The sequence below is a fragment of the Solanum dulcamara genome, chromosome 12, assembly GCF_947179165.1.
Source record: "Solanum dulcamara chromosome 12, daSolDulc1.2, whole genome shotgun sequence".
Lineage (NCBI taxonomy): Eukaryota > Viridiplantae > Streptophyta > Magnoliopsida > Solanales > Solanaceae > Solanum > Solanum dulcamara.
Genome location: NC_077248.1, coordinates 62,930,458 through 63,002,546, shown reverse-complemented (window position 1 = coordinate 63,002,546; position 72,089 = coordinate 62,930,458). Strand labels below are relative to the sequence as shown.

Sequence of the window (72,089 nt, the reverse complement as noted above, 5' to 3'; positions counted from 1 at the left end):
AGAACTTAGCCTTCTTTTGGGTCAGCTTAGTCAATGGTGATGATATGGATGACAATCCCTCTACAAACCTTCGATAATAGCAGGCCAAACCCAAGAAGCTTCTTATTGCTGTCGGGGATGTGGGTCTGGGCCAATTCTTCACTGCCTTAATCTTCTAGGCATCAACCTGAATACCATCTCCAGATACAATGTGGCCTAGGAAAGCCACTGATGCAAGCCAAAATTCACACTTAGAGAACTTTGCATATAATACCTGGTCCTTCAAAGTTTATAAGATGGCTCTAAGATGACGGGCGTGCTCCTCCTCATTCTTGGAGTAGACCAAGATATCATCTATGAATATAATCACAAACATATCAAGATATGGTTTAAACACTCGATTCATGAGATCCATAAAAGCTGCGGGGGTATTAGTCAACCCAAAGGACATGACCAAAAATTCAAAGTGGCCATAACGGGTCTGAAACGCTGTCTTTGGAATATCACACTCCCTCACCTTCAACTGGTGGTAGCCAGATCTTAGGTCTATTTTTGAGAAACAAGTGGCACCCTGAAGTTGGTCAAATAAATCATCTATTCTTGGGAGAGGGTATTTTTTCTTTATGGTGACCTTGTTCAGCTGCCTGTAGTCAATACACATTCTAAGGGACCCATCTTTCTTTCGCACAAATAGGACCGGAGCTCTTCATGGTGAGACACTCGGCCTAATAAATCCCTTATCTAATAAGTCCTTCAACTGCTTTTTCAACCCCTTCAACTCAGCCGGAGCCATTCTATAGGGAGGGATTGAGATAGGCTGGGTATCAGGAAGAACATCAATCCCAAAGTCGATCTCCCTATCAGGAGAGACTCCAAGCAGATCTTCAGGAAAGACATCCGGAAACTCATTGACAATCGGAACCAACTCAAGGGATGGAGACTCAATACTGTCATCTTTCACTCAGACAAAGTGATAAATGTACCCCTTTGAGATTAGCTTCCTAGCCTTAAGGTAGGAAATAAACATACCCTTAGGCACAATAGGACTACCCTTCCACTCTATGACAGCCTCATTCGGGAATTTTGAATGTGATAATCTGAGTCCTATAATCAATAGAGGCATAACAGACATAAAGTCAGTCCATGCAAAGGATCAGATCACATCGAAATCAACCATGTCCAACTCAACCAAGTCAGCCAAGGCATCCCTGTGATGAATTGACACAGTGAAATCTCTATAGACTCTCTCATCTAAGATAAAATCACCGATAGGAGTAGCTACACTGAAAGGCTCAAGAAGACGTTCAGGAATTTTATTGAATTTACTAGACACGTAAGGAGTCACAAAAGATAGTGTGGCACCCGGATCCATCAAAACATAGCAGTCAAGAGAAGAGAAGAGAATCATACCTGTCACGACGTTTGGAGAGTTCTCTTGATCTTGGCGACTACCCATAGCATATAAACGGTTTGTACCTCCCCTCATGCCTGAAGTAGTACCCCTCTAATCACCCCTAGCCGGTGGTGCGGTGGTAGAATGTTGGGCTCTGTTTCCACTGTTGGACACTCCCTCTGAAAAATGATCCATTTGGCCGCATTTATAACAACCAACCCTTCCCGCTCTGCACTCCCCCAAGTGGAGCCTACCGCACTTGACGCATGGTGTCTTCCCTCTCGAACCTTAACTTACACTAGTCTGGAATTGAGAACCCTAGGGTCTAAACCTCTGGCGACTTTGTCCTTGCCGATCATACTTGTTCTGCGGCATAGGTGCACTGGCGGTAGATGAGACATAATTGGGAGGTCATTTCTAAAAGAAGGACCTGTTGCCCTTGTTTTGCCTCTGTTCATTCTCATGGCCCGCTGATCTTGTCTTCTTGCTCAGATGCTCCTTTCTGTCTTTTTTTTTCTCATCTTCCACCTGTTGAGCATACACCATTAATCTTAAAATATCCATATCCGAGATCAACAATGCTGCTTTGCACTCCTTCTTCACGTGCCTCCCTAATCCGGAGACGAACTTCCTCATCTTTGACCTCATATCTGGAATCATTTCTGGATCATACCTAGACAGCTGGATGAACTTCAGGCCATACTCCTTAACTATCATTCCTTCTTGTTTCAGATTCATAAACTCCTCCACTTTTGCTTCCCTCAATTATCGGGGAAAGAAGTGGTCAAGGAAGGCTCCTTCAAATTCGTCCCACATAGCAGGTTCGACATCCTCACCTCTACCTTGTTCCCATTGGTTATACCAAATGTTTGCCACATTTTTGAGTTGATAAGACACCAACTCAACCCCCCCAATTTCCATAGCATGCATAGCTTTCAGAATTTTCCACATCTCATCAATAAAATTTTGGAGATCTTCATCAACCTTAGAACCCATGAATGTCGGCGGATTCAATCTCAAGAAGTCTCTAATTCTAGTGGCAGCAGATGGCTCTTGGGGACTAGAGCTAAGAGTGGGCGAACTCTGATTACCGTTTCGGGCAGCCACTAATTGAGTGAGCATTGCAATTGCCCCTCGAAATGTTGCCTCTGATGTGGGAGCAGGCGGAGTAGAAGGCACTTGGGGTGCCTCCGTATATCTCGTAGGCCAGCCTCTAGCCCTTGCTGGACATACCTCTAATTGGGGCATCTCAGCGTTATCAACATTTCTTTTATAGCCGTACGTTTAGGAGGCATTATTTGTAACGTATGAACGCACGAATTAGAAAGGAGTTTTATAGAGTTTAACTCTATCGCACGAATTCTAGAGTATGAAAGAAGTGAAACAATTCCTAATATCGTATAGCCTCCTGATTATAAGTGTGGTGCACAACACACCCATAAGCAAGACACTAATAGACACGACTTTATAGACTCCCTAGGACATTTGAACTTTGTGCTCTGATACCATATTTTTCACACCCCGGGATGGTACCCTAGGCGCGACCAGCACTCGAAAGCCATTTCTGGCCTTCAAGCGAACCACCTAATTCAGTCACATTATCATTCATTCACATTCACTCAAAGGAAGACTCAATCATAGACATACTATTCATAATATAAGGGCCGAGGTCCAATCACTATCAACTCATCAAGACAAATATAATAAGACTTCTCAAAAATTGCAGTCCAGCCTTCCCACACTCTAGTCCATGAAGCCTCTATCAAAGTCTAGGAGGTGTCAATGACAAGCCCATGGCTACCAACAATCAAAATAAAGAAAACGACAACAAAACTATACAAGAAAGCTCAACATCCTCCGGAAACTAGGAGGACTCACCAACTGGCTGGGAGTGTATGTGGATCTTCAACGGAGCGCTGGTTGATGATCTCTAGTACCTGTCTCTATATCATAAAACGATGCAAGCCAAATGGCGTCAGTACATGAAATATACGAGTATGTAAAATGGCCGAGTAAAACAATATCAGAAAAGGATCAACCAACTCGGAAATCTCAACTCATAATGAAATGACAACTCACTCAAGTGTCCTAAGTCTAACAAGAAATGGTTTAGACGGGACCAATTCACATTCCACTCAACTCAACTGACTCGGAGCACTATCAAGACCTACATGGGAGTTTCTCTTATCCGACAACCATCACTTATGAGCTAGTGATAGTACAATAATCAGATATTGTTGCCACGTCCGTCTATACCTTGTCAGGGCATGAACGCATCCCTAATCATGGATTCCATCGATTAGTCAAGTCCTATCATTTCAAGACAATAAAAGGGAAACATCCGACTTTAACGGTTTGATCCCACGGGAAGCATCTAACTTTAACGGTTCCATCCCTACCTACGTTGGTGGCGTAGTTTCTGGGGTTCAAGTATGGACTATACTCTCACCCGCTTTGGTGCTCGATACTCCTCCCATGACTCTATGCTCATAAGACTCCCTCCAATCATCTCAAACAAGCCCTCACGGCTAGTTTCATTTAGGACCTTGTCAACTCATCAACTCTATTCTCATTTCAACTCAATCAAGTCATAATGGCAAGTCTCATTTAGGACCTTATCCACTCGTCAATTCTATCCCCCAATCGACTCAATCATGTCTAAATTAGATATGCATTTATAACATCTCACAAACATAACAAACCATTCCTCTCCTCATCTATCACCTCCTTAGGACTCGATACAACTCTATGAATTTTAAACCAACAACTCAAGAGGAATAACATATTTAAGGAAATTGACACATTCAACATAATCACATGGTTAAAGAAGTCAACCGAGTATATTAACAAACCATCTCCATCATCTCATGCTAACAAAAAGGTTTTATAAATTCTTAGCTCAACAATTTCAACACAATAAGAATCAAATTAATAGAGACAAGACTCATTCAAACATAAACCATATCAAGAAACTCCATTCTCATGGACATCTAACCTCAAAGAAGAATAGGGCACATGGGTAGACTCAACCCATGCTTTGAGTAGCCTTACATACCTTAGTGGAGACTTGAGGAAAACCTTATGGTTGGGTCTTCAATGGAGAACTCGAATCTTGAAGCTCTTGGAACAATTCTTTGTTAAAGAAGGACTTGGAGAAGAAGAAGAGGAAGAGAGAGGATCTTTCTAGGACTTTTCTAAAGAGAGAGAGAGGGGCTGAAAATATGTCCCCCAAAATGTTCAAGGATGATACATATATAATTTGGGATGATTCCCAAATTGCCTCTTCTCAAAAGTTCTAAAACATAGGCTAAAATGCTTCTGGCGCGATAGTGGCGCGTTGCGCCATTGCAGCACCAGGTCGATTAGGCCTAAAACCTGCACATCAATTAGTGGCGCGCCGCGCCAAAGACCAAACTACTGAGGCATGTTCTTGGCGCGATAGTGGCGCGTTGCGCCCTTACAGCGCCAAGGCTATATTTTCTGGATTCTGGAAAATAGGCTTGAAAACCCTGCACACCTAGTAGTGGCGCGCCGCGCTAGGGTCCAAACTACTGAAGCTTGTTCCTGGCACGATAGTGGCGCATCGCGCCATTGTGGCGCCAAGCCCAGATTTCCAGCAGTCGCACCCCAGGCCTGAAATCCCTGCCATGCTAGTTAGTCTTAGGATCGTCATATCTTTCGACTCCGAACTCCAAATATTACATTCTTGGTGGCGTTGGAAAGAAGACTCGACAACCTTTAATTTAATAGGTCATGGGCCACCCATATTGTCGTCTTTCAAAAGATAGGGTCGTTAGAAGTCGACTACTTAAATGAACTTATCCAAAAACGTAGCCACGACGAACCTTTTGGACTTAGCCGGGTCCTAGGGGTCATTTGTGACCCCACATCACCTCCAACACTCTTCAATTACTCAGGGACTCATCTTAACTCATGCATATACTTCACAATACTCGAGTTCGACCCTACCCATATACTAGAAGGGTCCGTATCTTAGGAAAATTTTTGAGGGGTGTTACAGTAATTGAAGTGTATTAGATGTAAGTTAGGGTCATAAGGAACCTCTAGCACTAAGTATCATGCCCCGAGAGGGTACCCTACACGTGACTAGCACTCGAAGATCATTGTTGGTCCCCAAGAGAACCACTTAGTCCAATCACACACCCATTCAATATCAATCAACTAGCGGAAGTTTAAAATACAGACATAATTTAGCGGGCAACTCAAATCATCAATCTAACTCAAAGAATAAAGGCCATGGAGCAACAAATCAAACTCCAATATTTGTCATTTAAAATATTTTGGCAAGAATAATTCAAGGAAAGAAAATACTCAATCAACTCATCACTATCTAATCTATGAAGCCTCTATAACTACTATCTAATTGGTGTCAATGACATATTCATGGCTACCTCAAATCAAAATAGAAAGGGCTAACTCGACGCAAGAATAACATAAGCGGTGTCCTTCGAATGTAGGAGAGGACTCACCAATACGCTGAGTGTGTATAGATCCTCAATGGTGCTCCTATTGATGATCTCTTAAACCTGTCTCTGCATAATGAAATGATGCAGGTCCAAATGGATGTCAGTACATGGAATGTACGAGTATGTAATATGGCAGAATGAAACATACCTCAAGGAAGAATAACGTTGGTTCAAATATCTCAAATCAGAAAGATAAGAGAGACTCAATCAAAGTGTCATAAGTCTAAAGTAAGAATACATTTTTAGACAATGACCAATCATATACCATAAAATCCAACTCAATCCAATCATATACAATACAGTTCAATCAAATCATTTACAATTCAATCCCATCCAATCACGTACCATCAACTCTAATTCAATCATATATCATTTAATCCATTCTAATCACATATTCAACCCAATACAATCACATACCCAATCCAATCTATTCCAATCATATGCAATCAACTCAACTCAATAGATATACAAATTAAAATTATGTAATGTTTTACAATTCAACTCAATCATCTACAATCACAATCAAACCAATCATATCAAGCACAATCCATTCAATTAGGAGTTTCTCTAACCGATAACTATCACCATATGAGCGAGTGATAGTACAACAAGCCGACATTGTTGCCACGTCCGTTCATACCTTGCCAGGGTAAGAATGAATCAATAATCATGGATCCATAACCAATCAAGTCCTATCATGTTAGGACAATAATTTAGGAAGCATCCGACTTTAACGGTTCAATCCTCTCCTACATTTGGCGATGTAGTTTATTGGTTCGAGTATGGACTATACTCTTACCCAATTCGATGCTCGATACTCCTCCCAAGACTCAATATGCTCATATCTATCAAGTGAGTAAAATACTCAAAATACTCATTTAGTCTCGTTGGACTCTTTCAAATCAACTCATTTAGTCTCATTGGACTCTTTGCAAAACTCAAATCAAATCTGGCCTCATTGGACCTTCTTTCAAATCGACTCATCTCAAATCATCAAACTCTTCTCTTTAAAATTGATACAATCTCAACTCAATCTCAAAAATTGACATTTTAAAGTAAAAATGCTCAACTCATTTATACTCAAAATACTCATGTTCAGAAATGAGAATTAAAGAAACTTTTCCAAACTCCATTTATGCTTAAACTCTTTCTAAATCAAAGATGAAAACAATCACTTTTTAAACTCAAAATAGTGTATAAATAGTTTATACAAAAATATTCACAACTCATTTATTTAAAACTCCTTCTCAAAAGATCATTTATTTTCAAAATGTTCATAAGACTCCAATCAAATCAAATTATGCAAATCACATATCACATAAGCACATTAGGCTCTAATCCACTTCATCACACAACATCCTCATCAACATAACCTCTTCATTCACATCCTCGTCAAATATCATCATTCACATTGTTATATGGAAAAATGGACGTGGTTTAAAATTAATTTCATCTTTTTAGAAAAAAATCAATTTTAGTAAAAAAGGAGTCGCCGCTTAATTTTTTAAAGAAATTAAGAAAACTTAATTTAAAAGACCTTAACAGATTTAAGTCTTAAAAATTTAGAGAAAAAGGGTACGAGGTTCATATTACTATTTTAAGAAGGTTTTAGCACTTAAAATAGCCGCTAACATGCGGTTATCCAACGATTTGAAAATTATTTGACTAACTTTGGAAATATTAATTTAAAAAGAAACGAAGACTTTGAAATTATTTTTTTAGAAAAAAAATGATAAAACTTAAAAATTTGATTATAATATACATGTATATATAAAAAAAATAAAAAGTTTATCAATGACTAAGTAAATGTAGAAAATCATTTTAAGAATAAATTAACATGAATTGGTTTATCCTTAGGAGAATTCAATTAAGTTAAATCAAACTAATCAACTTCTACGTTAGTATAAACAAACGTAAATAAATAAATAAATTATTACAATCCGAATTAAATATAAATGAATAAAGTATAAAAATTTGGTCCAACACTTAGTTTCTGTACGCCTGGACTAAGTTATTAGGCCATCTGTATTTTTGGCCTTAAGCCCAATTCTATTATATATCGCAGCTGTATATACACTATATGGAATTGTATATACACCATATACCACGTGTTTGTTTCCTGTAGATGTTGTATATCATTATATATCATTGTATATCACTATGTATCAGACTGTATATATATTATATACAGTTTTTATTCTTTGTAGCTGCTGCATATTACTGTATATACACTATATATAGTGTTTTCCCCTGTATCTACTGTATATCACTGCATATATACTGTATATAGTATATATACAGTATATATAACACTGTATACAGTGTTTTTTTTCCTGCACATACTATATATCATCGTGTATACACTTTATACAGTGTATATACAACGTATATAACATTATTTCTTTACATCAAATTGTATACACACTGTATATCAGTGTATATGGTACTAATTTCTGCTCGTATTCCATGTATACAACCGAATATCAATATTCAAATCATGCATATTACCTTTTTTTCCATGTATCAATTTTCAGTCATTTGATCAAGATGATAGGAGACTCAAAACTCAACGATATGCAAGGATGAAGTCCACAGATTGACTCGAATTGATATCACATGCATCAAAAATAAAATTACAAAAGCATTTATTCATTTTAAACTAAATCAAAGAATATATCATGGTATTTTGAGTTATTAAATTGATGAGCACCCTAGAAGTGACTAACAACATGCTAACTAGCTCAATTTTAAAAGAAGAATCAAATCAATTAGACCATGAAGGTTCTAACTAAATATAACTTAAGCATATTTTATTATCTACATTATGTTAAAAGAAGATTTTGAAAACATGAAAACCTATATTGTCAAGAAAAACTACTTCAAAAAATAATGAACAAAACTAAGTGTTTTCATTAGATAATCCTAACACATGATAGCTAATTAATCCTAACACATGCTAACTATAAGGAATTTCTATCACTAATCTAGCTATTCTTAATACATACTAACTAAGAAAAACAAGACTACAAATCAACTAACTATAAAACATGAAATAATATAAAATAATTAAATAAAATAAAGCTAAGAAAAGATTTTACCTTTTTCCGAGCAGCGAGACTGAAGACGACGAGTGGAAAACGATTTCACCACCACCCAAGAGCTTGACGGAGCTCCAATCCACAAAAAGAAAAATTAAAAATTTAGACTCAAACCTTCGTGGGTTCGATGTTCTAAGAACACTGTTCTTAGCCTAAATTTTAACTTCAATCTTCTATTTTCCTTGAAGAAAAATATAGATTGAAAGCTAGAAATTTTCACAACTTTTAGGCTAAGGACAAGAGTCCAAAATCCTAATCAAGTTAAAAAAATTTCTAACTTTGGAGTGGTTAAAGAAAACCTCTCCCTTCTTCCTCTTAACAAGAATATGAGCCTTTACATAGGCTCTAAAAACCCCAAATCCTTAAGGATTTTTTATGTGGAGAATAGGATTTTTTTTTTTTAGAAAAAACTAAAAAAATTCAAAAATGCAAAATATAATTAAACTAATCTGACTAACATTGTTTAGTAAAAAAATAAAATCTTTTTGAGATGATTTTTGAATAACTACATAAATAGTAATCAAAGATATAATTATATAAAAATATGTATATTATACTAAAATTTATAAAAAGATAAAAATAGTTAAGAATAACATGAAAATATTTTATTTTTTTATAAAAGCTAATTATTTCAAAATGTTCAAAATTTAAAGAAATTTGACAGCTAATTTGCGTTGTAGATGGTCAAAATTCGGTGTCAACAGTTGTCCCTTTCTTTGAGTAGGGTCGATGAAAGAGATCCTTGGCAAAGAAAATTGACAAATCAAATTTTGACCGGCCATATCTTCTGCTTTCTAAAAGGAGGTTTGGCACGATTTTTGAAAGAATACTAAAGTTATCATGGCATCAAATTATGGAGAAACCAGAATTCTTGAGAATGAGATGAGGAAGTTTGTTGGAGTACAGTCGAGTTTTCAATATCGAGCTCACCTACATATCCTTAAACTTAGGAATCGGACTGCTTGTAGTTCGACTCGGTCGGTTGAAAAGAAAATATCTTATGCTAAGATAATCTTCGGTTATGAGGAGTGACAATTGAATCGAGTATGAAAAAAAAGTTTGCAACCTCTTTGCCATAAATGTGGCTAGCTTCACACCCATAATTAAGAACTTATAAGGACATAATTTCCATAGTTCTCAGCGCACTGTCACTCGGATTGAAAAATTGCTTATGGTGAGAGTCGAAGTTTTTCGGATGTGAAACAGAAACTAATAAACCTCAAAGAAATATTTGAATGCCTTTTGATAGGGGTGTGGTTTGATTGTGGTGGAATTCGCCTTCCAACTCGTGTCCTAAGAGTTTGATACTCCTCTTCGGACTATGCCTCAGTTCGCTGCTAAGAAAAAGTTCCATGTTGTGCTGCATCCTTCTTGATGTCGTCCGCACCTGTGGTTTAATTGAGAATCTATCCTCTTGGATGATCTCGCCAAACACTGAGACAAAATTCATTAGTATAAAATATAATTCAAATAAAGAGGTAGTGTCGTTACATGTCGGCACGTATTCATCTCTTGGAACATTTGACTTCAATTTCTTTTGATTTTATACTGTAGATGATGGATAGATATGATGCAATATAATGATGATGATGTTCCATCAATAGGATGATAATGCTCCATTAATGATGATGATATTCCATTGATAGGAATGATGATGCTTTATCGCAAGGATGAAGACCCATTGATGTTCCATCGGTAGGATACAAAAATGCGTGTTCATCGGTAGGATGAATGGAGATCCATCGATAGGATAATGATATTCCATTGGTAGGATAATGATATTCTATTTATAGGATCTAACTAACATTCCATTGGTAGGATATAAATATGTGTGTCCATCGGTAGGACGAATGAAGATCCATTGGTAGGATGATGATATTCCATCAGTAGGATAATGATATTCCATCGGTAGGATGTGCGTTACTATGTTGGCAAGTCAACCTCCTCTGATTTTGACGTAGAGCAAACAATACGTATTTCCTTGATGTGATTTGTAATATATACCTCGGCTACAAATTGCTTTCAATTTAATGTAATATGCAATGAGTTAATATGATACGACATGATGATAAATTAACATGATATGCAGATGGCCTTTCGACAATGGCCCTCTTGGCAATGATATGATAAATGATGGCCCTCTTGGCAATGATATGATAAATGATGGCCCTCTCGGCAATGATAACTAAATGATGAATGATGGCCCTCTTGGCAATGATAACTGAATGATGAATGATGGCCCTCTTGGCAATGATAAATGATGAATGATGAATGATGGCCCTCTTGGCAATGATGAATGATGAATGATGGCCCTCTTGGCAATGATGAATGATGGCCCTCTTGGCAATGATGAATGATGACCCTCTTGGCAATGATGAATGATGAATAATGGCCCTCTTGGCAATGATGAATGATGGCCCTCTTGACAATGATAAATGATGAATGATGACCCTCTTGGCAATGATAAATGATGAATGATGGCCCTCTTGACAATGATATTACCACCTCCGGTAATATAATATGAATAATAAAATATGAATGACCCTCTTGGCAATGATATTACTGTTGACACCCAATTTTGACCGACCTATAATTATTTTTGAATCACTATCTTAATAGATAGGCATTTTTAAAAAAAAAATATTTTTTTTGTATTATATATATATGTATAAATTTATATATTTTTTTAGTTTTTACCAAAAAAAATAATAATAAAAAATCATAAATTTTGAATTTCATAGCTTATAATATCATTTTTTTTATTTTTTTTTGTTAATATTATTAACATCATTTTTTTATCGTTTATGAAAATGACAAGCTTTGTACATTCAAATATTTTTTCACATTATTTAGTATATATTATACGTGGGTGTGTGTTTTCTTTGTATAAATTAATTAAGTTTATTGTGAATTTTAGTTAATACATATGTCATATCTATTCTAGTATGCATACGATGCATCATATATATATATATATATATATATATATATATATATATATATATATATATATATATATGAGTATTTTCTTTATATAAAAAATATATTACTTACTAGGTCTATTTTGTTATTTACTCATTCATATTAATATATATGTATTACATCTATTTTAATAGATCTTATGTACATATGTATATAAAAAAAATGGATTATTATTTAAGTTTATTATATATTTTTATTTTTATTTTGTTTATGTTAACATATCTATTTTAGTATGTATTATATACATGTGGCATTTTATATGTATATATGCAAATATTTATATTGTATGTACATACATATTTATTTTATATCTATATTATTATAATTTTATAAATTTATGATTTTACTTATTCAACATGTATTTGACAATTAATTAGCTAACATTTTATTTTTTATAACTACTTATAATTATATTCTAATCAAATTTTAATGTAGTCTATTTTGAATCTCAATTTCAATCTCAACCGTAGATTGCATTTGATCGGACGGCTCCCATTCGTTCTTATCTTTTCCACACCCCAAAAACCCTAAACTATCTTATCATTCTTCTTTCTAAAAAAGAAAAGGGACCTAACTCTCTCTCTCTCTATTCATCATCTCTCCAAAGGAGAAGAAACAACAAAGGTCATAGCCGTCGCCTCCCTCACTCTCTTCTTCTCTCCCTCCACCGCGCCACCTCCTTCTCTCTCTCACTCGCGTCCTATCTTCTCTCTCACGCCGCAGCAGCCCCTCTCCAGCAGCGACGGCCGACGGAGCAGCAGCGACGGCGAGATAGTGAGCAGCCTCCTCCGCGCGAGCTCCGACTTTCAGCGACGACGCGACAACGGCAACCACGAGCAGCGCCGCCATGAGACGAACAAGACGATAAATCGAAAACGGATCTTCCTAGATCCGTCTTGGTATGATTTCGTTTTACTTTTATGTCATTATATAAGTATATAGATTTATATATATATTGTGTTTCTTGCAAACTTAGATTTCATATGGTTGTTGTTGGTATGGTTGCATTTAAACTTTACTTCATTATATGTGTATATAGATATATATGTTATGTTTCTTGCAAAATCTAAATTTTGTAGAATTGTTGTGTTGATGTTGGGCTGATTATATTTTCGTATTCGATACTCTTGATACGTTCCTTGTTTGGAAGTTTTAATTAACCATGATTCATGTATTGTTCATTCAAGATTTTTGTTTTCAAAATAAATATTGGGTTGATTGTCTACCTCAAATGATTTGTTAAACTTGAGATTCGAAGTTGTTTGTTAGTTCCTAATCGATTAGTATTACAAAGCATATATCTATTTTTTTTTTGTTCATGTTCATATTCATGTTCATGTTAGTATTCATATTCATGTTCTTACATTTTAATTATGCACAAAATATAGTTCATTTTTAAATATTTACTTGCTTATTAATCGATTAAGATTATTATACATGTTTGTGTTGTTTGTTTTCTGTCCATGTTTACATTCTTGTATTTAATTATGTACAAGTATAGTTGAATTTTTTTTTTCTACAATAAGATTGTTATTATTCACCATTGTATAAAATACATATCTTTTAATCCGGGTGTCTATCGGATTAGTTATTTGATAAATGACATCTTGTTTTTCTTATTTGAATTTAGGAAGAAGGTTAAATTTGTTTTACTTGATATGACAAATTTTGTTGATTGAAGTTTTTAGTGTTAAAAATAATTATAGTAATTGCTAATATGATATAATCATTTTGTATTGTGTCATAATTAATTTTGTCCCTTTATGAAAGTTTAAAATAAAGTTATTATCAACTTTAAATATTTTAATGTCCCACCACTTTAAGGTTAATGCTCCATTATTTTGAAATGAAATATCTTTTGAGTAATTTTAGGAGTAAATCTTGGAAAGTTGATAGAATTTGATTGATTATCCACTTATTTGAATTTTTTTTTGAATTAAAGATTTTGACCATTTATCTTTACGGACTTAATGACATTTTTACCCATAGATTGATCAATATAAGTAGACACAAAGACACACACGAGACAAAAAAAAGAAAAGGAAGAACACACAGAGAGAAAATACAAGAACACAAAAATAAAAAGAAAAGAAAAGAACACTAGAACTTAGAGAAGCTTTTAACAAAATACTTAATTGCTTTTAAGCTTTTTTTCTTTTGCCTCTTTGCTACTTCGACTTGTTTGGATCTCGGATATTGCTATCGTTTTTCATTGACATAAAACTCATATTAACCGGTTAGTACTTTTTTTTCCTATTTTATTGTACTGTCTTTACTTTAGGTTCTTACATATTATATCTTGTCAAAATAAATACATGAAGTATCCAGGTTAGTTCCCATTTTTTTTTGATATATTGGTTTATTATTTTGAAATGTGTTTTTGTTCTATTTGCTTGCTTTGTTGTAGCAAAATTATATAATCATGATATACATCTATATATATTTATATATTGGTTGTGTTTTCTTTATGATTTAGCAGTGCTTGAACTTCAAAGTTCAAGACACGAGGAGTGCGAAAGTTTAAAATGTCATTATTTCATTTACATTTTTGTATTATTTATCCACTTACCTTTTATTTTAGTTTGTAATAATCTTGTAAACTCTACTCTGTATAATAATATACATTTGGGGACTGTCTAAAGGGGGAGGGGAAATCTACGTGCTACTTGCAATTTTTATTTTTTTTACTTTGACACAAATTTTATGTGGTTGCGTGCGCTAAACAAATATACTGAAAGAAATTAGTTATTTTAATTATTTTTGTTGACTTTCAGATTTTAATTTTAAATGAAATACGTTTACCACACAAATAAATGTTGATAAACCCTATACTTTAATTAGTTTATCAATTTTAATATTTTCATAATATTTATATATATTAAACAACATGCCCAACTCATGTATATTTTATTCAAACTATCAATCATTCTATTATTACATATCATGTACATACGCTTTCGATAGATAATTTCCAGCATGTTAATTAAATCATATTGACTTATATAGAAACTACATCTATAGAATTTAATTAATGTTCCAATACATACTTTATTTGGAAACCATGGCCAATGAAAAAATCTTTCCGTCGATTTTTGAGGCCTCTCCATTTTAAAAGACGGAAATTTTAATTTAAGTTTATATTATATATTATATGTTATAAGTTGAAATAGGTCGATGAAGAAATTATCATCGATTTTCAAGGCCTTCCATGTTTATAAGACGGATTTTATTTTTAGTTATTATTATTATTATTATTATTATCATCATCATTATCATCATATTTATTCCTTACTAACACTTCTATTAAGTCTTTTACAGGTACTCAGAATTGCTTTCCTGAGAAAGCTATTCGAATTAAGTTCGAATAATATATTTAATTTATTATTGTGTATATTATTGACGTTAGGCAAACATTAGGTCATTCCTTAGATTATTATTTTAATTTATTCTTTATGTATATTTCATTACATATTTGCGCAATATTTTCATCTCCTCAATTTAAAAGCTGAGTTTAGCTGGGACCTGCAGTTGTGGATTTCGAAGGATGCTGATACCTTCCCTTTGAAATAACTTGAACCCCTTACTTAGGATCCATTGAATTTGTAGACATTTTTAAATAATTGAATGGTTTCTAATTATCCTAAAATTATGGTGACTCCTTAAATTAAACTATTTTCTTTTAAAATCTCTTTTGAACAATTGAATTGATTTTTTTTACGAATCACCATGACGTTCTAATAGGAATGTAACACTTATTACAGTTACGCCTCTGAGCTTACTATAAAATAGAATTCTATTTTTTGTAGTATATATACACACATATTTTAAATTTATTTTGATAATAATTTATTCATTATTAATATTTTACCAAGTGTCTGTACATGTATTCGGAGATATACTTTAAAAACTTAGTACATACTTTTTTATACATATATTCTTATACAATTTTAGTGTATATATTTTTACATATATGTTTGTTATACTTGCAAATAATAATTTTATCTCCTCCCTTTTTGATGAATTAAGTCTAGCTGGGTACCACATTTTGTGGATTTCGAAGGATGCCTAACACCTTCCCTTTGGAATAATGTAAACCCTTACCTAGAATCTAAATTGGTTTTTCGTAGATTGAAACGTGAGTCATACAGGTCATGCATCAAATAGGTTTTCCTTATTTTCCTTAATAAATTAGGTGGCGACTCTATACAATAATTAATCTTTTTCAGAGTTCATATGTTGTGCTTTATATCTAACCTCAGTTCAAAATATGGCATAACAATTACCACCTCCGATAATATAATATGAATAATAAAATATAAATGGCCATCTTGGCAATGATATTACCACCTCCGGTAATATAATACGAATAATAAAATATGAATGACCATCTTGACAATGATATTACCACCTCCGATAATATAATATAAATAATAAAATATAAATGGCTCTCTTGGCGATGATATTACCACCTCCGATAATATAATACGAATAATAAAATATGAATGACCCTCTCGGAAAATGATATTACCACCTCCGGTAATATAATACGAATAATAAAATATGAATGACCCTTTTGGCAATGATATTACCACCTCCGGTAATATAATATGAATAATAAAATATGAATGACCCTCTTGGCAATGATATTACCACCTCCGGTAATATAATACCAATAATAAAATATGAATGGCCCTCTTGGCAATGATATTACCACCTCCGATAATATAATACGAATAATAAAATATGAATGGCCCTCTCGGCAAATGATATTATCACCTCCAATAATATAATACGAATAATGAAATATGACTGGCCCTCTCGGCAAATGATATTACCACCTTTGGTAATATAATATGAATAATAAAATATGAATGGTCCTCTTGGCAAATGATATTACCACCTCCGGTAATATAATACGACTAATAAAATATGAATGACCCTCTTGGCAATGATATTACTATCTCCGATAATATAATATAAATAAAATAATATCATCGTATATGGGATTAGATCATCGTATACTGCATCATATCATTGTATATTGCATTATATCATTGTATGCGGCATTATACGTGCCCATTAGACATCTTTGAGGATGGAGAATATAATTTGACGTCATTATCGACGCTTGCATTGAAAGTAGCTCCTTTGCGTTTTCCTTCACTTAAAAGAAAACAAGTAATAGACACATTGTCGTTTTAACTAACGACTAAGCAAAAATCTTTGGGAAAATTCTTGAAAATATGTACAAAAGTGCCTGATCACTTTGACATTAGTGTGTGAATATCATGCTCATTTTCGAACACTTTATATTTATTGTGGCTCATGGCTTGCTGGAGATTTGAACGAGGCATTGTTGTTCATTTTTTGAACGTCTCCTTTCGTCTGATGAATCTTGGTGACAAAATTATCACTTTGAAAACTCTTTGTTCTTTTAACTTTTTTGTACTTGCTGAAAAGAGGGATATGGTGATCTTTTATAATCTGCATCCACAGAAAAATTATTAGTTTTGAATGAATTGATCTGTGTTGAATTCTCCATTTGTTTTCTCCTTGTGTTGCTATCTTTGATCGTTTGCTCTAATTCCCCACTTCTCGGTAGATATAAGACTAAAATATATTCATTCAAAATGTTTGATGTATTAAAAGCTTTAAGAAAGATGAGTTTTTTGAAAAGCAATTTGGAAAAGGTCACTGCCAGATGTCATGTCACGCGTAACTTAAATGAACGTCCTTGATCCGAAACTTTGAGCAGGCTTGATATCTTGTTCACAAATTTTTTAAGGATTCTTGAGAAATTCTGACATAGCTAGAAAGTTTTGACTCTGAACTCTGATGGTGCTAGAGATTATTGAGGTTGACATTGACCTTCCAATAATGTCGGGGATCATTTGAGGCCAACGTTAAACTTTGAAGTTGAGTAAAACCTTCTGATGATATTAGATAAAATTTTTGAGGTTATCCTCAAAAATTTCTGTCCCAGTTAGATGTCTTAGTAAATATCAAACTAACAATAAGAGAACTGTAGAATTTTTGAGATCCTATCAAAAATTCTGTCCCAGTTACTTTTTGATGCACTTCAGTCTTGTTTTCTTTTGTAAAGAGATCTTCCTTGAAAATTTTGAGTCCCTCTCAAAAAATTTGTCCCAATTTCTATTATAAATAGAGAACTTATGGGAGATATGACCGAACCGTTATGGCGCCTACGTATCCCGTTGAGGCAGGAATCAGGTCAAACGTAGTTCCCCCTCTCGGGAGATAAATGAGAAATGAGAGATTTTGATACAAAAATGACCGAGGCCGACATAGGCCGCCTACGTATCTCATTTTTGAGAATTCAGGTCAGACGTAGTTCAAAGGATTTCGGCAAAAAGGTGCGGGAGTTTGAAAATTTGGGCGTTGTGCAGTTTAATAGTGCGGAGATAGGTAATTAGAAGGCGGAATTTGGTAACTCGATTGAACGTAAAAAATAGGGTAAGGATTTTTTGGAGATGGGGGGTAGATTTTGGAGGGTGAGGTTTTTCTAGAGCTAAAATAGGGTGATCTTCGTATCCTTATATCGGGTGCATTAGAAATAAAGGACACATCTTCTTTTTTCTTTTTGAACAAAACTGAGGAACTAGTTTGGATAGCCACACGGGTAATCCTTCCGGTGTTAAGACCGTCTTCGATGATCTCTCCAATTTTGACCACCTCAGCAAATTTTGCTCCTACGAGCAACAACATCCTATCATAATACTCAGGCTCTTGATTGCGTACAAAGACTTCAGTAATCTCTTTTTCAGTCATGAGAGGTCTCACTCTGGCAGCCTCTTTCCTCCAACGATAGGCGTACTCTCGATAATTTTCAGTAGACTTTTTTTTGATTTTCTCCAAAGAATAACGATCGGGAATGATCTCCATATTGTAAGCAAATCTTTTGATGAAATCTTTAGCCAAAGCATTCCAATTTGGCCACTGTTTCATCTCTTCAGAAGTAAACCACTCCAAGACCTCTTCGCTTAAGCTTTGACTAAAGAGTCGCATTAATAATGTCTCATTCTTCCCAACTCCTACGAGTTGATCACAATATGCCTTCAAATGAGTCAAAGGATTCTCGGTTCAACCGAAAGTATCAAATTTAGGTACTTTAAACCCTTCAGGAAGGTCTAGATCTGGATGGATACACAAATCTTCATAATTCAAACCAACAACATCCGGGGTATAGTGAAACTCCTTCATAGCTTTTACAATTTCCCCTTTCATGCTCTGCTTAGTTATTTCCTCTTTAGTTCTCCAGTTCCTTTCTTGTTCTTCATAGTGATCAAGTTCGGAACCGTTGGTATAGGGCTCATTTGGGATTGGGATTTGGAAAGCTGTCTTTTGAGGCAAGGGAGGAATAATGGGAGGGTTTGGTGTATTTTGAGGGACTTGATAATTTGGGGGGAATGTTTGACGGTTAATATGCTGATTTTGATGAAGGGGAAAGGTCTGTAGATTGTTAACATTTTGGTTTTGTGGGAGAGGAAAGCTTTGGGGATTGGTATTTTGAGGGTGAGGTGGTGCTTGGTAGGAAGCAGAAGCATGATAGGGGTTGGAAGTAGTGAGGTCAACAATGAAGGCATTTTGCGCGGGGTTTAAGGATGGGTTTTGAACGTGTTTCGTACTTGAACTTGGAGAAGGGAAGTGAATTAGAGGTCTTCCATCGCCTGGAACAGGCGTGTTGGCGGCTATAGCTAGGTTTGATAATTCTCGATTCTTTTGTATCTCAACTCTCATCTCGGCGATTTTTTGCACTAACTGTGCAATCAGCTCATTTTGTTCAGTGATGACAGGGTCTGTCACAACAATATCAGTCAACCCATTGTCCTCATTATGTCCAGTCATTTTTTCTTTTCCTATTATCAAATTTCGATCGGAAAATGAGTCTTTAGATACTTTAGATCTTGTGAAGTATGGATGCTCGGCCAGATTATCAACACAGATCAATTCTAAATACCTGCACAGAAAATAACTCAAAAGGCAAACATGTCAGTCTGCATTCATAAGAGATAATGCAAAATATCATACTGAAAAAAGATAAACACATAAGAGTTGCTTTGTTTGAAGACAAGATAACCCACGAGTATTGAAAAAATGACAAAATAGACAGGAATTTGCCTATTGATTTTAGGATTTAGTGTATCAAGAAATATGACTTGCTTTGAATCAAGATCTTCTTGCTTTTGTCACGGTTGTATCTATACATCTACTGATGCGATTTCTTTGTAAAAAATGAAGGGAAAAAAACAAGCTTTTAAAAGATAGTGGTCAAACCTTGAAAAACTGCCTACGTATCCCACGAAGGAGATGTCAGGCCCTATGTAGTTTGACTAACTCTGACAAATCAACCATTTTTTAGAGGAGAGAGTAAAGTTTAGGACATGTGGTGAAACCAAAGACTCTAAAAGCATTTCATCGCACTTTGTGGTGAGTTGATATTTGTGCTTTGGGGGATTTTAGAAAAGAGTGGGTTAGAGTGCCTTCAAGTAAGCAACACATTCATTCAAGCATATAACAGACAAACAATTATTGCATGTCCTAAACAGATATGTGACCCTTTTGTGCCAAGGGTAGTCCTATCGATTTGAAGGATGTATAGAACCATTTGAAACATTTCATTTCCCCAAAACTTATATTTATACAAATATTATGAATAAACTGAATGGGGGTACATAATGGGGAAAAAGGGATACAAATAATCAGTCCCACGCAGGGGTACAATCCTAACTAAGCCTTCATGAAATAAATTTCGTTCTTGACTTCTTGACATCAACCTCTTTGGATAGAATAACAATTCTGTGAAGATCTTTTTTAAGCTAATAAAATAAACTTCCAACCCCGCGGGACAATGTTTGTCAAATAACGCATACAACCTTCAAATTTAAACACATAGGTATGATCGCCCATTTAGGCCGAGGGCCATTTTGGACTCAAGGTGGTCTTTCTAATGGGCCCAATACACCTTGGATATTGGGTCATCTTAAGCAAATGCACTAAATCAGGGTTTTGATTTTGCTCTGCACTAGGTTGACTAGGAGTGGCTTTTGCAAGACTGGTAACCCAAGCGGACAACTCAGGCTGGAACTTACGACAACCATTGGACGCATGGCGTATCAATAAATTATCGATCGTTTCGAAAAAGGGTTAAGTATAAAAAGTCCGGCTGCGGTTCCGCAAAACCGTTCTTTAATATACTATATATTCAATAGAAAGATGTCATAAAATGCAAACGACAATTTAATATAAAAACTAAACAAGTAATGGTGCAATTAAGGAAAACAAGAATTACTAATTATTTCAAATAGTTAGTCAAATAAACAATCAAATCTAATGGTTAGAATCTAATTAATTCCCCAGTGGAGTCGCCATTTCTGTTATATCAAAAAATGGATGTGATTTAAAATTAATTACATTTTTTTAGAAAAAAATCAATTTTAGTAAAAGAGGAGTCGCCACTTAATTTTTTAAAGAAATTAAGAAAATTTAATTTAAAAGACCCTAACAGATTTAAGTCTTAAAAATTTAGAGAAAAAGGGTATGATGTTCATATTACTATTTTAAGAAGGTTTTAGCACTTAAAATAGCCGCTAACATGCGGTTATCCAACGATTTGAAAATTATTTGACTAACTTTGGGAAATATTAAATTTAAAACGAAACGAAGACTTTGAAATTATTTTTTTAGAAAAAAAATGATAAAACTTAAAAATTTGATTATAATATACATGTATATATAAAAAAAATAAAAAGTTTATCAATGACTAAGTAAATGTAGAAAATCATTTTAAGAATAAATTAACATGAATTGGTTTATCCTTAGGAGAATTCAATTAAGTTAAATCAAACTAATCAACTTCTACGTTAGTATAAACAAACGTAAATAAATAAATAAATTATTACAATCCGAATTAAATATAAATGAATAAAGTATGAAAATTTGGTCCAACACTTAGTTTCTGTACGCCTGGACTAAGTTATTGGGCCATCTGCATTTTGGGCCTTAAGCCCAATTCTATTATATATCGCAGCTGTATATACACTATATGGAATTGTATATACACCATATACCACGTGTTTGTTTCTTGTAGATGTTGTATATCATTGTATATAATTGTATATCACTATGTATCAGACTGTATATATATTATATACAGTTTTTATTCTTTGTAGCTGCTGCATATTACTGTATATACACTATATATAGTGTTTTCCCCCTGTATCTACTGTATATCACTGCATATATACTGTATATAGTATATATACAGTGTTTTGTTTCCTGCACATACTATATATCATCGCGTATACACTTTATACAGTGTATATACAGCGTATATAACATTATTTCTTTACATCAAATTGTATACACACTGTATATCAGTGTATATGGTACTGTTTTCCGCTCGTATTCCATGTATACAACCCAATATCAATATTCAAATCATGCATATTACCTTTTTTTCCATGTATCAATTTTCAGTCATTTGATCAAGATGATAGGAGACTCAAAACTCAACGATATGCAAGGATGAAGTCCAAAGATTGTCTCGAATTGATATCACATGCATCAAAAATAAAATTACATAAGCATTTACTCATTTTAAACTAAATCAAGGAATATATCATGGTATTTTGAGTTATTAAATTGATGAGCACCCTAGAAGTGACTAACAACATGCTAACTAGCTCAATTTTAAAAGAAGAATCAAATCAATTAGACCATGAAGGTTCTAACTAAATATAACTTAAGCATATTTTATTATCTACATTATGTTAAAAGAAGATTTTGAAAACATGAAAACCTATATTGTCAAGAAAAACTACTTCAAAAAATAATGAACAAAACTAAGTGTTTTCATTAGATAATCCTAACACATGGTAGCTAATTAATCCTAACACATGCTAACTATAAGGAATTTCTATCACTAATCTAGCTATTCTTAATACATACTAACTAAGAAAAACAAGACTACAAATCAACTAACTATAAAACATGAAATAATATAAAATAATTAAATAAAATAAAGCTAAGAAAAGATTTTACCTTTTTCCGGGCAGCGAGACTGAAGACGACGAGTGGAAAACGATTTCACCACCACCCAAGAGCTTGACGGAGCTCCAATCCACCAAAAGAAAAATTAAAAATTTAGACTCAAACCTTCGTGGGTTCGATGTTCTAAGAACACTGTTCTTAGCCTAAATTTTAACTTCAATCTTCTATTTTCCTTGAAGAAAAATATAGATTGAAAGCTAGAAATTTTCACAACTTTTAGGCTAAGGACAAGAGTCCAAAATCCTAATCAAGTTAAAAAAATTTCTAACTTTGGAGTGGTTAAAGAAAACCTCTCCCTTCTTCCTCTTAACAAGAATATGAGCCTTTACATAGGCTCTAAAAACCCCAAATCCCTAAGAATTTTTTATGTGGGAGAATAGGATTTTTCTTTTTTTTTTTTAGGAAAAACTAAAAAATTCAAAAATGCAAAATATAATTAAACTAACCTGACTAACATTGTTTAGTAAAAAAATAAAATCTTTTTGAGATGATTTTTGAATAACTACATAAATAGTAATCAAAGATATAATTATATAGAAATATGTATATTATACTAAAATTTATAAAAAGATAAAAATAGTTAAGAATAACATGAAAATATTTTATTTTTTTATAAAAGCTAATTATTTCAAAATGTTCAAGATTTAAAGAAATTTGACAACTAATTTGCGTTGTAGATGGTCAAAATTCGATGTCAACACACATCATCATCACATCATCCTCAAATATCATCATTTCCATCATCATCAAATATCATCATCAAACATCTACTCCAAAATCCTTATTTAATTCTATGTTCAATTTACAGAGATAAAAGGACATTCTAATTCTACCAAGGTTTCGTTTCTTTTTATGCCCTTCACATTTATAACTATCCCAAAATTCTCCTATAACTAAAAATCAATTTCATCAAACTCATGTGAAAGAATACCTCATTCCACTATGAAAAATAATATTGTTTTTATTATTATACATAAAAACCATCAATCTCATCCTCAAGACAAATTATGACCAAAAGAAATCTCATTTTGGGTTCATGTGAATGAATACATGATTCCATACTCTCAACAAAGTCAACTAAAGAACATCATTAACACATTTTAGTAATATTCTATAGTTTAGGAAATTTCAAGAAAATCTTCATAGAAGGTTCAAATCTTTCACAACTTCTATCTAACACATCTATGGGCATATGGAAAAACTCAATCCATATTTTAGGTTTAGCCTTACATACCTAGAAATGAAGAACATCCCACGGAAAACCAAAGACATGACTTGAAGATCTTGAATCCTTAAGCTTTTGGGGGCAAATCTTGTTGGAGATGTTTGGGAGAGAAGAGGGGATGAAAATTAGGGTTTTGGGGAGGTGAGGGGACTGAAAAATGATTCCAAAATGTTCCAAGTGAGGGTATATATAATTAGGAAAAAAGTCAAATTTGCCCTTTCTCAAAATCTGGAAGACTAGGCAAAAACTCTCCTGGCAGTGGCGCACCGTGCCACTGCAGTGCCAAGTCAGAATAGGCTTAAAAACCCTGCAAACTAATAGTGGCGCGTCGCGCCAAGGACCAAACTACTGAGGCTGTTTTCTGGTGCTATAGTGGCGCATTGCGCCCGTGCAGCGCCAAGCCTAAATTTTGTAGGTTCTGGAAAATGGGCTTAAAAACCCTACACACCTAATAGTGGCACGTCGCGCCAAAGTCCAAACTACTGAGGCTGTTTTTTGGCGCTATAGTGGCACGTCGCGTCCTTGCAACGCCAAGCCTAAATTTTCTGGGTTTAGAGTCCAGGCCTGAAATTCCTGCAGTACTAGTCTGTAGTAAAAGGGTCATAACGTTTGACTCCAAACTCTAAAAATTGGAATCTTGGTGGCGTTGGAAAGAAGACTCAAATACCTTTAATTTGGTAGGTTGTGGTCCACCCAGGTCATTATATTCGAAGAGATATGGTCGTTGGAAGTTGACTCCTATACGAACTCATTCGGAAATTAGTCGATTGGAATTCTTTGGACTCGACTTGGTGTTAAAGATCCCTTATGACCCCTAAACACATCTAACACACTTCAAGTATTTAGGAATTAATACTAACTCATATATAAAATTACAAGTCCTTCGGTTCGAGTCTACACATACGCGAAGAAATATTCGAGTCTTTGCGGAAAAAAATCCGGGGTGTTACACTAAGCCAAGTTCAAAGTTTTCCTACCGACTAAGTTTTCGAATGAGTTCATATAAAGGTCAACTTTAAACGATCATACATTCCAAATCATAATGAGTTAGATGGACCGTAACCTATTAAAATTAAATGTATTTTATTCTTCTTTCCAACTCCACCAAGTTTACATCAATTCGAGTTTGGAGTAAAAAGTTATGCCCATTTTACCAGAGATGTTACAAGCTAATAGTGTCCGACGGGAAAAGTGATGGCTCGTCAGAACTGTGATGGCCCGTCAGAATTGGTCATCACATTTAGGCAGAATGGTCGATTTTTGGGCCATTTATTATGATCTGGGTGACCGGCGATGGTCTGTCACTCAGATGACGACAGAACGGTGATTTTGGCCAATTTGAGTTTTTAAGAGGGTATTTTAGTCCTAAAACTTTTGGGGAGTTATCTAAATAGCCCTAAAATGTAGGAAATCAGTTTTAATTATTAAAACTTCCAATTCACTCCTAAATTTTTACGCTCTTAATTCCCTCAACTTAGAAACTACCACAAGAAAAGCAAAAGGCTAGGGTTTCAAGGTTCTAAGCAAGTTCTTATTTCAAGCTTTTTCACTAAGGTATGTAAGGTTTCAATGAGAGTATTCCTTCCACTCTCATGCCTAAAGTATTTTGATTATATGATGAAGTATGTTTAAATCTAGGGTTTTACCCAATCTTCTTCAAGCTATGATTTTTAAGCAAAGTTAGAATTTTTATGAAAGATTTCTTATGCATCCCGTTTAATTACTATAAACTATATGTTTTATTATATGATTATGATTCTCCAGGCACGTGTCAAGATTATTTATAAAGTTATGAAAGCTACTTTTGAGTATTTACATGTTATGCATGATTTCAAGTAAGTTGTCTCATGTTTAAAGTTAAATGCATAGAAGTAAAGATATGTTTATGAAAAAGATATTCGAGCAATGCCTTACAACACTTATGATTCAAAAAATAATTTTTGAGCTTGGTCTCACTTATGCTTTATGATATGATTTATGAGCTTAGTCTCTCATGTGATTCAGTATATGGATAATTTTTATACTTATGAGAATTAATATGTATTTATGTTATTTTGGGAGAACTATTTAAAACTGAGTGGACTTTAGGGATGGAAGTTTCCGTTAGCGTCCGTGGACCTTTAGTAGCAATCCCTAAGTCCCATAACTACGTGTCACCGTAGGACTTGAGTATAACACTTTGTCGGACAACTCCATATAGCCTTGAGAGGCACAGACTATTGGATCCATATAGATATGATATGGTCCTATACCCTGGCAAGGTATAGGGTAGCACGCCCAACTGGGTTAGCTGTTGGACATCATGAGCTCACATGATGTATGTCGGTTATAAGAAACTCTCTAGTTTATGCATCTTTTTACTATATGTTCTTAACCTTATATGGTTCATTTTAAGTATGTTATATTATGAATATAATTATGGAAGGCTACTGATTTAGACTCACCTTGATGTATATGCTTTTGAATGAAGGTCTTTTTAAATTGATATTTATGCATGGACTCCAACTAATTCTTTCAGTTCCTTTATTATGATTATGATTTTAGAAATCTTATTTAACTGTTCCTCCATATGTTATTTATATGATTATCATCCTCTTACATACTTAGTGCATTCCACATGCTGACACATACTTTTCTATGTTGCATTCTTTTATGATATAGATTCTAGCACTCGTACTCAAATTCATGATTAGTGAGGTTGTGTCAGTTCCTAGTCAGCAACTGGTGAGTCCTCCTTATTCGAGAAATTCATGGAGTAGTTTTAGTTAGTTCTTTTACTAACTTATGGTAGTCGGGGGCCCTGTCCCAGCAAACTTATTTTTTTTGATTTAGACATTAGAGGCTTGTTTCAGACATTAGTTTTCAGTCTTCATGGATATTTTATCTTTTAATAAGACCTTTTATGCATATGTTCCAACTTCCACTAAGTTTTCTTATGATATGCCTTGATGTATTATGCGCTTGGGACCACTCGTGGTTCTAAGTACCATGTCTCGGCTAGGGTGTAGACTCGAGTCGTGACAATGATCTTCAATTGCATGAATTTAGTTATAATTCTATGTTCTCAATGGCAATTTCATGGACCCTCAAGTATACAAGTATTTTCATGGCTTGAATTATGATTCTTCAAAAGCATGTTTTCAGATTATCAGGTTTCATGATTTTAGATGCTTCCAAATAAGGTATCTTTTAGTTATCATTAGTTTTAAATCATGATTAATGAGCTACTCAGTATATTATTAGAATTACAGTTGTAATATTATTATTGTATCAGTTGTATGCATGTTTTTCATGGAAGTAATACTTAGCATTGAGCGGATTTAGAAATGAAGGATTCTAGTCAATGTTCATGGACCTTTAGCAGCAATCCATAAGTCCCATAACTACGTGTCATCGTAGGATTTTTCTTAGATAGACATTAGCTTAGTAGATCCATATTAGCTCAGCTACAACCTCTATACCTTAGCAAGTATATTGGGTCCTTTTAGTGGGAAAATAAACCAGACTCCATGTAGTAGCTCACATGGTTATATGTCGATTTTAGTATCCCCTACAGTCAGTCTTTTCTGTATTGCATGATCAAGCATTTAGATATTTTCAGTTCAGTTATTCAGTTCACGTGTTATTTACTTGATTCAGTATGTTCAGATATCATGTTTATTATGCATATTCCTACATACTCAGTATATTCAAAGTACTGATCGCATACTTTATGCCTATATTGTGTTATAATATAGGTTCTGACGCTTCACACCCAATGCGCGATTAGTGCCTACTTCTGATCAGCTAGCAACAGTGTTGGTGAATCCTCATCTTTCCAAGGACAACCTTTATGTTTCCTTTCAGTATTTTTACTTTCAGTTTCAGACATATGGAGTTACCTAGGGGTTCTCCCTATAGCTAGGGGTTCTCTCTATCAACTCATGTTAGTAAAGGCTTTTCAAACAGTCAGTTAGATTCCACCTATGTGTACTCAAATTTTTGTCTATTGATTTTTTAGACAATTTCAGTTAATTCTGCATTTAGTGATCTTCTTAAACTATTGAGGTTGTCAATCTTAGTGTCATGCCACGCTATGAGATTAGCTTGGGGTCACTTGTGTCTCTAAGCACTCTGTCACGCCTAGGGGGTAGTCTTGGGTCATGGAACCTTTCTTATTCCAACTTTTCGATCTTCCCATTCATTTCCTTGAGCCTTTATTCCCCCCCAATTATTCTCATTCTACCAACGAATTCCCATTCACAAGTATTAGAACAATTGAACAAATTATGAATACATTGACTTGACAGGAGTAATGTTGTGATCCTATTGCAAAAAAACTCCCACATCTCTTGAATGGGGAATTGATGTGTGGCTTTTAATGTTAGGAGATTAGTACTATATAAAAGAGGGCATAAAAGGCACAGTTGGGCAAAAGATTTTGTCGAGCTTGAAAAAAAAATGTTGAAGAATAATGTATACCTATTGATTATTTATTAAAGGTTTAGGTTGGATAGAACCATTGAAAATTATCACATATTAGCGTGAATACAACTTTCTACATTACTTTTTAACTCTAATAACTTATATGGTATGTTTAAGACCATAAAAATCAACGATATTTGGATATCATATACACATCTTTACCATACGATTCAAAAGTTTTTATTACTTTTTAAAACTTCATGTCCTATTAAATTAATACACAGAGAATAAAATGAAAGATCGAGCAACATGATATTCTAAGAAATAGGAAAAGGTAAACAATAAAATTTAAATATTAGTGCTTTCTTTGGAATATAATTATAACAACCATTCATTCTCCTCACAAAAATCATCACAAGATTTCATCAAACTAGACCCTTTTTAATTAACTTGAATTTAAAATTATGGGAAATAGCATCCCAATAGAGTCTAATCTCATCACCAACGCTCAATCCACGATTTGTGAACAAATCCTCGCAAACAAGTGCATAGTCCTTACATGGCATCATCATCTCAACATAAGCTCCATCATCATTTTTACGGTTGTTTTCTTCAGTAACATCCCATAATTGAACACGTTGCACGTTCCCATCCCCTTCCTTTACAAGTTTGACCATATGATCCATCCAATATGGAAAAACATGATCAGAAGTGAATGCAGAAGGCAGCACCAATATCTTGGCGAATTGCTCATAATGGGTGATAACCCTAATAATCTTCTGGGGCTTCTGAATATCCATGATGAATTTTTACAATGTTGAGAAAAAAAGTATAGGAATTTATAGGGATGTTTTGATATTAAATTTGGAAGGTATATGACACTATAATTATTTTTCTAATAAAGCTTGGTTTCACATAATTAAGATTAGATTACTGTGATTAATCATATTTTTTAAAAAATTCTCGTCACTTTCTGACTATAACTTGATTTGATGAATCTTGCACAAAAGCAAGTTATTTAAATGTAATTACAAGTAATTTTATTTAATAAATTTATAACAAACAATAATTAATCAGTTATAATAAATCAAATTACATTAATAATTAATTATAGTTGAAGCGTATCACATACACAAGCTGGTAATTCTATTTAATAATATTCTTTTTTTTACTCTTAGTGTACTTTTTATTAAGGCATAATACATAAATATGTCCTTTAACTTGGCCTCATTTTACATTTATGTCCTCCAACTTTGGGTGTGCACAATTAGGCACTTAATCTTGTATAAAATTGAACAAGTAGACACATATGTCCTACGTGGCACAATACACGTAAGACGCCACATAGGACACAAAATTGCCATTTAGGATGCCGTGTAGGACGAATGTGTCTATTTGTTCAAGTTTTGGATAGTTAAAGTGCCTATTTGTGCATTAGTAAAGTAAGAGGTCATAGTTGCCACTTGAAGCCAAGTTAAGTGTCATATTTATGTATTATGCCTTTTATTAATAATAGGGACAATTTTCAAATATGTCATCAAACTATTAGAAATGACTCATCTTGTCATTTGGTAAAACTTTGGCTCATTTATTGCAAGATCCCGAAAGTCAAAAAGTCGAAACCAAAGAGAAATTCTCAACTTTTGGACTGACCTCATGTTTACGAGTCACTCTATGACTCGCAGAGCTTTCTATGACCCGTAAGAGTGAGTGTAGAGTGAGCCTCAGAGCCTGTTCAGGACCACCCTTAGGAGGAGTCCTACGACTCAACAGGACGAGTCATCGTCCTGTTGATGAGTCGTAAGGACGAATCATACACAAACTTCAGAGGCTCAGTAACTTGTAGGTTTTCAAGACCTGCAGGACGAGTCAAGATGACGACTCATAATCATGAAGATGATTCGTAACAACGACTCGTAGAAGTAAACTTCAGAGACTCAAGTCTCAGCTCTTTTTATACCCTGCACGACGATTCAAGACTACAGCTCGTAGACTTGAAGACGAGTCGTAGGGACCCACTCGTAGGTTCAAATTTTCAGTTTTAATGAAGGTTAATCTTGTCTTTATCAAAGTTCGGTTCAATGGTCCTAGACACTTTTAAGGTCAAGTTCAGAGTCTATATTCAATTCTTCAAAATTCCCTCAATTAAAAATCATTCTTGAAATTTCCCTAAGGCAAGACTAATCAAATTCTCTCAATTTCTACTTCAAATTTCAAGCTAGGGTTTTGAGTTCATCAAGGTTCTTCATCGATTTTAAGTTGATTTCACCAAGGTATGTGGGGATTGATTTATGGATTTTTTTTACCTATGGAGTCCCAAGGTTTCCTCAAACTTTCTTCAAATTTCAATTGTCTATTAACCCTAGTTTGATGAATTGCATTGGGTTGTTTCAATTTCATTTTAGATGTTATTTATGATCATTATCAGCATGTTTCTACAGGAATTGCATAATTTCAAGTTAAATTATGAATGCCCATGCATAATGTTATTTTCAATTATGAATATGAGGTTCAATGATGATTTTTCATGAGATTGATTATGAGTTCAATTATGTTCAAAGAAAGCTTTTATAAACGAAGTTGAGATTATGATTTAGTGATGCAAGTTATGCTGATGATCAATTATGATCAAAGAAATTTATTATGGTGTGATAAGTACAATTCTCACACAATCATGTTTAAGATGGTGATAAGGACAATTCTCACTGATGTTTATGGATTACTATGAATCACTAAAGTTAATGAGTTATTCTAATGATTATTTTCATGATAAAGTTAATGATGATGTTTTCTATGATTTAATGATTTCCGTTGGGATATTGACTAAGCACCGAGGACTTATAAGTGGGGTTTGGTCCGGTAACGTAGTTAGTTATCTAAGAAAATTCTAGTAACAACCTAAAGTTCCAAACTACGTTGCCCCTAAATTTATAATAAATAATAATTAATCAGTTATAATAAATCAAATTACATTAATAATTAATTATAGTTTAAGTGTATCACATACACAAGCTGGTAATTCTATTTAACAATATATATTTTTTACTCTTAGTATACTTTTTATTAATAATAGGAAACTTTTTAAAATATGTCATCAAACTATTAGAAATAACTCATTTATGTCATCCGTTAAAACATTGCCTCATTTGTACAATCACCGTTATAAAAACATGTTCAATTTATCCATTATTTTTAGGCATAATACAAAAATATGATCCTTAACTTGGTTTCAGCTGGCTACTATGACCTCTAGCGCATAAGTAGACACTTAACCTATTCAAAACTTGAACAAATAGAAATATTTGTCCTACGTGGCATCCTACATGGCAATATTGCATCCCACGTGGCATTCTATGTGTATTGTGCCACGTAGAACACGTGTGTCTTCTTGTTCCATTCTATACAAGTTTAAGTGTCTACTTGTGCACACCCAAAGTTGGAGGGCATAGATGTCAGTTGAATCCAAGTTAAAGGAAATATTTATGTATTAGCCTTATTTTTAACAGTAATTTTGTAAAAACAGTTATGCCACATGGCCCCTTGTTAGAGGTCCACATAAACAAATTGGAAACACTAAAAATATGACCCATTAAAAAAAGGAAAAGGATCAAATAGGTCATCGAACTTTGAGAAAAGGCTCATCTATATCATCTATTAAAATTTTGTCATCTATGCCATTTCTGTTTGAGAAAAGGCTTATCCATGCCATTATTTGTTAACTGAAATGACATAGATGAGTCAAAAATTTTAACGGATGGCATATACGAGCATTTTCTCAAAGTTCAATGGCATATTTCAACCATTTTCCTTTTATAAAATAATTTAATTAATGATGTGGCCTAATCATAATTGACCATGTGTAAAAAAATATTTTCCAAAAATCGAAATTATTTTCAGTTAATAAACAATGGCATGGATGAACCTTTTCTCAAACAGTAATGTCATAGATGAGTCAAACTTTTAACGAATGTCATAAATAAATTATTTCTCAAAATTCGATAGCATATTTAATTTTTTTCCCCAAAATAACTCACACACACTTCTCATTTCCCCAACTTGGACTGAAATTGACCCATTGAACCTGGACGGAATTCACCAGCAATCTGGGCGTAATGTAACGGTGGGAGAGGGTAAATCTTTCCCCATTATCCAATAAAATTGATAAATAAGAATACAAGTACAGGTAAGAGAGTTATATTGTGCCAAACTTATGTTATTAATAATATAAGAACCTAAAAAAATAAGTACATGTAAGGGAGTCTGGCCTAACCTTACAAAACTTAATGAGGTCAAACTAACACCTCTGCTGTAGAATAAGTACATGTAAGGGAGTTTGGCCTAACCTTACAAAACTTAATGAGGTCAAACTAACACCTCTACTGCTCCAGCAGTGGTGGCAAAATGGGCAGGTTGAATTAAATTTGGGCGAATTAAAAATGGATCAACATAAAATAGATAATAATTCAATCCGATCATATTTTATATGGGTAAAAATAAATTAGATAACAAATGAGTTGAGTAAAATACTAGTTTATTGATATTTATCCATATTTTCATGAGTAAGTAGTACTTTACTTTATAATTCAATATGGAAAAAATATTATAGTCTTTTTTTGGATGAAAAATGTTGAAAATATTTTATATAATTTTATTGTATCCTAAAATTAAATCTGACATCCGATGCGGGACTCGTCTTCTAAATCGGGACCCGAATCCGAACCAGACCCAAGACCCAACTTTCAAATCGGGACCCGACTTTCGACTCGGGACCAATACCGATCTTTGACTCGGGACCCAACATCCGAATCGAGATTTGATCCCAACACCTAAATTGGGACCCGACCCCAACTCTCGACTCCCGACCTAGACCCAACTTTTGAATTTGGACCCGATCCAGACACCCGACCTCAACGATGGATTCAAAATCCGATCTCGATACTTGATTTGGGACCCGATTCCGACTCTCGATCCAAAACTCAACTTTCGAACTGAGACCCCATTTTGAGGGCCAAAGACTTCATCTTTTTAATTTTAATTTTTTAAAAAAATATTTTTTTATTTTTTAAAAATTATAGAGGAGTATAATTAGTCTTAATGAAGAACATAAAAAGGAAAGAAAATTACAACATTTTTGGTGATACCATGAATTTTGAGTGAATAAAAGTTGGAAGCTTAACCCATTTAGCTAGCCCATAGTTTACTCATATTTTACTCCTGAATACCCATATTTCTATGGGTTATCCCATCTAAAAAATCACTCACTCAACCCATTAAAATATGGGCAGATTACCAAAACATGGGCTCACTTTGCCACCACTACCAGCAAGCATGTTAACCAAGTAATCTATGATCAACAGAATATTTATAACATACGTTCTGATGATGTTATAAATGTGTACTAATAAAGTGATAAAATTAAACAAGAAAATGAAAGTAGTATTTGTGACAAAACTAAATTCTACGGTCTTGTATAAATTTGGTTCTCCTCCTTATTTCATTCCTCCCACATGTTCATGAGTTCTTGAAATATATTAATTCTTCTTAGATCTGTTAAATCTTATCACCTTCTTCATTGCCCACTCTCATTAATAGTTATCTTGGGACAAACTCCTTGGACACTTTATCGTCCCAACTATGATGTCTACCATTTGTTTTGTATTTATTTTATGCATTTTCCACTTCTTTGTAGTTTAGGAGAGATGTATTCATCCCTAGCAGCATTAGAAAAACAACTATCCAACAATTCATCCTCCTCGCAAAGAATCCACAGCTTGTAGAATATGTGGAGAAAAATAACAACTTGCAATTTCTTACTAGTGCTAAAATGAGTAAGAGAGTTGGAAAGTGTTCAACTTACTAACTTTGTTAGTTACAAGTTCCTTAAGAAGATCTTTATTCATAATTTTACAATTTGGAGCACTCGTTTGAGTCATAACCTGTTTTGCGGCTACTGGTGGAACTACCATGCATGGCATGGTTAGGCACAAATGTCAACCTACTACTCCTCTTGCGTCATGTCTTCCCCACTCTTCGTACTTGTACCACCATTTTTTAGCGTCAAAGTCGTTGGCTTGAGTACACTGGAGTTAAGGCCATCATTTTATCCATATTTTGGTCAATCTCCATTGTCACGACCTAAGTCTACACCCTAGACGTGGCCGACAAATCTAATTATTGTTGGCCTAACCGAACCATTAGCCTGGCATACTATACGTCTGAATATTGACTATTAATGCAGAAGCTTGTTTAAAGATCTGAAAATCCCTATAAATATATTTATGTTTGTAAAACAATGCTGAGAGTTATAACATGAAAACAATGCTGAGAGTTATAACTTGAAAATCTCAACACCTAATTTCCTGTTGCTCACCAAAGGACTCCATATATTGTGTTGACACCTCATAGGCCGAAGTGTTCAAAGTATCTATTAAGGGATTCAAAATGGGGGATACACCAAAATAAATAAGCAATACGTTGTTGCATAATCATGTTTGCCAATTCCGGATGTGCAACATAAAGTGAAGTGTGTGAATCCCATGGATAACTTCAACAGGTTTTAGGTTTTGCGTATTAAATTGAATTACTGATGATGTTTTGCCTCATTAGTGCTCCTTGAAAAACTTGACTCTTCAATAGATTAGATTCATTTTAACTTAAGAAAAGTGGTACTTTTTCTTTGCCTAATCATCTTTTCTCAGCGGATCAGCCACATAGTCCGAAGTAAGGTTAGTGACAGGAACTTAGCTATCTTTTGGTCAAGTTTTCTAGGGTTGGTTCCTCTACCAGAATAGGTCATGAACGCCTCACTTCTCTTACTTTTGGTGCTTATCTTACCCACCCTATGCAAGATCGATTCAACAGGCTAATTCATACATGTTCTGCAAAGTACCAGCACCAACCCTATGAGCTAACTTTCCATTTGACAGCAAAGAGAAATCGTACATGTGAGAGTCACACCTTTAGCTAATATAAAGGGCTTCTGATAGGATTTTTCATGTGACATTTTTGGAATTTAAAACCCCTATTTTAGGATATATTTTTTTATTATTCAGTAAATATAGGTTTGTTAATGAAAAGTATAAATATGCGGTATTTATTAGACGGCAAGGGCATATATGCATCATTTTTCTAAAGGATGAAATATTTACTCTTAAATCACAAAGTTGAGGAATATGTTTCCTCTTTTTCCTTATAATTTATAATAAATGAAACTAACAGACTGTATAAATTAAATCACATTGATGATGTATTATATGAACAGTTGTAAATGCGTTGAAATCATGAGTTTACTTGTGCGCACCAAAAGTTAGAGGTCAGATATGTTAGTTGAGGTCAAGTTAAATGACACATTTATATATTATGTCGTAATTTTATAAATAGTGCACCATTATATTAAAGCTACTGTTGTTATAGGTATATACCCCTTGATAAAAACATATGTGGATATATACTTTCACCTCTAACAAATGATGCATATTTACTCTTTTTGTTAACAAATTTATATTTGCTATTGAAAAAAGCAAACTTAAAATTGGTTTTTAATTTAAAAAATGTCATGTGGCTTTGAAAGAATACCTCACCCATTTTTTTTTACCCTTTTAGACATGATCTAAATCTGATCGAAATGAAAAAAAAAGTCAACCCCTTTTCTATCCCATCGTCATCCTGATGACTTAGTCTTAGGGCGCTTGTTTTTCTAAACAAGATCATCACTAGGACCACAGGATGATGACTGAATGATAGAGGGATTGAGTTTTCTTAGATTGGGTCAGGTCTGAATCAGTTGTGGAGAGGTAAAAAATGGACAAGGTAATCTTTTAAAAATAATATGATATTTTTGGAATTTAAAACCTTATTTTAGGATATATATTTTAAATTCAGTAAATATATGTTTGTTAATGAAAAGGATAAATATGCACTATTTGTTAGACGGTGAGGGTATTTATGAATCATTTTTTTAACAGATGAAATATTCACTCTAAATCACAAAGTTGAGTAATATGTTTTCTCTATTTTTCCTGTAATTTATAATAAATGAAACTAACAACTTATAATAAATTAAATCACATTGATGATGTACTATATGATCAGTTGTACATGCATTGAAATCATGTGTCTACTTGTGCGCACCAAAAGTTAGAGGACATATATGTTAGTTGAGACCAAGTTAAATGGCACATTTATATATTATGTCGTAATTTTATAAATGGTGCACCATTATATTAAAGCTATTGTTGTTATAGGTAGAATGTTGTTATAGAGAAGAAAAATATAACATGAAAAATCGTTTCTGAAGAAAGTCAGATTGTTATAGTGAAATGTTGTTAATTATAACAAATCACTGTTATCAAGACTTGTAGAGTTGTACTGCACTAAACGTCAATGGAGCGTTGCTAGGCTCATAGCATTCAATATAGAAAGACGCGAAATGACAAATATTTAATGCTTATTATGCATTTAAGCTATAGTTTTGGTTAATCACTAAACGCGGCTACAATTTGATTAATTTTGCTATTTAATTGTATAATTCGATTTCTAATTGTATAAATTCAAAATTTGCATAATTCGGTTCCTAATTGTATAAATCCAAAATTTGTATTATTCGGTTCCTAATTGTATAAATCTAAAATTTGTATGTGCTTACCCTAGCTATTTGTATACGATTTGTTGATACATTTGATTTGTATAAGTTATGAAAATTTTATAACTGTATAAATTCAGAATTTGTATATAATTATCATCTTTGTATATGATTAGTTGATACATTTGATTTGTATAAGTTCTGAAAAATTCTTAAATGTATAAATACAGAATTTGTATATACTTGCTATGTTCGTATATTGACAAGTGGAATGTATAAACGGAAATATTCATAGCAAACGAAACTATAGATATGAAGCTTAATTAGGCATACTGTAACTAAGGAGCATAATTAAGATACTTATAGTAGACTATTTGTGAAATTTCCGCTATTTTATAAAAGCATTTAAATTTTAAAAGCGATGCTTACACATCAGGCCACCTAAAAAAAAGCAACTGCGAATTATTCATAATCAGGGAAATTAGTTACACGAAAAATATGGTGTGGGATACCTTATAACGGGAGAATTTAGATTTAGCTTTCGTTATCATAGATTTTAAACTTGAAAATTTGATTTGAAGTTGTATTTTTGAAACGTGAAATTGTGTTTGACATATATTTTACTTGAATTTTTTGCAAGTTTTGTGAGTAGAAATTCCCCAAATCTAAAAATTCGTTTGGATCAATTTTTGAAACTTGAAAGTTTTTTGAATTTTTTTTAAATTTGATTCAAAATCTATGGACAAACAGATATTTAAAAATAAAATTTTAAAATCTAATCTAAAATATATGGTCAAATGCTAGCCTCAGATTGTTTTCCTTCTAAACATACCCCGATTAGAAATGCTTGATATCCTTATTGAATGGATGATAAATTTGCATTTAATGTTATTTTCTTGCTATTTTCTAACATTGTTAGAAACACAATCATTTCATATTATTTGCATTTAAATCTATGAGATATCAACTTTATCATAAAATACTTTTTGTGGCATTTTCCTATTTCTCTTATTATATTTTAGTAATTAATAATTATGCGTGTTCATATATTCTTTTAGTTATTAGTTTATACGTAGAAAGAGAAACAAGGTACAAATAAAATCTAAGTTCTTTGAATATAAAGTGGCTGTAGTTTAGTGGTGAGAATTCCACGTTGTGGCCGTGGAGACCTGGGCTCGAATCCCAGCAGCCACATTTATAATTTTTAACAACTCTGACATGTTTAATTTTTTTTAAAAAAAAATCATCTTTCTTAATAGAGTAATAAAATATTCTAATCATTTAACACAAACCAAATTAAATTAGTGTACTTGATTACGCTTCTTCGCGCGGTTACAATAAGCCCAAGTAATATATAGAAAAAATTAGCATGCATGTAATAAATTTATATCTACGTGATCTCTTTTTATGAGAAAATACTTGGGGGTATAAAAATATTCATGAATTTAGAAATGAGTTTGTTATGAATATTGTTGAGATAAAAGAGATAGAGAAATTTCCAGGCACATGCTTACAAGATCATATATATTGATGAAATTATAAGAATATATATATATTTTTATAATATAGATTAGAATAACCAACAACCTTTTACACTTCTAAATAATTGCACTTTATTGCCGAAGTTGTCATTAAGATCAGCCTTTTAATATTGCATGCTATGTGGGGCGTGGATTTTATGCTTTATAAGTTTTTTATTAATCTATTTTAGTAGTAAATTAGGTACAAACATATAAAAAATGTAAAAAAAAATGAAATAAAAGATAAATATGAATGATTGCCATAAAAAGGTGTCACGTCATTTTCTCTCTATATATATAAAGTTGCTTGGATTCAACTTCATTTTTATGTTGTATTCGTACGTGTCGGCAAAATATGAGTGTTGATATGAAATTCATACTGAATTTGGTCAATCGATTTTGAATATTTTAATTCAAATCAACGAAAAATTTAGAATGACACAATGATATATGTAACCAAAACAAAAACTAAGCTAAAATTGAAGAAAATGAAATATCTTGTATATAGAAATATCTAAGTGGTTCAAAGGAAAGCAATATTAAATAGATAGGAGTAATAAATAAGGATAACTTAATTAAATTATTCTCTACTTAATATTTTTCTTAAAAAACGTGAAAAGAATATGACAAATTAAATGGATCGAAGAGAGTGTCTTTTTTGGGGTGTGAGGATTAATCAGTTGATTGAGCCTCATTTATGGTGACTGATCGAATCCCATCCCCTCTCTCTCCCTCCGGAAAAAAGAAAGAAGAAAAAAGTGGCTTCTTCATTTTCCTCTTTTATTTAGATGTTATTTATTTTCTATTTTTATTTTATAAATATATAAATATCTAAAATTTATTTTAGATTATAATTTTCAAAAATATTCTTTTCGTTTTTAAACTGTGTGCACTCAAACGATACCATTAATTATGACATCTTTTCAATTAAAAACTAAATAAAATAGTATACCTATATTTATGTGTCTTATAACTCTATTATACATCGAAGTTAATTATGTGTCTTTTGGGTAAGAAACAAAGAAGAAATTAAAGAGCATTAATTAGTATAGAAAATTAAAGAGACTTTTGCCATTACGTGTTCGGTGGGTAAGCAAGTTATTTTTAATACCCAAACTACAAGTTGCGTTAAAGAAATGAATAAAGAAAAATTAGGTGAAGAAAGTGATGAAATCAGAATTTTTTTAAAGTGTTTAAAATATAAAGAAAAAAATATATGAAAAAGTCAAAAAGAATTTAATATCTAATATATATATATACGATAACTAATTTTATCTATATATAAATAATATAATTTTCTATTAAAAAAGTTTATCTGAACCTCTCGACCTTACCTTACTCCATGCCTGGATGGAGTCTTGCAAATAAAGTTTCTTTCTTTCTCATAATCTTAATAAACACTTCAGAATTTAGACATTAATTGTTTTATTATAAATAGGCAAAGTTGACTTGTTTGAACTTTACATGTTTGCTATGTTGTCAAATCCATCAGGTAATTACCTGTGATTTCCTCATTGGGTAGTCAAGTTGGTGACACCTTCCAAACAGGCACATGGAGTCTAGTTCAATTTAGTATTATTTTATTTTAATATAGAGAAAAATAATTTTAATTTTTTATGCACGTAAAAACCTACTACTATTTATATATAATAAAATTAATTATAAGACAGATAGATTTATTAATAAATATTAAATATTAACCTAGTAAAAATGAAACTAAACACTTCAGAACTAAGTCAAAATTTTACTAATAACATAAAAGTGTATTAACTATCGATATATATAACTTAAATTAAAAAATAATTCCCAAAAATTTCATAAATATTTAGTTCTGAAATCATAATTTCAAAAATGCTATATTTAATGATAAGAACTACCGTTAACAGATGTGCTCTGACGAATAAGATCCTTGCACTCTTCAAAATTTCGAGTTCGAGCCATAAAAAATTGAAAGTGTTTTTTACTTTAATGGGCCTAACACATGTGAATATAAGATAATCAGGTCAGGAAATATTGAATAACAAATGATTATACAAATAAAAATGATAAGAAATTAACTATTAAATCTATAAAATTTAGTTGTGGAATCAGAATTTTTATTGAGAGGATTCAAAAAATATGAAACAGTAAACACACAAGAAAAAGAGTTAAAGAATTCAACATCTATCATATACATAAAAATTAATTTTAACATAATATATACATATACAAAATATTTTTTGTAGAAGGGATCGAATCGAATGAACCCTTGCACTCAGCATGAAGTCGATGAACTCGTTCGGCGGAAAATTATACTATTTATACATGATTAAAATTATTTTTATGTATATACAGTAAATGTCTAACTCCATTCAATTAGTTCGTGTGTTTATTTCTTCAAATTTTGAACCCCTATATAAAATTCTGACTCTGGCTCCGCCCCTCCTTATATTAGGCCTCGTGTTTCTCCAACTCCTCCACATTCAGCAAATATGGTAAGCCTTGTTTTATGGGTCAAATCTTTAAAGTTTTCGTACCCTCTCTCAAATTAAAGTTGTTATATCTATATGACAACTGTTTTATTGAATTTTTAAAACTATATTGTTAAATGGGGTTTGAATTTTCTCTATAAAAAAATATATTCAATTTTCCAATTCCAATTGAATTGTAGGAAAATATGGCTACTCAAAGCTTAAAGAGAGAATTTACTGGAGAAGAAAAAATATATGTTTCTGAGAGCTTTGTTGTGGACATGGAACATTTATCTCATCTTGTAGAGAAAGATATAAATGCAAATTCAAGAATTACTGTAAGTTCATCTTCGTTTATCTTAATTTGTTTTTCCGTTCAGTGTTTGGTACCTCTATATAGAGATAGGAATTAAAATTTGAAGTTTATGATTTCTAAATTCTAATTTCTTTAAGTTATTAAGTTTCAAAGTAATAATTTTAATATTCAGTAAATTTTTAAGATAAATACAAAATTTGAATAAAAGTTACTAAGATTCAACTAAACTTGCAAGTAGAATCAGATTAAATTCGAATTCATATAAAAGAATCTCAAGTTTCTTAATAAAAACGATTTCATATCAGGACTCAAAACCGAGACTTCTGGAAATGAATTTGACCTTTTGTCTAGTGATCATTTAATGGTTTAATACATATTGATCTTATACTTGTTGGCTTTAAAATTATGAGGCATAATATGAACTCATTAATTTTCCTATTTAGTTCTTGGTCTAATTCGAAAATGAATTTCTTTAAGCGAAAACTAAAAATAAAAATACTCCAATATTGATGAATTAAATTATATTGCAAAAGCCAGAAATACTTTTTGTGTGTGTGTCTGATAATTTGAATTATGAAAAAAGTTGCAGAGAAACCATTCGAGGAAGGGTTCATTGAAAAAAACAAATTTCAACGATATCAATGAAAAAGACACAAACCTAATGGCCACTTCACCAAAAGGTAATACTTTTTTTTTATTCTTTTTTAAAAAATAAAAAATAAAATCTTCACCATGAATATCAAGTCGAAGTACTTTATATATAATAGTTAAATAAAAGCATTTAGATGATAAATTGAAGTTTAAAGTCCACCAACTATATTTTTTTCTCTCATCATTCTTGCTTTAAAATAGAAGTTTTTTTTCAATAAAAAATTTGTGTTAAAAAACATGAATTATTCATCCATTTTTTCATTAAACCAGTTCACTGAAAAAATAATTTCTTAAAAAAAAATAAGAAATTGCTGCTTAAACAACGAAAACAAAACCCTTTTTAACTCTATTCCTTAATTGAGTCATAGAACTGTTTAGGTACAAAAGTTGAATTCGAGGAAAGCATAAAATATAGGAAAGTCCCAGGTTAAATAAAAAAAACTAAGACTCTAAACTCAAATAGAAAATAATGAACCTTCAACCTCTAATTCCTATTTGAACAACCTTTTATTGAAAATAGATTCATTTTCTTTTCTTATTAATTCAATCAAATATCCGTGGATATAAACACTAAACATCTTTCAATGAGAAATTCAATGAAAAAATAATGAGTTTTTAGTAGTGATAATACGTATGTATATTATTTGAATAATGATGTATATATAAAATATATATCTATATTTGTCAACGAGTATTGTTTTTTAGGGCAGCTTAGAAATTGTAATTATCCCTTTAATTTAATTAGTTCTATTTGGTGATTGAAACTATTTTAATTTAATGATGGAAAAGAAACACCAATGTAGTATCACTTTGACGTTTTCTTCAAGGTGAAAAAGTCCACATTAGAAGAAGGGTTTTAAGGTAAGGTGGAAAATATATTTTTCTTTTTATGTTGATTGGTTAAAGTTTTTGAATATTTTAAGAATTCGAAAAAAATGATTTTTTTTAGAAAAATAAGTTCGTATTCCACATTAGTTGTCTCCTTCTCCACCCACCAAGCACCAACGCACTCCATCTCCACCCCGCCCCCCAAATACTCCAACGTACCCTTCATCATCGTGCTTGTCTAGATATTATATGAATTATTATGAAATAATATTTTCTGCTTATTTATCAACACTTAAAATTAAGTAAGAAATTCACTTATCTTTCGAAAGAACGTTTTCTGTAGAAAACATTTTCATTCGTACCAAACTCCTCTTATTACTTAATTTCTACCAATACTAAAATCACACGCTACTAGATTTTTCTTCTTCAACCTTAAATTTATATATAATTATAATAATAACAATAATTATTTTGAAGGATTTATAGTTTGATCATGATAGAGGTATTAATTAAGTACAATTAGACCATCATAGAGTTATTAAGTGATAATTAATCGTGCCTAAACAGGCACCACGCACTTGGACGAAATGCTTAGTTTGACTAAACAATTCACATATAAGATAATCTACTCTGTATCGTCATTTCCAAGATCAAAACTTTGTTTAAATAATTATTATATTACTTAGCTTAATTAGTTGTCTTGTAGTTCCCTTAATTCCTTTTTAAATCATCATAATGAGTTATCTCAATTGTAACTACTTGCCCATGAGGTTTACATAGAATTAATTTAAGATATTATCAGACGTGTGACATGTTGGAATTGAACTTTACGAATTTTATGATTCTGAATAACGATATCATGTGTTGATGATCGTATTCTGAATTTAGGTATATATTAAGTAAATTTCTTAATACAAATACCAGATTTTAGACCAAGATAATTACTGATTAGGTTCGACTATCTCCATAGATAACCTTCTAGCTTCGTCCCTGATTACCATAGTTAAATAATTTAATGAAGCTTTTACCTACTCCAATCTTCAATCCTAGACGTGCCACATACATACGTCATTAGTTTGTAATTAATATAAGAATATAGATGCACATGCATTAGAATCATTCTTTTTCTTTTCTTTATCGTATTAGCTTAGAATTATCTTTTTGTCAATGTTCTTTTTGAAGATTGCCAAGATTTTCTTGGTGAGCTATGATTAATGAAATCACTGTGCTACTAGTTATTTTATTTTTGTCAATTAAAAGGAACAATTGAAAAACATTTTATCCAATCTGTCCACTCAATAACATTCAAAAATATTGAAGATAAGAATGATTATGAGGTATAACATGCCAATGGGGTTGAGTTTACAGAGTGCCATACCTTTTTAGTTTCTTAATATAGAAAACTGCGCACATGCATTAAAATTATTGAGTAAAGCATAGTAACCTAACACATTAGGGTATAATCCAAATTGTACTAATTAGATTTTAAATTATAAACATCGACGAGTAAACATTTTTATACAATTAATGTAGTTTAAACGGTTCTGCATATTAGTTACTCCTTTCGTTTTACTTGGAAGATTATTTTAAAATTTTCCATAACATTTGTATAAGGTGGATGCTGAGCGATTTTATTTGAATCCACTATCAGGAGCAGCTCAAGCCACTATCAAAAATAAAAAAGAAGTCTTAAACTTTAAAAAATAAATTAATATATTTTCCTACGAAGTTTCTAGCTTTTGTGATGCAAAGCTGATAGTTTCTCTTATAATCATTTTTTTAATAATTTTTTTTACAATTGATAACATAATCGATCAATTTAATCTTTACTCCAGATGTGCCAAACTTCTTCTAACAATTCGCTTTTTTTATATGAAAAAAATAATCTTTCTTATAAATAGTACTTAATATTTTTTTCTAAAAAAATCTATAACCTATTACTGCTAAAAAAAAATGAAGCCCCTCAAATTTGGGGGCCTAAGACACTTTCCTTTTTTTAACCCTACCGAGCTGCCCCTGCCCACTACTTTCCGCATGCTGCATATACAATTATGTGTAAAATATTATTAGAATTACAAAAACTAGTACCTACGAACCTATAAACTTTAAAAATATAACAGGTTTAATGTTAAAAAACTTAAACATTGAATCCATAGAACAAATTTTTTCTGAATCCGCCATGGTGTGTTGGCAAGCGTGGCCACAGAAGCTTCTCATTACATAAATATATGCATGTTATTCTTTTTTCCCTAAGAGAAAAATAGAACAAGAGTGTTATTTTTATCAAGTTATCGATGAATGTTATTATAGAGATTTATATGTACTTATCTTCTGAATTACCATCATATATAGAACATAAATTCTTAAAATTGAATCCATAAAACAAAATTTCTGAATCCTCTTTGGTGTGTGGGCAGCGTGGCCATAGAAACTTTTCATTACAGATATATATGAATGTGTCATTCTTTTTCCCAACAGACTAATAAAGAAAAATAGAACGAGGGTGTTATTTTTATCAAGTTATCGATGAATGTTATTATAGAGATTTATACTTCAAGTGACCTGATTGTACATACCATCATAGCATATATAGAACATAAATTCTAACTTTTTAAGTGCAGCTTCTTTGCTAGGAGCTAGCATGCCTGAAAAGCCCATGATGGTAACAGCTGATCACTCCACACCACATGTACATAATCAGAACACAGCAGTGGTGTCTGCCAGTAGCGGTGCTGCCACCACCGCCACCGCCGCCACCATCGATAGCAAAGTAGTTGTCTCCAGAAGATTCAGTTTCCGCCGATCTTCTTCCTCCTCGCCTTGGACCATTGATCCAAGGAGGATACTTATTTTCTTTGCTACCTTGTAAGTTCTCTCAACAAGTTACATAGCATTATGTTTAGTTACCCTCCTCCTCCAGGGGATCAAATGCAGTTTCCTACTTACTCTAGATGTACTTGTTCAGCTCAGGTCCAGGGGGTCATACATTTTAGGCATGGATTCTATACCAATGAATTGCATTGTAAAAACAACTGACTTTTGTTCTTGTTTTTCTACATTGACAGATCAAGTATGGGAACAATACTATTGATCTATTTCACACTATCTATGACCAAGCTCAATGGAGAAGATAAAGCTTCGTCTTGATCTATTTTCATACTATCCATTACCAGGCTCAATGGAGAAGACAACATTCTCAGTTGACAGAAAAGACGTCAAAAAACTGTTTTCCCTCCTAACATAACAATGTGATGAAGAAGTTTGCAGCTACAAATAAAAAGTCTGTATGATGTCGATGCAGAAAAGATTGAGCATAACTGGTTTTTGGGTGACAGACTTACTGTGAACAATTGGAAGTACAAAGAAAGGAGGAATGGAGTCAAAGACATGCTAAACAAAAACAGATAGACCTTCCATTAGAAAGAATTCAAATGGCAGATGTATAAACTTTGAGTCTAACTTTTATACCGTGATAATGCAAAAGAATCTTTTATACCATCGCATTTTGGCTCATTACGAAAAGAAATATAATCGTATGTGAGGTGTGTTGAAAACATAAATGAAGCAAATCAAAGTGTATTCTTTCCAACAGCTTAAACTTTTAGATGAGTTGGTGAACCAATTTGAAGCTGCCGGTATTTCAATGTGGATCCTCATACTGACTTGTCCTCAATAAGTTTTACATCTATAAACTGAAAAATAAAGCAGACTATAGGTTTTAATAACAAAATAAGGAGTTAACTTACCTTGTATACAAATTAAATTCACAAAATTTTAATGGAGAACTAGGAATCACCAACCTTTTGCTATTTTTCTCACCTTTTCTTCATTTCCTGCCTCCCACTCATCTCGGTTTCTTTTGAGAGCCTATGCCAACTTCAAAGCAGTAATGATACACATTTATAAAATGTACGTGAGATGTAACAACATAAGCTATATTCAGAGTTGTTGCAATATTTATTTGAGATGCAGGAAGAGTTAGCATTACCTATTATGTGTGCAAACTACATATAGCACTGTACAATATCAAGCAAAATGTACAACACCTGTTATACATAGGTTGCAACCACCGTACATTTATTGCTCTGGGACTGCCAGCACAAAGAAGATGCCTTCGATTTCAAGTATTTGTCTTTGAGATCTGATCCATCAATGCTTGAGAACAACAGTTTAATAGCGTTTGGAAATTCTTGGCATTGAACACCTGTTCTTTCTGTCATGGTAAAGTCTCAGAACAATAACAGCTGTTTCTTCAATAGCTTTAGACGTAACTTCTGCAACCAAAGCAACAATGGGAAAAATGAATCATCAAAATTTCTAGTAATTAACTTCCTCATAAATTCGCCTGTTGGCGTAATTGTGGAAGTTAACACCTAATTGTTAAGTCAGGTTTTACTCCTAATATCAGACAACACAAAAACTTGAGCACAGTACAAACTACAAAATATAGGAGGCAAATTACCTATCACTGGCCAGACAGGGTTCTGCGCAAAAATTTTCCCCGCGTATTCCAACTCTTCTTTCACATAATCCATGTCACAATAGTTGGTCTTCAGTTCTCCATCAAAACCCAGCGTCTTAGCTCTTGCTCTTCTGATGGATTGCAGAACAACAGGATTTATTGTCAAAGCAAAAACCTTTTCCGGGTTAACTTCAAAGAGTGTCTTGGGTAAATCTATATTCATGACAATTGGGACATTAGCTACTTTATATCCTTTCTGTGCTAGATAAATAGATAGCGGTGTCTTCCCACTTCGTGAAACACCGGTTAGAACTATATCCGCCATATGTAGGTTTCGTGGCAAGGCGCCATCATCTTGCTTTATGGTAAATTCGATTGCTTCAATCCTTCGGAAGTATTCCTCGCTGAGAGGAGATTTCTGCCTCTCAGGAGCCCAACGAGAGAGGCCAGAAGGTGAAACGCCCAGATGGCCAGCAATTGCCTCGGTAATTGGCCCTAGTATATCATTAGATGCTACACCCCAGTGTTGACATGCTTGTTTGGCAAATTGAGCCATGGAAGGCTCAGCTAAAGTATAGACAACCATTGCCCCTTCTTTGGCTGCTTGCTTTATTATCTCCATTAATTGTTCAACATCATCTATCTACAAAATCACGGTCTATCAAGCATAGAAAGTTCAACACAATAACTTGCAATTACTTGTACTAGGAAAATCTTATTCAACACGAAGCTTAATCATATTTGTTATCAGATCACATCAAATAGTTATTTAGTTGATTACTTTAGATAGTAAACATGGTCATTCAGATTTTATATGATACAAAAAGAAAACCAAGATCAGAATGCTTTTCACATGAATTTTTCATATCAAGTTTACTGTTGTATAACTTAAGCAATACAAAAGAAAATAATTGGGTTCTAAATTTAATATATGTTCATATTTAATGAATTTCTTAACACAAATACATTGTTTGAGTAAAAGCTACTAGGTTCAGTTGAACCCCTATCTGGGCTGCTATCTCCGCCTTTGATGTCAATAGGGGCTCAAAGCAAACAAATTACTTGCATGTTAAATTTGTAGCCATTCTCATGGAATGAATATGGGTGTCTGTGACTTTCCAAATGATTTAAGGGAGAGAAAAAGGAGGGATGGGGATGGGCTAGTTTCAACTTTGACGAATGAAATGTTTCACCTTCTATTTCTTTTCAAATTGACAAACATAAACCAATGACCTCACTATACTCCTTCATGCAATTGCTATAACTTGTAACTGCTAAAGAAATTTAAATGGAAGCTGTTATTTAGACTCCTCAAGAAGTCTTGTAAGTCCAAATCTGAATATATTGTGTAAAAAGACAAAGTTGGCCACCTCCATTTTTTTCTTCTTCATAAAACATCTCCGCATTAACAATGGTTTCTATTGACAGCCAAATTATCACACAATCTTAGGACTTAGACGGTGAAGCATTGTGTAGTTGACATCTATCACGTCCAGTTTAGGGAACCAGTTCTTGACACTCTATTGCTTCCATTTTGTTATTTTTCCTTCAAAAATATTCTAAACAAATGTTTATATGTTTTCCAAGCATCCATTTACTATAGCCACTCAAACTTCAATTCCAAACTTAAAGTCAACATAATTATGTAGCACGGGTAATTTTGGCCACATAATACAACGGAGGATCAATGTGAACAATATATTAGATGTGTAAATTTAGCTCTTTTAAGTATTCTTAACTTACCGTACTATTGTTTTTGTTATTATCATCATAACATTGTTTGGCTTTACTTCGACACTGGGTTCCCAATCCTAATCGTTTGCATAGACCCGTTTATCTTTAGCATAAGAGAGCTCTTTCATTGAGCTATTACACACTCTTTCAAGGGTATTGACTCTCACTAACTACCAATTTGAATATATTTTTAGTCTTTTTCTTTTGGTTACACTGACCCTTAATCAAAACTACAGGGGTAGTTTGATTCACAGACTAAATTATGACTCGATTATAGTAACGATACTAATACATTTATATTATAAATAAAACATAATTGATATCCCACATTATCGAGCGTACCAAACTATAATCAGATATACAAACTTACCCCAGAGAACAAGTGAGTATTCACAGGGCAAACACGATCGACTAAGCAATAGTCAAATTGTCCTAACGCTGCGTTAACGGCGTGCTCCGCCGTCCATCCAGTTCCATCAGAGACCATAAATATCGGCTTACCTCCGTTAACCTCCTTTTCATCCTCTGACGAGCCGGACCGGCTATCACGTTTAGGAGATATAGGCAACTCAATTTCCGGTTCACTCCAAACCGGTGAAACGGACTTGGCGCGTGATTCAGTGTTGACACTGACAGCAGACCGGTCTAGTTTCCTGCCGGACCTGATGCTTCGAGCTCTGGACCACCGGTTTAACCGGGGACTGGCTTTAATCCTTTGAACCTGCGGCTGAGATTCATCGGAAGTTTCAGAACTTGCCGGAGGAGATGGGCCGTTTCTGGTGCCGGTGCCGGTGCCGGACATGCGTAAGGTAGAAGAACAAATCATTTCTTTTGGATTTAATTTTTTTTCTCAGTGAAAATAAAATCTACGTCGGTGTTTTGTTGATCTCAAAACGCCGAATCAGTTGAGATATTTTTGCGGATTCGATAAAATCAAAATGGTTTGGGTCGGCCCATAACTTGGCGATCCAACTATTCTAATTGGGCCCATGTTATGGCCTTCGAAGAGGTCGCTTAATTTTCTTTGTGATGATTTGTACAAATTAAATAGGGGAATTTTCACATATAGCAACTCAAAAATAGCTTAATTATGCTTCATTACTATTGTTTGCTAATTATGATTCGTAGCTACATGTTAGAAGGATGAGAGAGGCTAGCGAGATCGAGATAGGGAGGAGAGAGGTGAGCAAGAGAGGGCAGAGAGTGGAGAGAGGCGAATTTTATATGTATATCTGTCGAATTGTATATGTATATTTGTCAAAAATTATATAATGATAACTGCTATACATATGTATTTGTATATAAGGCAAGCAAGATTGGGAGAAGAGACAAGATAGGCGAGCGAGAGAGGGCAGAGAGTGAAGAGAGGCGAATTGTATATGTATAAAAGAGGTCAGATATACAAATTAAATGTATATTGTATATGTATATGTATAATTTGGCAAGCGAGATCGAGAGAGGGAGGAGAGAGGCAAGCAACAGAGGGCAGAGAGTGGAGAGACGCGAATTGTATATGTACAAAAGAGGCTAGATATACAAATACATATTATATATGATCAATATGTATAATTAGTACTTGTATATATATGTATAAAAGAGGAGATAGGCGAGAGAGAGGAAGAGAGATGTAAATAGAGAGCTAAGTTTGCTGCAACCCATAATTATTTTAAACTATAGTTATGTTAGCTAATTAACTAGTATATGTTTTACTTATCCGCATAATTTTCCCAATTAAATATTGATAATCTATTTGTTGAAACCCTTTTAACCTTACAATATAACGTTGTAAACAGGTATGGCTTGATATATGAACAATCTATTTTCTCGTGGCTTAAACATTTAGGTCACATAGTCAAAGAAAGACTAGAAAGATTAATTAAGAGTGAATTGCTTTTAGATTTGGATTTTACGGACCTTAATATTTGTGTGAATTGTATTAAAATTAAATAAAACACAAAAAGAAAATATCCACGAGAAGCACATAATTTCTTGAAATTATACACACTGACGTGTGTGGTCCTTTTGATGTAATTCCTTAATAAAGCAAAATACTTTATCACTGTTATTGATGATTTTTCATTGGGATTATGGTAAAAATTTCAAGTAGTAAATTCTTTAGAAATATTTATTGATGAGGTCGATAGACAAATAGGCAGAAAGGTGAAAATAATTAGGGCAAGTATAGATGGAAAGTATTATGAAAGATATGATGAAGCTGCACAACACCTTGATCGATTTGGAACATCACGACATATGTGCTCAATACACAATCACAAGCACACCAATAAAATGATGTGACTGAGAGGCATAATCGTACATAAATAAAAAATATGATTATAGGAGTTAAGTAATTCATCTTTACCTATTATTGTGAATGTATACTGTAAAGATTGTCAAGGTATTTACTAAACATGGTCCCTAGCTAGTAAAACGGTCCCAAAGACCCATTTATAACTTTTGATCGGTAGAAAATCTAGTTTACGACATCTAGATGTTTGAGGTTGTCCTGAAGAAGTAAGAATTTACCGTTCACAAGAATGTAAACTCAAACATTTAAGAACAATCAATGACTTCTTCATTGATTATCCAGAAAAATTAAAAGGATATAGATTTTACTATCCTAACGATAATACAGGAATAAGTGAAACTGAAAATGCTAGAATCATTGAGAATAGTAAAATTAGGAAAGGTAATGAATCACTAGTGTGAAATTTAAAAAAGTTAGTGTGCAACTTCTATAAATATACATGAAAATTGTACGATGAGAATGAACTATTTGGAGAAGTTTAATTAGCAAAGCGTCGGCCAACGAGTATACGGGGGCCATTACAACAAAATGATGTGGCCTCTAGAGTTCAAATCATAAGCTTATCTGATAATTTATTTAAGGTCCTACAAATTAAGATAATGTTACTTTTTAATTCCATAGCCCCCCAACAAGAAAGCTGATTTTTCCTTTGATTTGTGGATTGTGACATTAGTCTAGAAAAAGAAAGCTTTTGGCAATGCTGTCTCACTTTTCTTCGTTAGGGCATCATACAAACACATCAACTTTATCATATGATCATCTAGTTGAGAGAAAGATATTAAATCATCATGTTTCTGTTATTCAAAATAAGTGGTGTTTTTAGTTTCAATAAATTTAGAGGAGATGCACAAATTAAGTGGTATAGGTGGTTCCTAGGTTGGTAGGCGTGGAGTTCAGATTGGTCGCAAAGGTGGTCGTGGAGGCCTACAGTATATTCGCTATTGATTTCTAAAAAGTAAGATGTATTTTTATTAATTTATTCTGAATAAATATCTTGAAAATGATGTTGTTCTTTAATAAGTTTTTGATTATGTAAAAATCTCTTATTCAAAAATTAGAATAAAATTAAAAAAAATATTATTAATGTCTTTTTGATTATGTGAAACATTATTTATTTTGAAATAAAATAAAAAGGTATAACACCACTTATTCTTAAAATAAAAGGAGTACTAATAGAATTTTCCAATTTCAATTTGATTTGTTGAAAATAACTATTGGATAGGATCTATTCCTAAAGAGTGCTAATTAGTATGTTAAACTTTTAGCTTGACCTTTTTAGGGTTACGGAGTTGAAGCCATTTATAAAAAATATTATATTATATATAAGGTGAATTTATTTATTTGTGTATAAATATTAAGTTTTAATCTCATTTAAAATAACATCAATTGAAGCTTAGTGGCCAAAGGACTTTTTCTTTTTTTATTTTTGATTTTCCACCCAATGATCGGAATCCGTAGAGCCTAGACTAAATCTGAATCTCGTAATGCAGGGCGCATTCGAGAATGACACTCCCAACAAGATTTTTTTCTATGTCAAAGGACATTATGTGTCACCCATTACTGTAGGTTCAAGTCTCAATAGAGATTATTTTTTTTTAACCTTTTTGAATTCTCTTGTCAAAAGTTTTAGCTCCGCCTCTTGATCCTTCTTCTAAATCTTATGTACATAGTATGAATACATTATTATTGGTGTTGAAAAAAAATAAGTTTTTTAATTATAATATGGCGGTTAGTGTTTTCACAGAAAAAATAATTGTATCTTTTAAAAGGCATCTAGTTTATGAATAAAAAAAATTATTTATTTTGTGAAAATTTTCAACGATCAATCACATGAATTCGTGATTGTTATAAATCTACTTGCACTAAAGAAAAACTCATAAATCTCCTAAACTGATATTTCGATTTTAAAGACTACATGGTGACACAAATATATATACTGAACAAATGGTTGATTTCATTTACCTCAGCGCAGTCACGTCTAGCTAACAGCAAAACTGACATCATTATATTTTGAAAAATATTGCTCGATTAGACTATAAGTGGTCAACAAGAATAATCAAGAAAGCTCTTGCTAATTCCATTTAACTTGGGGTAGATATATACTACAATAACAATATATTCAGTGAAATTTCACTAAGTTGAGATTTGGGGTAGATATATATTATTCATAAATACTTTGATTTAATTTTTCCTTTGTCTTCAAGATTCGTTGTTTTTCATAAATTCAATTAAATTAGTATGATAATAGAAGTGGATTCAGAATTTAAATTTAATGTGTCAAACCACTAAGATATTATCAAAACACAATTCCAAAATACTTCTCTCACTATATATAAGCCAATATTTATTGGATGGAAAAAAAAGGAAGAGTTTTCCTTATTCAAAAATGTGTATTTAATCAAATAAGTTGTTACTAAAATAGTTTTTTGTTATTTGACTAGTTTCTTGTGGCTCATTCCTTAAGCATATTTGCATCTATGTTAATAAGGATTTTTTTTTTAATGACGCGGAAAATTCGCAGTCGTTATTATTTGAATATGCATAGGTAAAACTCTCATTCCTATGCCATAACTCTTAAATCACATAAAAGAGAAGTAATCCACACTAAATAAGCCCGGTGGGACGAGATCGACCAAAAGGCAAACCCCGATAATAAGGATATTTTAGATAAAGAAAAAGGATAGAAAATATGACTCTATTATACAAAATATCTTCATTTGACGCTTCTAATCCTTTGTGGTCATTCACTTCTTGTTAGCAAATTGTCTTTCATATTTCTTTAATGGAGCTCCGACGTCCTGAGTATTATTGTAATTTTAAATTAGAATTTTGTCTATGAATTCGACAGAATCTAAAAGCTTTAGTTCAAATCTTGAATTTGTATTTAAAAACTCATTAAATATATATGGATAATTTATTAAGAATTCAGTAAGATGTGTTTTCTAATATCCCGAACCTATGAACTCAAAATCCTAATTTCGCCTCCGATGGCCTGTTACATTTGGATCTTTTTCTCTTTAATCAATTTAGACAAAATCATATCAAGCGTGACTAATTTAATTTGCTCATCGATCGGCAAACCCCAAACTTACTAGACAGTCATGGAGTAGTTGGAGTAGTTGTAGTGAAAGTCTCTTTCACAAATGAAAAAAATGATCTTTAATTTGGTACAAATTTCTCTCTTTCAAAGGAAGTTTCTTTCGAAATTATTAATTTTGGACATATGGTGCTTAGATAGTGTAATAGGGACATGCTGATAGGGATGCGTCCGACTCTGATATTACGTCAAAGAAAAAACAATATAAATTAGCTTCAGAAGCTAGGTCAAGATATTAAAGCAATCCAAAATCATACTAATGGCTCGTTAGATCATGTGTGATGAAGTCATGAAATGAAATCATATTAGATAAGTTGAAATTTTGTTTGGACATGTAATTTGAATTTTTAACTGTATTTTTTGCTCATAAACATAAAAATTTCATAAATTGTGAAAACTATCAAAAATGCCCTAATTATTTATAAAAATCTTACTAAATTAGCAAAAATCCATAGCAAAAGTATATATAATATACTATCACAAAGTTATTCTAAAAAAATACAATATTTATTGATCGAACTTTAGTTCAATAAGAAAATAAAATTGAAACATGAGTAATATTCATCTACCAACAAATATAATTTTTTTTTGTAAAGAATTACTAAAAAGACATGTGAGAGAAATGAGATATAGCTTTGTGTAAATAATATTTAGGTTGGTGAGAGTAAGATTTTATTTGATATATAAATGATTGAAAGGTTGGTAAGAGTAATAATATCAACTATAAGTTTTGTTTACATATGCAAATAAATTCTTGGTAGATATAAAATGGTGTTTGTTTGTTTTTTATAAAATATAAATTTTTGGGTCAATATTTGTATAATTTGATAAATGTGAATTCATGATATGAAATTCTCAAATCAAGCTTTTTGGAGAATTTGGATTTCATCTCATGATTTCAAATCACCAAATGAAATCGCATGTTCAAACACTTATTTCATCTCATGATTTCAAAGTACGAGATGAAATGACATATCCAAACGCCTCGTAAGAATAACTCACACACTTCACCAATATTGTGGAAACTCTGAAAAAAATTGCCTAAACATTGTACACAAGAAAATGAATCTTCTCAAAAGTAACAAGGAGCAAAATCTAATACAAATATTCTAGTCGAATGAAATTGCACATTTTATATTTATATCTCCTGTTTATTTTCAAGTTAAAACTTATCACTCATCAATATTTGGTCGATATTCCTTTTGCTTGTGGTATTTATCATGAGAGAGAAAGTAAACGAAGAAGGATACTTTATAGCCAAATCATGCTTAAATAATTTTAATTGAAGATAAGATATAACTAGCATGGACATGCTCGAGGTTAGAGTGATAATGTTTTGTTGTTTGCTGATAAAAGACCATGCATTACTGAAATGAAAAGTTATGTCGACCATTATAATTAGTGGTATAGTCAAAAATTTATACGTATAAGAGATTCAAAGAAATATTAGGATGTTATGCATATTTAGAACTTGAACTTGTGAAGGAGATTTAAATCGCAAATCGAAACCTGTTATCCCTACCTACAATGTTGATTTTTGTCAATTCTTAAATTTGAAATCACTAATTTTATTTTTTTGTTCTTTGATAAGCATCGGAGACCAACGAAACGGATTGTTACTGTAACAACCCCTAAAATGTTGTATGTCGGTATTTCAATTCTCGACGAAAATAATACAGTCTCTGTATTTTGGGCATAACTTTTCATAGGTTGGTCCAAATTAGGTGATTCAAATTTCTGGGTAACCACAACATCCTTACCTACAACTTTCTTGAAGACCATATCTTAAGATTCGGAGTATAAGTAGGTGAAATAAATCAATCTTTGCAAGATAAAGTACTGTGACAGAATTGAGTGTTTATAGAAGAAAATTCATATCTCACTGTAGGTTGCTCCAAATTGGTTGATTCTTGAACGATATGAAACTAGACTTCCATATATACAATTCTTATCAAGACACCAAATCCTAATAAGGAATTTATCTTATTCAAACGCAGCTTCGAAAAAGAGTATTCTGTTAAAAAGAACTCATCTTACCGACCATGGAAACATCTAGATACATTTGACATCATTCATGACATAAATTGTCCTCCATTTAACATCATCCATGACATCAATATATTCCATTAAATTTTCAGATATTTCTTTATAATTATTTTATTTATTGTTAGGTCTCTCTTTCCCACCTATAAATACCCACCTTATTTCCTCATTTTATTCATCAAGCTTTCTTAAGCATTTCTTCTCTCTATATACTTCTTCTCAAATATAATTTTAGTTTTAGTAGTATAAAAATACTACTCCGGTGATTCTTATACTCCGGATAGTACACAAAACGCTCCGGCGAGAAGAAAAGGCTAGGGGTCCAAGAGTGTTCCAATTCGGAGTAAACCTTCGAATTTAAGGTATGTAAGGCTTTCATAGCATTGGATTGAGTTCGTCCATGCGCCCAATATTTAAATTCATTATAATTGAGTTATAGTTGAGTTTTATCCAAATCTTGAATTCTAGATGAATTAATTCTTCTTCTATTGAGTTTGATATATTTATGCATTAATATTTTATTATTGTTATCTCTCATATTATTGGAATTATTGTTCATGGCTACTTTCCCATGAATCCTAATTGATTTGATGTTCATGAATATTTTTACATATGTTTTGAGTAAAGATGTTGGCTTTTTATTATTTTCATTGATAAAAAGAAAGTTATATAAATTAATACTATATATGTATTTTATTGAGTTTTAAAAGAGCAAAAGAGTTGAGTTTGAATGAATTTGAGCAAATGATATTTTGAGCAAGATATTTTGATGAGATGTAAATGATGTTTTTTGGAAGTATAATGATTGATGAACATGAAATGAGATGAGTTTGATGATTTAAATTAAAGTCCAATGACACTAGATGATGAGTTTAATATGAGCACATATTTTGGGAGTAGTATTGAGCACCGAGTTGGGTAAGAGTTTAATTGACTCAAACCCCAGAACTACGTAGCCAGCGTAGGATGGAGGCTATGCCTCTTAAGTCCCAAAAAGAGGACTTTGATGAGTGGATCCAAGATGGTGATGTCCTTTACCCTGGCAAGGTATTGGATGAATGTGGCAACGACATCGCTTCGTTGTATCATCGCTAGCTCATAAGTGATGGTTGTCGGTTAGAGAAACTCCCAACTGAGTAATCATTGCTTATTACTATTATATTTATTATTATATTTTAAACTTGCATTACATATTGATGTTGAGATGATGTTGAGTTTTGAGCTGAGTTTTCTTGAGAGGAGTTTATTGATATCTGTCCTTATCTTCCTGCCATTTTACATACTCGTACATTCCACGTACTAACGTCATTCGACCTGCATCGTTTTATGATGCAAATACAGGTGTTAGAGATCCTCAACAGGCGTTTCATTAAAGATTATTATTTTTCAGCTATTTGGTGAGTCCTTCTTGTATTCAGAGGAACTCTTTATCCTTTAATTATTGTTGAGTATTATATTTCTTTTAAGGTAGCCATGGACATGTCATTGGCACCATCTAAGAGTATTAGAGGCTTCATAGACAGAGTTTGATGATGTAATCGGAGTAGTTCTCCTTAGAAACTACTTCTTCTAAGAATTATCTATTTTTCCTTTGATGTTGATGATGACAAGCCCACATTAGTATTATTAAGTCTTCCGCTGATGAACAAATGAGTAATGAGACCAAGTGGTTCTCTCGGAAGCCAGAGATGGTTTTTGAGTGCCGGCCACGCCTAGGGTACCCTCTCGGGGCGTGACAAACTTGGTATCAGAGCCCAGAGTTCAAGAGTCCTAGGGTGTCTATGAAGCCGTGTCTAGTAGAGTCTTATTTATGGGTGTGTCGTGCACCACACTTATAATCAGGAAGCTATAGGATATTAGGAATTATTTCACTTCTTTCATAATCTAAGTTCGTGCGATAGAGTTTAACTCTATAAAAGCTTTCTTTCTAATTCGTGCGTTTACACGTTTCAGACATGCCTCCTAAACGTTCAGCTAGTCAGAGGAACGCTGCCAGCACTGAGGTTCCACAGTCAGTGATGCCTCCACGGAGAACTAGGGGCCGACCTGCAAGGTCTACTGAGGTACCCCAAGTACCTACCGTTCAGACCATTCCTACTTCTGAGGAAGATTTTCGAGGAGCGATTGCTATGCTGACCCAGTTGGTGGCTGCTCGAAATAGTAGCCAGAGTTTACCAACTCCTAGCTCTAGTTATCAAGAGCCATCTGCTGCCACGAGGATCAGAGATTTTCTGAGAATGAATCCGCCGGTCTTCACGGGTTCCAACGTTGATGAAGACCCCCAAAATTTCATTGATGAGATGTGGAAGATACTAAAAGCGATGCATGCTACAGAGATCGAGGGGGTTAAGTTGGTGTCTTATCAACTCAAGGATGTGGCAAATGTCTGGTATAACCAGTGGGAAGAAAGTAGAGGTGAAGATGCAGAGCCTGCTCTTTGGGATGAGTTTGAAAGAGCATTTCTTGATAACTTTTTTCCCCAAGAGCTATGTGAAGCAAAAATTGAGGAGTTTGTGAACCTCAAGCAAGAGAGTATGACTGTGAAAGAGTATAGTTTGAAGTTTATTCAATTGTCCAAATATGCCCCAGAAATGATTCCTCATATGAGGTCTAAGATGAGGAAGTTTGTCTCTGGCCTAGGCAAACATGTAAAGAAAGAATGTAAGGCAATGCTAATGATTTCTGACATGGATTTTTCTAGATTGATGGTATATGCTCAGCAGGTTGAGTATAACAAGAAAAAGGACCGAGAGGAACACCTAAGCAAGAAGGCTAAGTCTGCTGGAAATAAGAATGAGCAGAAGCAAGGGAAGGGTAACAAGTCTTTCTTTCAGAAAAGAACTTCCAATTATGCACCTTCCCCAACAAATGTTTTTACACCTAATATCAGGTATGATCAGAGATCGCTAAGTCACCAAAACTTCCGATCTCAGGGTTCTCAGTCCCAATTAAGTATGGTTCAAGGTTCTAGAGGGAAACCACCATGTGCTAGATGTGGGAGGCTCCATTTGGGAGAGTGTCGTGTGGACACCAATGCTTGCTATGGATGTGGAAAGACAGGTCACTTCCAGAATGAGTGTCCTTCAAAGAGGCAGGGAGATGGAAGTAGTAGAGCTCAGTTTTCTTCTGCAGCTCCACAGAATAGAAATAATCATAGAGGTGCAGCTTCAAGTGCAGGTGGGGGAAACAACCATCTGTATGCTATGAGTAGTCGCCAAAACCAAGAGAATGCACCCGATGTTGTTACTGGTATGCTCCGAGTCCTTTCTTTTGATGTGTATGCATTACTTGATCCGAGTGCTACATTATGTTTTGTGACTCCTTACTTGGCTAGTAAATTTGAGATCCTTCCTGAGTGTCTTCTTGAGCCTTTCAGCGTGTCTACTCCTGTTGGTGAGTCTATCTTAGCTGAGAGGGTCTATAGAAATTATACTGTGTCAATCTATCATAGGGATACCATGGTTGACTTAGTTGAGTTGGACATGATTGATTTTGATGTGATTCTTGGCATGGACTGGCTTTATTCTTATTATGCTTCAGTTGATTGTAGGACCCGAATTGTAGAGTTTCAATTTCCAAATGAGCCTATCTTAGAGTGGAAGAGGAATTCTGTAGTGCATAGGGGTAAATTTATTTCCTATCTTAAGGCCAGAAAATTAATCTCTAAGGGATGTATATATCATATAGTCCGAGTCAAAAATATTAATGATCAGACTCCATCTCTTGAGTCAGTTCCCATTGTGAATGGGTTTCCTGAAGTCTTTCCTGAGGATCTACCCGGAATCCCTCCCGATAGAGAGATAGACTTTGGTATTGATGTCCTTCCTGATACACAACCTATCTCCATTCCTCCATATAGAATGGCTCCTGCTGAGTTGAAAGAGTTGAAAGAACAACTGAAAGACCTCCTAGATAAGGGGTTTATTAGGCCAAGTGTCTCACCTTGGGGCGCTCCTGTCTTATTCGTTCGAAAGAAAGATGGGTCCCTTAGAATGTGCATTGATTACCGACAACTAAACAAGGTCACCATTAAAAACAAGTACCCTCTTCCCAGAATAGATGATTTATTTGACCAACTTCAGGGTGCCACATGCTTCTCTAAGATAGACCTCAGATCAGGCTATCACCAGTTGAAAGTGAGAGAATGTGACATCCCGAAGACGGCTTTTCGAACACGCTATGGCCATTTTGAGTTTCTTGTTATGTCCTTTGGATTGACAAATGCTCCAGCAGCTTTTATGGATCTTATGAACTGAGTATTCAAGCCATACCTAGATACGTTTGTAATTGTCTTCATCGATGATATTTTGGTCTACTCTAGAAGTAAGAGTGAGCATGCTAATCACCTTAGGATTGTCCTTCAAACTCTTAAGGAGGAGGAATTGTATGCTAAGTTTTCAAAGTGTGAGTTTTGGCTTGAGTCTTTAGCATTCCTAGGCCATATTATATCTGGGGATGAAATCCAAGTTGATACTCAAAAGATTGAGGCAGTTAAGAACTGGCCCCGACCCACCTCTCCAACCGACATAAGGAGTTTCTTAGATTTGGCTGGTTACTACAGGAGGTTTGTTGAGGGATTTTCATCCATATCCTCACCATTGACTAAGCTGACTCAAAAGAAGGCTAAGTTTCAATGGTCTGATGCTTGTGAGAAAAGTTTTCAAGAGTTGAAAACTAGATTGACTACTGCTTCAGTACTATCCCTACCCGAAGGAACGGATGGTTTTGTAATCTATTGTGATGCTTCAAGAGTTGGTTGTGATGTGTATTGATGCAGAAAGGAAAGGTCATTGCCTATGCCTCCAGGTAGCTTAAGACTCATGAGAGAAACTACCCCACTCATGATCTTGAGTTGGCAGCTGTGGTATTTGCTCTTAAGATCTGGCGTCATTATCTTTATGGTGTACATGTGGATGTGGTCACAGACCATAAGAGCTTACAGTATGTATTCAGCCAGAAGGAGCTGAATTTAAGGCAGAGGAGATGGCTAGAGTTGCTCAAGGATTATGACATGAGCATTCTCTACCACCCAGGTAAAGCAAATGTAGTTGCTGATGCTCTTAGCAGGTTATCTATGGGGAGTACAACCCATGTGGAAGAGGAAAAGAAGGAGTTGGCAAAGGAAGTGCATAGACTTACGCGTTTGGGAGTTCAACTTATTGACTCTAGTGAGGGTGGTGCAGTAGTACGAAATGGAGCTGAATCATCTCTGGTTGTAGAGGTGAAAGAAAAGCAAGATCAGGATCCCATTCTTCTTCAACTGAAGGATGAGGTTCACAAGCAGAAGGTAATGTCTTTTACCAAAGGGGGAGATGGAGTGTTGAGATATCAAGAAAGATTATGTGTTCCAAGTGTTGATGGTATTCGGGAGAGAATCATGAAAGAAGCACATAATTCTAAGTATTCCATCCATCCAGGTTCAACAAAGATGTATCATGACTTGAGAGAAGTATACTAGTGGAGTGGAATGAAGAGAGATATAGCAGAGTTTGTGTCCAAGTGCCCGAATTGCCAACAAGTTAAAGTTGAGCACCAAAGGCCTTATGGAGTAGCTCAGAACATAGAGATCCTAGAATGGAAGTGGGAAATGATCAATATGGACTTCATTACCGGTTTACCACGAATCCTCAAACAACATGACTCTATTTGGGTAATTGTGGATAGGATGACCAAATCGGCCCATTTCTTATCGGTTAAGACTACGAACACTGCAGAGGATTATGCCAAATTGTATCTTAGAGAGATTGTTAGACTGCATGGATTTCCTTTGTCTATCATCTCTGATAGGGGAGCTCAATTTACTGCTCAGTTTTGGAAGTCATTTCAGAAGGGCTTGGGTTCAAGAGTGAACCTTAGTACTACTTTTCATCCGCAAACAGATAGCCAGGCAGAGCGTACGATACAGACTTTGGAGGATATGTTAAGAGCTTGTGTCATTGACTTTAAAGGTAATTGGGATGATCATTTACCTCTTATTGAGTTTGCATACAATAATAGTTTCCATTCGAGTATTCAAATGGCTCCTTATGAAGCTCTGTATGGGAGGAGATGTAGATCACCAATTGGTTGGTTCGAAGTTGGTGAAGCTGAGTTTATTAGACCAGACTTGGTTCACCAAGCTATGGAGAAGGTGAAAACCATACAAGAGAGGTTGAGGACTGCTCAAAGTCGCCATAAATCCTTCACTGATGTTAGGAGAAGAGATTTGGAGTTTGAAGTGTACGATTGGGTATACTTGAAAGTTTTACCCATGAAGGGTGTGATGAGATTTGGAAAGAAAGGGAAGCTTAGTCCCCGCTACATTGGTCCTTATCAGATTATGAGGAGGGTAGGTAACGTAGCCTATGAATTGGAGTTGCCCCCAGAATTAGCTGTTATTCATCCCGTGTTTCACATCTCTATGCTTAAGAAGTGTTTGGGAGATCCTTCACTTGTTGTCCCAGCTGAGAGCATTGGGGTGAAAGAGAGTTTGAGTTATGAAGAGATTCTAGTTCAAATTCTTGATCGTCAGGTTCGCAAATTAAGAACTAAGGAAGTGGCATCTGTCAAAGTCCTATGGCGAAATCAATTTGTTGAAGAGGCTACATGGGAAGCTGAAGAAGATATGAAGGCTAACTATCCTCATCTATTTGTGCCTTCTGATAACGATATTCAAGGTAATATTCCTTACTTCTACCTTTGAATCGATGTTTATTCTTGAGTTTGAGTCCTTGACCATTTGAATATCAGAGTTTTTTTTGAGAAATTGATGTATTGATGATATTCATTCTTTATGTCTCCTATTTTCACCTTCATTCGAGGACGAATGATCCCAAGGGGGAGATATTGTAATAACGCCTAAAATGTTGTATGTCGGTATTTCAATTCTCGATGAAAATAATACAGCCTCTGTATTTTGGGCATAACTTTTCATAGGTTAGTCCAAATTAGATGATTCAAATTTCTGGGTAACCACAACATCCTTACCTACAACTTTCATGAAGAACATATCTTAAGATTTAGAGTATAAGTAGGTCAAATAAATTAATCTTTGCAAGATATAGTACTGTGACAGAATTGAGTGTTTATAGAAGAAAACTCATATCTCACTGTAGGTTGCTCCAAATTGGTTGATTCTTGAACTATATGAAACTAGACTTCCATATCTACAATTCTTATGAAGACACCAAATCCTAATAAGGAATTTATCTTATTCAAACACAGCTTCGAAAAAGAGTATTCTGTTAAAAAGAACTCATCTTACCGACCATGGAAACATCTAGATACATTTGACATCATTCGTGACATAAATTGTCCTCCATTTAACATCATCCATGACATCAATATATTCTATTAAGTTTTCAGATTTTTCTTTATAATTATTTTATTTATTGTTAGGTCCCTCTTTCCCACCTATAAATACCTACCTTATTTCCTCATTTTATTTATCAAGCTTTCTTAAGCATTTCTTCTCTCTATATACTTCTTCTCAAATATAGTTTTAGTTTTAGTAGTATAAAAATACTACTCCGGTGATTCTTATACTCCGGATAGTACACAAAACGCTCCGGCGAGAAGAAAAGGCTAGGGGTCCAAGAGTGTTCCAATTCGGAGTAAACCTTTGGATTTAAGGTATGTAAGGCTTTCATAGCATTGGATTGAGTTCGTCCATGCGCCCAATATTTAAATTCATTATAATTGAGTTATAGTAGAGTTTTATTCAAATTATGAATTCTAGATGAATTAATTCTTCTTCTATTGAGTTTGATATATTTATGCATTAATATTATTATTATTGTTATCTCTCATATTATTGAATTATTGTTCATGGCTACTTTCCCATGAATCCTAATTGATTTGATGTTCATGAATATTTTTACATATGTTTTGAGTAAAGATGTTGGCTTTTTATTATTTTCATTGATAAAAAGAAAGTTATATAAATTAATACTATATATGTATTTTATTGAGTTTTAAAAGAGCAAAAGAGTTGAGTTTGAATGCATCTGAGCAAATGATATTTTGAGCAAGATATTTTGATGAGATGTAAATGATGTTTTTTGGAAGTATAATGATTGATGAACATGAAATGAGACGAGTTTGATGATTTAAATTAAAGTCCAATGACACTAGATGATGAGTTTAATATGAGCACATATTTTGGGAGTAGTATTGAGCACCGAGTTGGGTAAGAGTTTAATTGACTCAAACCCCAGAACTACGTAGCCAGCGTAGGATGGAGGCTATGCCTCTTAAGTCCCAAAAAGAGGACTTTGATGAGTGGATCCAAGATGGTGATGTCCTTTACCCTGGCAAGGTATTGGATGAATGTGGCAACGACATCGCTTCGTTGTATCATCGCTAGCTCATAAGTGATGGTTGTCGGTTAGAGAAACTCCCAACTGAGTAATCATTGCTTATTACTATTATATTTATTATTATATTTTAAACTTGCATTACATATTGATGTTGAGATGATGTTGAGTTTTGAGCTGAGTTTTCTTGAGAGGAGTTTATTGATATCTGTCCTTATCTTCCTGCCATTTTACATACTCGTACATTCCACGTACTAACGTCATTCGACCTGCATCGTTTTATGATGCAAATACAGGTGTTAGAGATCCTCAACAGGCGTTTCATTAAAGATTATTATTTTTCAGCTATTTGGTGAGTCCTTCTTGTATTCAGAGGAACTCTTTATCCTTTAATTATTGTTGAGTATTATATTTCTTTTAAGGTAGCCATGGACATGTCATTGGCACCATCTAAGAGTATTAGAGGCTTCATAGACAGAGTTTGATGATGTAATCGGAGTAGTTCTCCTTAGAAACTACTTCTTCTAAGAATTATCTATTTTTCCTTTGATGTTGATGATGACAAGCCCACATTAGTATTATTAAGTCTTCCGCTGATGAACAAATGAGTAATGAGACCAAGTGGTTCTCTCGGAAGCCAGGGATGGTTTCTGAGTGCCGGCCACGCCTAGGGTACCCTCTCGGGGTGTGAAAAACTTGGTATCAGAGCACAGAGTTCAAGAGTCCTAGGGTGTCTATGAAGCCGTGTCTAGTAGAGTCTTATTTATGGGTGTGTCGTGCACCACACTTATAATCAGGAAGCTATAGGACATTAGGAATTATTTCACTTCTTTCATAATCTAAGTTCGTGCGATAGAGTTTAACTCTATAAAAGCTTTCTTTCTAATTCGTGCGTTTACACGTTTCAGACATGCCTCCTAAACGTTCAGCTAGTCAGAGGAACGCTGCCAGCACTGAGGTTCCACAGTCAGTGATGCCTCCACGGAGAACTAGGGGCCGACCTGCAAGGTCTACTGAGGTACCCCAAGTACCTACCGTTCAGACCATTCCTACTTCTGAGGAAGATTTTCGAGGAGCGATTGCTATGCTGACCCAGTTGGTGGCTGCTCGAAATAGTAGCCAGAGTTTACCAACTCCTAGCTCTAGTTATCAAGAGCCGTCTGCTGCCACGAGGATCAGAGATTTTCTGAGAATGAATCCGCCGGTCTTCACGGGTTCCAACGTTGATGAAGACCCCCAAAATTTCATTGATGAGATGTGGAAGATACTAAAAACGATGCATGCTACAGAGATCGAGGGGGTTAAGTTGGTGTCTTATCAACTCAAGGATGTGGCAAATGTCTGGTATAACCAGTGGGAAGAAAGTAGAGGTGAAGATACAGAGCCTGCTCTTTGGGATGAGTTTGAAAGAGCATTTCTTGATAAGTTTTTTCCCCAAGAGCTACGTGAAGCAAAAATTGAGGAGTTTGTGAACCTCAAGCAAGAGAGTATGACTGTGAAAGAGTATAGTTTGAAGTTTATTCAATTGTCCAAATATGCCCTAGAAATGATTCCTCATATGAGGTCTAAGATGAGAAAGTTTGTCTCTGGCCTAGGCAAACATGTAAAGAAAGAATGTAAGGCAATGCTAATGATTTCTGACATGGATTTTTCTAGATTGATGGTATATGCTCAGCAGGTTGAGTATGACAAGAAAAAGGACCGAGAGGAACACCTAAGAAAGAAGGCTAAGTCTGTTGGACATGAGAATGAGCAGAAGCAAGGGAAGGGTAACAAGTCTTTCTTTCAGAAAAGATCTTCCAATTATGCACCTTCCCCAACAAATGTTTTTACACCTAATATCAGGTATGATCAGAGATCGCTAAGTCACCAAAACTTCTGATCTCAGGGTTCTCAGTCCCAATTAAGTATGGCTCAAGGTTCTAGAGAGAAACCACCATGTGCTAGATGTGGGAGGCTCCATTTGGGAGAGTGTCGTGTGGGCACAAATGCTTGCTACGGATGTGGAAAGACAGGTCACTTCCAGAATGAGTGTCCTTCAAAGAGGCAGGGAGATGGAAGTAGTAGAGCTCAGTTTTCTTCTGCAGCTCCACAGAATAGAGGTAATCATAGAGGTGCAGCTTCAAGTGCAGGTGGGGGAAACAACCGTCTGTATGCTATGGGTAGTCGCCAAGACCAAGAGAATGCACCCGATGTTGTTACTGGTATGCTCCGAGTCCTTTCTTTTGATGTGTATGCATTACTTGATCTGGGTGCTACATTATCTTTTGTGACTCCTTACTTGGCTAGTAAATTTGAGATCCTTCCTGAGTGTCTTCTTGAGCCTTTCAGCGTGTCTACTCCTATTGGTGAGTCTATCTTAGCTGAGAGGGTCTATAGAAATTGTACTGTGTTAATCTATCATAGGGATACCATGGTTGACTTAGTTGAGTTGGACATGGTTGATTTTGATGTGATTCTTGGCATGGACTGGCTTTATTATTGTTATGCTTCAGTTGATTGTAGGACCCGAATTGTCAAGTTTCAATTTCCAAATGAGCCTATCTTAGAGTGGAAGAGGAATTTTGTAGTGCATAGGGGTAAATTTATTTCCTACCTTAAGGCCAGAAAATTAATCTCTAAGGGATGTATATATCATATAGTCCGAGTCAAAAATATTAATGATCAGACTCCATCTCTTGAGTCAGTTCCCATTGTGAATGAGTTTCCTGAAGTCTTTTCTGAGGATCTACCCGGAATCCCTCCTGATAGAGAGATAAACTTTGGTATTGATGTCCTTCCTGATACACAACCTATCTCCATTCCTCCATATAGAATGGCTCCTGCTGAATTGAAAGAGTTGAAAGAACAACTGAAAGACCTCCTAGATAAGGGGTTTATTAGGCCAAGTGTCTCACCTTGGGGCGCTCCTGTCTTATTCGTTCGAAAGAAAGATGGGTCCCTTAGAATGTGCATTGATTACCGACAACTAAACAAGGTCACCATTAAAAACAAGTACCCTCTTCCCAGAATAGATGATTTATTTGACCAACTTCAGGGTGCCACATATTTCTCTAAGATAGACCTCAGATCAGGCTATCACTAGTTGAAAGTGAGAGAATATGACATCCCGAAGACGGCTTTTCGAACCCGCTATGGCCATTTTGAGTTTCTTGTTATGTCCTTTGGATTGACAAATGCTCCAGCAGCTTTTATGGATCTTATGAACCGAATATTTAAGCCATACCTAGATACATTTGTAATTGTCTTCATCCATGATATTTTGGTCTACTCTAGAAGTAAGAGTGAGCATGCTAATCACCTTAGGATTGTCCTTCAAACTCTTAAGGAGGAGGAATTGTATGCTAAGTTTTCAAAGTGTGAGTTTTGGCTTGAGTCTTTAGCATTCCTAGGCCATATTATATCTCGGGATGGAATCCAAGTTGATACTCAAAAGATTGAGGCAGTTAAGAACTGGTCCCGACTCACCTCTCCAACCGACATAAGGAGTTTCTTAGGTTTGGCTGGTTACTACAGGAGGTTTGTTGAGGGATTTTCATCCATATCCTCACCATTGACTAAGCTGACTCAGAAGAAGGCTAAGTTTCAATGGTCTGATACTTGTGAGAAAAGTTTTCAAGAGTTGAAAGCTAGATTGACTACTGCTCCAGTACTATCCCTACTCGAAGGAACGAATGGTTTTGTAATCTATTGTGATGCTTCAAGAGTTGGGTTAAGGCCCTCCTTGGACATGACGTGATCAAAAAATTCCACTAAATATGGCATAACTCATACTTTAAAAACTTGATATACAACTTATTTTCCTTCAAATGCTAAAGTATGATCCTCAAATAGTGTGCATGCTCCTTACCAATATGGGAGTATATTAAGATGTAATTAATAAAGACAATGATAGTATTTTATGAATACCCCATTTATCAAATTTTTAAAGATCGTCGAGCTTAATATCATCTGCCTTCATTTTTTACTAATGATAATTGTATATCAAGTCAATCTTAAAAACAAATTGAAGCACTATGCTGGTTATCAAATAAGTCATCAACTCCGATGATTCCATCTTGTATGGTAGAATAAAAATAGATTGAATATCCAACACCAAATTAATCCCAAAGTCAATATTATGGTTAGGTGGAATATGGATAGATTTGTAGGGAATACATCCAATAACTCCCTCACTATTGATCCCGACTCAAGAGTAGGAGTCTCTACACTAGTATCTCGATTATATCTCAGATATGCCAAACACCTTTTATCTACCATCCACTACATATTTAGAAAAAAAATATCACTCTCCAAGGAAGTGACCAAGAGTCCCTTTCCACTCCCCTATAGAAACTTCTGGCATGACAAACTTTATTACCTTGGCATAACAGTCTAAGATCACATGATAAAAAGACAAGTAATCCTTCTCTAAAATAACATAAAAATTATCATATCATGTATCATTAGATCAGATAAAGTGTCATAATCAAGAATGATGTCTATAAAATATTGATAGACTCAATCTACTATCATAAAATTCCCAATAAGTGTCGAAACACGAACATGTAAAGCAAGAGAAACACAGCATATCCAAGGCTAAAGAAAAGTAATTAGACTCATATAAATAATCAGAGCCAAAATCAAATAATATTGTATTTATTCGGTACAAATTGAAATAATACTTGCAATGGCCCTATAGAAAGTCTCTGTCTTTAGTCTACCTAGGAAATTATAGTAATTAGTTCGACCACCATTTACCTAAGCATTTCCATGAACACCACCTCTACTGGTTTGAACACCACCTAAGCCACCATCTCTACTTTTCTATGCATTGTCTCTAGTTGGATATGATACTATCTTCAATGTAAGGGATTAAATCATAGCCTAGCTGCCATAGTATAAAGTACCTCTCCAAAGTTTGGGCAGCTCCTCTTGAGATGCCCAAAGTCCCCACACTCATTCAACCTTGGGGAGCACCATTTTGTGGCTGAAAATTTTGTGGAAGATTAGAATATCTTAAATAGCTACGATGACTCACTTGTCCTAAATAATAACTGTGTTAATTGGTCTTGAATAACTTTCTTCTGAAGTCTGCAAGGCTGAATGCACTGATATGTTGGTCAAATGAGAACCCCTGCCTCCTAATAAGGCACCACTGAAACCACCTGATCTATAAGGTCCCTTGCCCTTGTGTTCCTTTCTCCTGACATGTCAATCCTCAATACATCGAGAAATATCCACTATGGACTTAAAAGAAAACCCTACCATGACCTCACGATATAGACTCAGATTTATAGAATAATTAATTCCCTTGATAAACCTTCTCTCCTTCTCACCTTAGGATCTTGGTAGACTAGCTTTGGAGGGAGGACACTAGGCCTGTCTCTTTGGAGATAAAGGAAAAATATTTACACCAACAAGTGTAAGACTTTCTCTTCTTTATAATTTGGGATAATGCATAATTACTCCCCTGAACTATGACCGAAATTTCATCGACACACTTTAACTGAACTAGGGTCCTATTAACCCCTCCCTCCTCCCGTGAACTAATTTTTTTTTGCATATTTATGCACCTTTTGTGCTGACGTGTGACATTCAACCAAGTAAGTTGGTTGTGTTTGTACACACACGCTGCCACGTCAGTAAATATATTTTTTAAATTTTTAATTTTAAAAATATTTTTATATTTTTAAGTTTTTAATTCTATTTAAATCTTCTTATTTTCTTTATCTTGTATTTAAATTAAGTTAATACACATAATTGTTTTTCTAAAAAAATATTATTCTTGTATTTAAACTTTTTTTATTTTTTTACCTTCATTCATTGTCTTTTCTCTTTTATTTTTCTATTAATTTTATTTACTCTTTTTATTTTCTTTGTATTTCCTTTTTATTTGATTTTAAATTTAATTCCAAATGTCTTGTATTAAAAATAAGTTAATTTTGAATGGATATAAAAAATAAGTGAAAAAATCAAATAAAACATAAAAAAAATTTGGCAACTAACTGACTTGTATTAATCACCAAAGTATTGAATTAGAATGTTATAGTTTGCTACAACTCAACGAAACTATATCTCAGCTTGTCATTTGAACTATGAGCTCGCTAGAACTACTATAATCTAAAAAATGTAGCCATGGAATTCATTCTATATTCTAGGAGGACCTTTAACACAAATAACATAGTGCATGAGTGATCTGAGAGTATGTCATTTTGTAAAGTTGAGCATGTTTTGTCTTGTCTTTTGTGACATTGATGGACCACTGCAGCTGTTGCTCCAGTTGGTAAGATCATACGTTGGCCTCCGCATCCATTGTAGAACTCTATCCTGTAGAGTTTTGGAAAAAGGACACTGTACAAATAGGTGTTCTCTAGATTTATCTTGTGTTTGGCACAAGCTGCGTTTGGGATCGATCACCATCCCCCACTTTAGCAGCCTATCTGTGGTCAGTATCTTCCCTTGTAGCTTTAACCATGTTGTAAATCTATCCTTTGGTCTTGATAGGTTCATGAACATTAAGCATTTCCATGGGACCTTAGGCTTATCACTAAGTAGTTGAAGATAAATTTGTTGTATAATGCTCTTCTTATGATCAAGAGATTGTAACTACCCTTGCTTTTATTATTTTCCTTATCATCCAAGACGCTTGCTTTGGTACTTGGATGTTGTTCATATGTTGTCCTTTCATATAATAGGCATGTACCCACCTAATCCACATCATGTCTTCCTTATACTCCAGATCCCAGTATTTCTTTGTGATTACAGCCTTATTCCAAAGGGTTAAGTTTGCGATGTTGATACCTTCCACACATTTTGGAGTCCAAACTTGTACCAAGATACTAAGGCTTTCCTAGTGATGGTATTGCTTCCAAACCATAGGTAGCTTACGCAATGTGCTTCAATTAATTTCACCACTTTGGATGGTAACATGAATAGTTGCGCCAAGTATGCTTGAATTCCAACTATAACATTCTGAATTAGTTGTGCCCTTCCTACATATGATAATGTCATTGTTGTCCCTGAAGAGATCCTAGTAGTGATTTCATCCCTAAGAGGTTTTGATTGGATAAAGGTAATTTTCTAAGTTGATAAGGGCACTACTAAATATTTAAATTGAAATTCTCTCGGCATGTATCCCAATTTATTAAGAATCATTCTTTGTACTACTATGAAACTCCTCCAAAA

At 33.7% G+C, this 72,089-nt stretch overlaps 2 protein-coding genes and 1 non-coding gene across 7 annotated transcripts; 2 read left to right on the top strand and 1 right to left on the bottom strand.

The window, feature by feature from the left end:
• The first annotated feature begins 38,341 nt into the window (after window positions 1-38,341).
• TRNAH-GUG (transfer RNA histidin (anticodon GUG)) lies at window positions 38,342-38,413 on the top strand. The gene has a single exon. It is a non-coding gene; the product is annotated as a tRNA-His (tRNA).
• A 2,770-nt stretch (window positions 38,414-41,183) lies between these two features.
• On the top strand, window positions 41,184-46,180 carry LOC129876084 (uncharacterized). Its single transcript, XM_055951390.1, has 5 exons — window positions 41,184-41,213; window positions 41,390-41,527; window positions 42,089-42,185; window positions 45,606-45,849; window positions 46,050-46,180. The coding sequence occupies exons 1-5, from the start codon at window positions 41,211-41,213 to the stop codon at window positions 46,129-46,131; spliced, it is 564 nt and encodes a 187-aa protein (XP_055807365.1). The 5' UTR covers window positions 41,184-41,210; the 3' UTR covers window positions 46,132-46,180.
• LOC129876083 (pyruvate, phosphate dikinase regulatory protein 1, chloroplastic) lies at window positions 44,979-50,082 on the bottom strand. Of its 5 annotated transcripts, none has more exons than XR_008763301.1 (5): window positions 49,551-50,082; window positions 47,447-48,089; window positions 46,973-47,258; window positions 46,785-46,860; window positions 44,979-45,233 (listed from the first exon to the last, which is right to left on the bottom strand). XR_008763301.1 is itself a non-coding variant. In XM_055951389.1 (3 exons), exons 1-3 carry the CDS (start codon window positions 50,004-50,006, stop codon window positions 47,155-47,157), a joined length of 1,203 nt encoding a protein of 400 aa, XP_055807364.1. In that variant the 5' UTR covers window positions 50,007-50,082; the 3' UTR covers window positions 46,907-47,154. The 5 variants fall into 5 exon arrangements, 1 of the variants encoding a protein (XP_055807364.1); XR_008763302.1 differs by having other exon boundaries at window positions 46,804-46,860; XR_008763300.1 differs by lacking the exon at window positions 44,979-45,233 and adding an exon at window positions 46,446-46,676.
• Window positions 50,083-72,089: the final 22,007 nt, after the last annotated feature.

Excerpts from the sequence above, each read along its gene's own strand:
- LOC129876084 (XM_055951390.1), top strand. Across the intron at positions 42,186-45,605 it reads AATGGCCACTTCACCAAAAG|CTTCTTTGCTAGGAGCTAGC; the intron begins GTAATACTTTTT and ends TTTTAAGTGCAG. Across the intron at positions 45,850-46,049 it reads CTTATTTTCTTTGCTACCTT|ATCAAGTATGGGAACAATAC; the intron begins GTAAGTTCTCTC and ends CTACATTGACAG.
- LOC129876083 (XM_055951389.1), bottom strand. The coding sequence starts at position 50,006 with ATGATTTGTTCTTCTACCTTACGCATGTCCGGCACCGGCACCGGCACC. Across the intron at positions 48,090-49,550 it reads ATACTCACTTGTTCTCTGGG|ATAGATGATGTTGAACAATT; the intron begins GTAAGTTTGTAT and ends GTGATTTTGTAG. Across the intron at positions 47,259-47,446 it reads CCCTGTCTGGCCAGTGATAG|AAGTTACGTCTAAAGCTATT; the intron begins GTAATTTGCCTC and ends CTTTGGTTGCAG.